Genomic DNA, 72,089 nt, shown 5'->3' with positions numbered 1-72,089 from the left:
TTCCCCCAGTCTTATCAATTTCCTTAGTGAAGTAACTAAAAGCATTCTTATCTTTATAAGAAAAGTGTGATGCAAACATCAATGTGCAAGCTTCCTTCATGTGTATGTGATAATCTTGTATCAGCTACCTATAAGCAACAAGCAGAAGCAAGAATAGTGACAGTAAACTAATATTGAGAACTGCTGGTATTAGTGGAATCTTCACACACACACCTGCAATACAACTGATGAAGCAGCAACTTTCATGGAGGTGGCCACAGTGGGAATGTTGTTAGTCCCACTTGAAATGCAGCTGCGGGTGGCATGGTTTCCTTGCCTACCTCTGGGGCTACTATGGGTTGACTTAAAGTTTGCAAGTATGAAAATGCAGCTCTTGCTTTGGATGGGACAGAAGAATTCATGGTGATAATCCACTAAAATTCCTGTAGAGAAGTGTGATTTCTTGCATAGCCAGTGGCAGTCTGGAAGGGCAAGAAGCAGTCAGCAAAAGCCTCATCTCTGTTTCTAGCTAAAACAGGATTCTTTGGTAGGATATTTTTTTTTTTAAAGAAAACCCAAAACTTCTTATCTCTTTCAAGTGAACTATGATCAATGTTGGTTGTAATAGCTGTGAGTATAAAATGAGGGAGTTGTTCAGAGAGGCAGTAGCCATGCACTGCTTTGAATAAGCCCTAGTTGATTTTAAGCTATTTGGTTCACTGTAGTCTTCAAGAGAAAATACAAACACCTGCTTTATTCAGTGCAGGGAGGCCTCTGTCAGTTTCATTAGAAGATGCAAACAATATATTTGCAGAAAATTTGGCTATTAAGATGGAATATGTATGTCTTCAGTTTCAGGTTTAAAACTCTTGTTTCTGTTGTGAGGTTTCTTCCTAGCCTAGTTAGTAAACACTGCTGGTGTTCGACATATATTAAGTGTCCTGGAAGCTGGAAAACAAAGCTCCTAAATGATGCTGTGGTTGGCAAAGGACTGAAATATTCTGACACTTTTAATCTGAAAATACTTGAAATGTAACAAGCTGAGTGTTTGAAAATTGACATAGTTCTTTAAAGTTTTAATACCAGAAGAGCCAGGTGTTGTACTTTAATCACACTAGAAGAAGCAGCTGATGCATAGTGCAACAGCAGTAATTCCAAGCTAGGAACCTACAAATAATCTAGCTACAAATTATATTGTCAAGAGAATCCAAATACTTTGTAATATATTCTAATACATATTAATTTGAGAGCCCTATAGGGGACAGTCTTGTTATTAATACACAGAGGAACAGATGTGATAGCATATGGTTTACCAACTTGTATTTATGTTAATTCTATGTAAATAGGATTTTAATAAGGTAGTCATTAGTCTATAGCTTCATTTTTCTAATATATATCTTTCTTCTTTGAAGATGATAATGGGATCATCTAAATTGGGGTCTAGGATCATAGAAGACATTTTAGAGGAGTCCATTTTAGGTAATAATGTGAAGTAGGTAAAGAAGCATCTCTCTTTGAGCATTCTGAGATCACTTAAAACTTAAGTGATAAAATCAAATTTGAATGATTTTATTCACCAATACTACCACTTCCAAAAACACTGCCTGATACCTGCTTTTACCAGCCTTAAATTCTTATCTATTCTGTGTTGATTGTTTGCAGTTTGAACTTCTGTTCAGCTGGCTTGGTGAAGCTTGCAAAACTTCATAAAATCCCAGAAAACTTCCAGCATCGACTTAAATCTGATGTCTGTTGAACTTGCCATGCAACCCACCTATTGCTGTCGGTTGGAAAAGCTGTGAATGCAGTTCTGAGTTAGCTCAGGCTTCTCGGCAGCTTTCTCTGGGGCACAATTTTTTTTTTAATTATGCTCCCAGGCACTGCTAGGAGCCATTTCAGTTTGTGATGAGAACAGAGTAAGCAATCTGTGTTCCTGCAAGCAGGTGAAGAAATAAAAAGTACCAATCAGCACTAGTGCTTCAGAGCACTTTGGAAAACTTTCTGCCTGCTATTAGGAATTTGTGTTTTAAACAATTGAATCAATGTCCTGGTTTCAGCTGGGACAGAGTTAATTTTCTTTCTAGTAGCTGCTGTGTTTTGGATTTAGTATAAGAAGAATGTTGATAATGCATATTGTCTTAGTTGCTGCCAAGTAATGCTTATATCAAGTCAAGTCAGGGACTTTCTCATCTTAGAAGCTGAGAGGGATCATAAACAGGACAAGCTGGCCAAAGGAATATTCTATACCATAATGACATGTTCAGTATATAAACAGGGGTTGGCTGGGGATCTGTGATCTCCGCTCGGGGTGGGATGGGCAACCAGTTCACTGGCTGGTGAGGGTGACTTGTGTTGTATCATTTTATTTTGTATATTCTTCTACCATTGTTTTGCTCTTATGTTACTGTTCTGTTAAACTGTCTTTATCTCAACGCACAAGTGCGATGTTTTGTGGTTGTTTAGGGGTTTTTTTTGCCTTTTGCTTCCTTTTCTCCTTCTCCGTACCCTAGCTGGGGTGAGAGTGAGTAAGCAAGCAAGTGGCTGCATGGTCCTAGTTGCTAGCTGGGGTTAAACCGTGATAATCAACTTTCCAAAGTATACCAGTACAGCTCAACAGAATTAATGGAGCCTTAAGCTGCACTACCTCTAACTTCCAGTTCATGACCGAAACTGTCAAGGTGCAATGTAGTAGTTCTCTAATAGTTAGAGACATGGTTGCTTTGCTCTTTCAAGGAGGGGGGGGGGGGGGGGGGGAACAACCTCAAATTGTCTGAAACTTCTTTTGAATTTCTAATGTACAGAGACCTCTGAGTTTGGGGTTTTTTGGGGTGTGGGAAGTGTACATATGAAACTTGTTTAAGCCTAAAAGTGTAAATCCAACTTATAAAGGAGCCTTGTGCTCCTTTAGCAAAACTTCCTTGTGTAGGTATGTCAGAATACTTTGTTGATCTGTGGTTTTGTTTTTCTTTTGAGTTAGGGAGGCTGCTTAAAAATATCCTGCGTGTCAGAGTTGTATGGTTCTATTTTGTATAAGTTAGCTGATAGCAGGATTTTTAATTGTAAATATTTGAAAAAAGCTGATGGAAGTAGAACTTCAATATAAATACTACAAAAAACCTAGGCACTTCCCATGATTCTGTTCGGTTCCTCAAGTCTTGGGTGTAATCTAGGTCCCAGAAACTGACTCTCCAGAAGGTTTAAGTTCTGTGTTGGACTGTTAGATACTTGTACACTGTAGAAGTGCTACACTTCTGGCCATCTCTCATGACTATATGCAGAACGATCATATGAGACTTTCAATGAGTGGGGGTGGATGCTGCTTGGATCTGACTGTCTAGTTCTGTAGCTGCATCAGATGATTTCTGCCTTCCTGACTTCATGCTAATTGCTTCCTAGCTCAGTAAATTCTTCCCTAGAAAAGTTCAGCCCGTCATCCTGGAGGACTTCTGTCTTGCACCAAAATTTCCATTGACTGCTCTGGGGCTTTGAAATGGTCCTAACAGCATTTGTGGTACCTTCCATCTGTGTACTGGCAGTATGGACTGACATTGATCACAGAGGTGGCAGACTAGCTACATCTTAACTGTTTGTCTACTTTTGTTGCTTAATATGAGTATTTAAAAAGTAATTTGCCATGTTGTGGTTGTAAAAGGCATTACGCAAAGCCAAATTCTGTTCATTCAATAATCTATTCCATTATCTATGTGCTATGTAACAATGCACATGTTGGAACAGTTCATCCGTTCTTGCAGAGCTCTGCTGCTAGGTTTTGTTGTGAAGAGTAGCAATAATGCATATCTTTAATAATGTTTAGAAATAGTAAACATGCATTTGGGCAGCATTATGGAAACAGTACTCAAAGGAGACAAGAGACAATGAAAATACTTTTATGTTTTGATTCCCTAGACAGATAAGCAAATACCCTAAAACAATGTGGAAACTAGACAAAACAGAATTTTTAAAAATTTAGGAGTCTTGTATTCCTTTGTCTATATCTATAATAAACCATGTTTAAAGTGGTCAGCAAGCAATATTTCCTCTCTCACCATGAGCTGCATCTTTGCTCATAGTGAGAACACGGGGGATTCATAATACATCCAAAGTGAAAGGACAGTTTGTGTCATCAGCACCAGAGGGATACCAGATCATATATCTTTACCTGACAAGAGGTGGCAATTTAGTCTGACAAGTTTCCTGCCAATGAGGACAGCTTTAGGAGTTCAGCTGCCTTGGTAAGGATTTGACATGTCACTGAGGGATGTTGTGCAGAAGCTTGACAATAAACTGGAACTTGCTAATGCGGTTTAGGATTGCTGTAAAAATTTATTAGAAACCAGAGACTGTAAAATGACTATACTCCTCCAGAAATGTTTTTCTTTCCCTGCTGAATATATGTGATATTTGATGCACAGCACATGTTTAAAAACTTGTTTCCTAATGGTGTAAACCGAATCTATTACAATGCACATGAAATGGCAAGGAATTCAATTAAATGCATGTGAGAATAAACAGAATGGGAGAGCTGCGTTCTGGAGACAGAGGAGAAGTCTGTCTGAACTTCAGATTTGAGTGCTGAATTGATACGTCCTGCTTTGACACTGTATTTATGTGCCTGGAGAGGGACCTAACTGGTTTGTGGATTTAGATACCTGCAAAACCCCAGGTGAGAAGCTCATGCAGTTGGGCACTAGGCTCACGTGGGTGCTGGAGCAGAGCTTGCAGACAGCTTTCCAGCAGGACTAGTTTTCTAAATGCCCTTCTAAGTATGGCTGCTATCTGAATGTGGAGCAAAAATAATTTTGCATTTGTTTCACTAAAGGAATCATTCATTTAAATATAAAGTGAAATAAAATTATTTAATATGCAGCTGGTGTTTTAGGTTTGATTTGGGTATTTTTGAGGTGTTTGGGATAGCAAGTTCATAATACCAAATGGTGAAGCAGCTCTCAAAGCAGTTCAACACTCTGGGGTGTGTTGACAAATGCCACCTGGAGGGATATTAGTTTTGATCTCACAAAATTTGTGAATAAACCTCATAATGAGAGAAGTGTGTATTAAAAAAAAAAAATACTGTGAAAGATCTGAAGGATTTGCCAGTGTATTTTCAAGAAGTGTTCTAGGATGCTATGAGGTACGGCCTTTTTTGAATCATTTCTCTGTTAGCTCTTGATACTCCTTGGAGAAGGACAGATATGTTTAATACACCTATCTTTCCTAATGTGGATGTCTTTTTAATTTCTAACTAGGCAGTCATCTTGAGACTTCATGTTAATAGAAAACAGTATCGTTGCTTGAGAGTTTCATTGATTGCTGATGAAAGATGAATCATCTTACTGTTTTGCTGCACACTTTGTGAATTCAGCTGAGGTAGATGTCTGGCCAAACTGCCTATAATAGTGTTTGGATAGATTTTTATAGTTGTCAATATTAAGGTGGGTCGTAATACTAAAATTCTGACTGGTCTTTCTAATGACTACTTTTAGTCAAAAGGAAAGTAAATTAAATGGCAGAATCTGTTCCAGTATAGAGTAAAGCTTGGTACATATGAAGTCTGGGAAAATCCAAGAAGGGTGCAAAGCTGGTTTACTTTGTCCTAATTTGTCCCTTTTATTCTGTTAGTACAGAGAGAATGTATTGACCTCACAAGCTAATGAAAAGCTTTTAAAAAAAAAAATAAATCTCCAGAGAGTCTTTACAATGACTTTCAAACACATTACAACTAATCAGGAATCTGAGGTCAATGTGGGTGTCACTGGTGGCCAGAGCAAGACTGGTAGAGTGTAAGAGCAAGCTGTGCTCAGGCTGGACTCACACTTTTGCCTGGCTTTGCTTTTTCTGAAGCCTGTGTAGCTGCAGTTGCTCACTGATTACACACTTCGGCTCTCCTTTTGGCATATTTCTGGCATGTGGTGACATCACTATTCTAATTAAGTGTGCTTCAGAGCCATTGACAGCATGTCTTGACAGCTGGGATTTTGCTGGGGAAAGAGGCTTGGAAGGGAATCCAGTTGTGTAGGTTAGTGTTTGCAAGGGGGAACCCTTTTAATAAAATTCCCTGGACAGCATCTAGTGTTTTGTAAGTGATAATAAAAGATCAAAGGTCACTCTGGGAACCTGGGATGTACTTAATTTTATGACGTTAGGCCTCATGACATCTTTTTTTTTTTTATCCTAACTCTTAAGATGGCTACTATAATGCTGTAACAACTTAACAATCACATGGCAGAAAGTGAGCCCTGTTGAAAGCGAAGCTGTGCTAGATGGATTAATATTTTGGTAATGAACAAGAATATCCTGCTTTGAGTGTTAGAGCATATTCATAATAGATCAGAAATTAAACTGATAAGAAGTAGGTAACTCCTTGTTTAAATTAATATTGTAATAATACATGTATTACAAAAAGTAGTCTCACAGACTTCAGGATTTTTTTGGTAAGTCAGAACTGTATTTCTTTAGTAAATTGTTTTGTGGCAGGCAGGGCAGTGTTTGTTCTAATAGAAAGTAGCGGGCTTCTCTGACAAATCTTGCTGTCATGTGTATTTTTTGTACATGTCTATTCTGTTTGTCTGCTGGAACTCCACCGTTGCCCTGGTGCAAGCCGGTAGCAGCCCCCCAACCTTCAGTAGTTTCCCTACTAGAGGGGGCCAGTGAGCTGCAGCATGCAAGAGCAGGTTATCCATAGAGCCGCTCTGGGAAGTGCCTTGCTCAAGCAGTCTTAGCCACCTTTTTGCTCTTTATTTGTTTCTCTCCCCTGCTGCTTCAGGGGGATCAGCTGCATGTTGCCAATTAGGCTCATCAGCATTGTCAATAACAGATGTGGAGCTCCTGGTAATCCCCACCCCTTGTTAGTGGACAGCAAGGGCTTCTGGCTGTTTGTGATGAGGTTTAACCCTTATCCCCCTACGGGGAGCCAAGTCACTCTGTCAAACACCAGGAGTCCTTTTTTTCCTGTTCTGTATTTTAAGGGTTCTTTTACCACCATCTTAGCCCCAGTTGGTTTGATTAGATGCTGGTTTTAGGTATGGGTTCCAGCTTGCAGGAAAACATAATTAATTTCATCACAAATCAATATAAAAGGGATATTTTAGGAACTCTGCTTCAAGCTAAAGGTAATAGCACAAAGTTTCATTACCTGTCAAGCAGATTACTTGGGCATGTCTTGAAATGCAAGCTGCAAGCAAAACTTTTCAGTGTTACCAGCCAGCATGCCATTACAGGATAAACCTGTAAACGTGTTCATTAGACAGGATGCTCAGAGACTTCCAGCTTTTGCACTCTTACTGTCATCTTTGCTAAGGGCAACCCCTCAATGCATGTCCTTTATTTATTCCAAGATCAGGCAACTTCAATGCTTGTGCTACTTTCCTCCTTCCAAGGGAGTGATTCAGTTTAGGAGGAATGTAACACTTAATGAACACAAGTTGAAATCAAAGTAATCTAGACTAAATTCGTTCCTGTGAAAATCTGTCTTGCAGGGTGTACTTTTTTTTGAGAGAGAAAATGTTATAAATAATTTTAACACTTTTTGTCATCTAACTAATTGGTGGGGTAGGGGTGTGTTGGGTTAGTCTAAACATTCTGTGTAGCCTGTCGTGGAATAAGGAATCTGCATATTTGTTCGCTGGCTGTTAAATTTGAGTAGGGGGAGAGTTCAGCACAGTGGTTGCATTTCTCTTCTAGCTCAAGAATAAAATTGAGACTTGACACAATATTGAGTCTATAATTGTGTAATTACTAGTGGTGTTAAGATGAATAGTTAGCATCTGAAGTTACTGTCTCATGAGCAACTTCTACAGTGTGAGGCATCAAAGTATTTATGTACATGATGCTATGGACCCTTGAAACTGTAAAACAAATAAACAAACATAATCTCAGCTGAGTGTTTTGTGAGCCATTTGCTGGTCTGAACAACAGTCAGTGACAGGATGGTGCTAGTGAACCTTCACATTTAGGTGCCAGTGGCAATAAGCCAAGAAAATGGAAAAGCATAGCACAAAATTGAAATTTAAATAATTTCACTGGGTGTCTTCAGGTTTGGTTTTCGAACTTTTTTTTAATTTGGGAAAGAGTATACGAGAGCCTCAGACACAATTTCTATCAGGAACGTGAGCTGTATAGGGGCAGAAAAGTACATACTGATCTGAAATGGGGCAAGAATATTTGATTCATCTGAATTGCAGCATTGAATAATGGCACTTGGGTTCACCAGTAGCATTCTTGGTACATTTAACTATTGAGATTGTATGTGTGTTTTGGGATACCTTAAAATCTTAAGTCAAACTAAACCAAAGCGCTTTGCCGGTGCCTTTTTTTTTTTTAAATTCATCACTAGTAATTTGTTCAAAGATGAACAAACATCCCAAGTTTTTGTCCCACTCAAAAAATTTTTGCTAGAAATTTCAATAACAATACAATATCAATATAACAAATAACAATATCAATAACAGATGTGCTTCACAGCACCATGTCTGATGCATTATTGATTCATAATAGTTTTAATTCTGTGGATATTGAGTAAATGATGAAGCTACTACATTGCTATTGCCACATTTCATCTTGTTTGTCATTCGTAAGTTACAAATTATTTAGCTTTGGTGCTTTGTTAGCAGAATTTTGTTGAAATTAGATTTGCAGAAACTAACATGTACAACAATGTTTTGAAGTGAGTTACAAATCATTATAAATGAGTTGTTATCAGTTGGTGAGTACTTAGTAGTTCGTGTTTGAATTCTAGGTGAGAGGAGGCTCTACGTTTTTTGGAAGGTAACAGTAAGTTTTATACCTTAAAAAGGAGTTTAACATAATCATCTGTTCAATGATACACTATTTTCATGTCTATTTTGCTGAACCCATTGAGACCTGTATGGGGAAAGCATTTCACAGAAAAATGTACACTGGGGTGAATGTGCAGATCTATTTATGTCACTATGTAGATGGGCAGAACAGAGGAATTTCTGAAGGATATTAAGTTAAAACAAAAGAAGCGTCAGCTGCATATGGATTGCTCAAATACAGCTACCATAGACAAAAATGACCTACCCTTGCCTAAATCAGGATTAAATCTTAATTGTTGCATAGCCCTGTATGTTTATTTGTACTTTCCTTGTATCTTTGAAAAGTGGGGTTTCATTTACTCCCGGTACCAGTTCCTGAGTTTATATTTTCATGTTTCCCATGGCAACAGATTTCTCTGTGACTGAGCAAGTATCGTTTTCTAGCTTTGGGTGTTAGCAGTGTTAGCTAAAGTAAGAATACAGCACCTCACACAAAGGGCTGATAAAACACAATTTTTTTTTTAAGGAACTCTTTTTCTGAACCTTAATTAAAAAAAAGATTGTTGTATGATTTTTTTTTATCCTTATAGTGCATGTAAATACTGCAAACTTTGATAATGATTTTTTTTGAAAGCAAAATGCCTTTAATGCATGAGATCAGAACTCTTCTAAAAAAAAGAAGTTGAGTGAATAGCTCAACTTGGCTTTTTGCTTATTGCTTGTTATGCTTGGCTTGTGCTCACTTGAACACTTGGAAGAGATCGTGTGATGCTAATTACACAAAATACAACACCATTCTTCTCTCTTCATAGAAATATCTATTTTTATTTTGACATTTGTAAGTGGTTTCTATGGAAAGGCCACTTTTTTCCCCAATAAATTCCATTATTATAAGTCTAGCTATGTCGACTAATGCTGTCCTCATCTAAGCATTTTCCCCCCCAGGAGTTACATTCACAAAAAGTGAGCATGTATATCAGAAAGAGCAGAAAGCTTTCTTCTAAGAGAGGCGATGTTGACAGAAATACATTGTAGTGAGGAATTCACTTAACTCTTCCTAATCTTTTTAAATTATGTATAATAACTCCCCCAGGCAACAAGAGTTAGAAGTTATACTGCTGCAACTTGAAGCATCCAAACCAGTCGAATGTAAGGCTGGAACAAATGTCTGTCTCCTAATTAGCAAGCAGTCAGAAACCACAAAACACAAATGCAACACTTCCATCAATTTCTGCCTTGATGAAAATATACATACTTTTCGTATTAATTCCTTATTACTGTGACTGTTTGAGTTCTGAAAGTTTAGATTATTCTGTATAATAATTTGACTGTGCTGTAGACAGCTACTTGAGTCAAATTCTGGTTCACTTACTGTAAATGGCATGATCTACCAAGCTGGTCTGTCTTCAAAAAGCTATAGGTGCGAATTCTTTCCTATTGGTATGCATTCAATGAAATGAAAAGTAGATAAAATAATTAAAAAAACAAACAAAGAAAAAAAGGCAAACCCCCCCCGATTTGAAGTTTAATTTTTATTCTTAGTAGAAAAAATAATAGTAGCTCTAATGAAGCGCTAGAACCAGATAGTGATGAAATCACTAGAAGGTACTGTATATGACACTGACTATGGATTGCGGTTTGAGAACAGCCCATTATGTGCAGTTTTGCAGCCCTAAATATTGCAAGAGCTTTAAAACTTGACCATCCAGTCACTTGATTTTTGTCTTGTAATATCTTCTACTGCAATCATTAACCCAGCATATGTATGTTGATAAGAACACAGTCTTGTAGCAGAGCTTCATTCCAAAAATGTGAGCTGCTTCTTATTTTTGTGTCATATTCTGACACTTGTAATGTAGAGATTGGAAATCAATGAGTTTGACTACACTTGTTTAAGTGCCAAGATATTTTCCCACTTTCAAGTGAATGTGCTGTAGCTCTGTGATAAGTAACGTCAAAGCGCATTTTGTTAATTTATTACTTTCCACAATGTTTAATGTTTGCTGCTCTGCAGCTGTATTTCTTAAGCCTGTGTTGCATCTAACCTTTGATACATGATAAATAGGAACATATAATTTCAGTAAACTGGTTAGTTGTTAAGCAAGATAAATATTGTTTGAATAGCTTTGCCAATACTGATTTATCATTATAAATGAAGGAACTGTTGAAAACCTGGTATAAGAGTAGTAACAAACTGTAAGTGCAAAATGTGAAACCTTTGTTTAAAAATATTAATAAAAAGCCATACCTGCTGGTTCAGATGAAAAGTACTTGCTGTGTTCTGGTTTCTGCATGTACAACGTGGATGGTCATGCAACATGGATAGGATGAATCTTTGAAGTGGTCTGAAATATTATCCTGTTGTCTGAGAGTTAGTTAATTTACTGTTTTTTCTTCTGTTTTAAATGGTGATTCAGGAAAAGACACACAAAGTCGCTAAAAAAGCCCACCAGAAAGCATAACAATTGTCAGGCAGTAATCACTGCTAGTATTTGAAGGATGATGTTTTTGCAAACGGAAACTAGAAATGGTTTAGTTAGCACTGAGCAGCTTTTACAGTTGCAAGGCATTTATTCTTAATCAGGGTGCAAAAATGGAAGGGCATCTCTTCATATGGTAATTTTTATAGTAGATATTAATAGCTATTCATGAAGAATAAAACTTGGATACAGCACAACAGCCCTCATCAACTTTATTTTTACTTAATATTGTATGTGTTTGATAAGGCATGATACTAATAATTCATCACAATAAGAAAAAGATTAAAATCCTTGTTTAATAGGATTGTTTTTCATCATATATTGAATTCTCAGAATTCAATATCATAAATCTTTGTTAGAGAGAGAGGATATTTCCTTTGCAGGTCTGCTGATCAGATTTCTGCAAAATTGCAGACATGTTAGAAAAATGGCTAATAGAATAGAAGAATGAAATACTTGCTTTCATAATTCTTCTCTTCTTTACCTGCTGATGCAACCTTAAATTTGTGTTCTTAAGAAAACCTGAACCTGACACAGAAAACAAGAACAGAGAATTTAACCAGCATATACAATAGCAACTATTTTGGATTATTTTGGCATAAAAAATTCGTAGGATGGTTCTCGAACTTGCCTAGTTGTGGTAAAGGTGTCAAAAAACCCAGTGTTTCATTAATCTTTGGATTCTTCTCTCTGTTTCCGTTTTTAGGTAATAAGGGGACAATGTTTGCTGATTTTTGTTCAGAAAACTGAATCACAATGGGAAGAAGATTCTTCCCTTTGAATGGCAGTAGGGTAGGATGCTATTGTATAATTAGACCCAGCTTGTTTAGGTTTCCAGTGAACTCCTGCAGAACTAGACTTCTGTGTGTAGAGTCTGGTTGTAAAGATGGGAGATGTGTAGTTGCAATAAGAGGAATTTTTCAAAAGCACCAATGTAAGATTGTCTGTTCCCAAGGACTTCAATTGACCATCCTCTAGGTAGTGGTCAATAATGTTTTAAAGAGTATTTAAGGAACACTTAAAATTGGAGTATTAGGCTGTTGGGTTTTGCTTGTGTAAAAGGATTTGGACAAACTGGAATGCCTTGCTTCTAGGTTTGAAGATGGAACCCTATATTACAGCCGTCAAACTGTACAACAGATACAGCCAATATCTTGTACTTGTATTGCTCTCATGTGTTACAAGCGTAAGATCAAAGGTAGCAAAGACACTTGAGTGCTTTTTTTGTTATTTTTGTTAGTCTGTAGCAGAATTAATAAATGCATGTCTAAGAATGCCCAACTACTTACAGAAACTGGAAGTTACCATTTCCATTATTTTTATACACATTTGCACACACCTTTTTTTACCTCTTAAATATGGAGCACTTCTTTACCAGCAGCGGTGAGCTTTATAGTGTTTTCCACCAGTCATTTTAGTGTTACCATAAAAACTGCTTTCCCCTTGCACCTATAAAAGTCATAATTTGCTGCAAGCTCAGTGGAGCTATTTGTAATATTATTTTAGGTTTTGTCTTTATCATGAGCCCGATGGGCAGACTTAGTCTAGAAAACGAGACTACAGGTTGAATGGGAATAGGCTTTTTGATTTGACTTATTTTTTTGAGAGTTTGCTACAGGGACAAAATTTTTTGCTGTTCCATGTATTTCTACTTGATGCTGTGTTTCCAAAGCAATCAGGTTTTAAGAAAAATAGTTAAGTTTATTAGTCAATCAACAAAGTAGCATTTTTAAGAAGAGAAGGAATTACAGCAATTAACAAGCAACTTAATCCTGTGTGACTTTGCTTATATAAAGCGCTGTGATTTATAAAAGAAATATTCATGAGGAATGCTCTTTGAGGTAACTGAGAAATGCAGATCTACAAAATGCTCAGGCCTGGATGACTGACTTTGGCATTCATTTCAGAGTAAACAACTTTGATAGAGTAATTAAAAATAAACTGAGTGGTTCTGTTATACCTGGCAAGCTAAAATTAATTTAGTGCATTAGTTTATTATAGCGTAAGCGTCACATTTAAATATCAAAAATGCAGTGATTTTATTTTTAGATTAACTTTGTGTTAATCTGCTTTCTTTGGTATGTGGGCATCTGTCTCTGCTAATCTTAAGAGAATGTAATCGGAGAGAGTTTTATTTCTTTTATTTACAGCATTTGCAGCTTTTTTTTCTATGTTAACAAAAGCCTTATGAAGCTTTTTTGTCTCTGGATCTCGAAACTATATAGATGAAGACCTACCCTTGAAGCCTATGGCAAAAAGTTCTCTGTTGTAAATGAGTAAACCAACTGAGTTTTTGTATTGATGTTTATGAAATGGGAGGAGAGGAGGAAGCATGACTTGGTTCCATTCAGAAATCACAATTCCATTTTAAGTATGGAGTTTGAATAGACTTGGGAACTAAAGCTCAACTCCAAGCACTGAAAGCTGAGTCCCTGGTGCGTATTGATTGTAATAATGCAGTTCTGGCATTGTGGGCTGGGGTGGAAGGGGGTGGAGCAGAGGCAGTGCTCATCCAGGGTTCTTTCACTGCTGCATCTGCCCCACCAGGGTGTGTACAATTGCAGCTTCACTTTAACGTATTCTTCAATGGTCGTATTTGTAAAAGGTATGCAGGTATCTTTGACTGCTTCTGGTTAGGGTAACTGAGGCCTAGCTGGGTCACGTCATTACTGAAACTAACTTTGCAGTAATTCCTGTCTCGGTTCTTAAATTGGTTGTGTGCTCTGACAGTCAGCTTCTTGGATTCCCTTAACTTGCCATAATGACTCTTTCTTGCAATCTAAAGAGGCCCTTTATTCATGCCTGTTACTATAATGTCCCAGTCCTAAATGAACTGCTATCCTCTGGGGTCTCAACTGAATTTCTGAAAATGCTTGGGCTGAAAACTTTCTTCTGGATTTGAATGAATTCTAGGAAATAATTTGAGTAGCTATTATGCTCCTTAAGTAACTGTAGCTGACTTCATATTCTCCTGCTTTCTGTCACTTCTAATACCATAATCTTTTACCCATATCTCTTCAGCACTACTTGCTAGAAAACTTCTAGATGAAGCAAAAATGATGTGTTGCCTGAGGTATCTGCATTATTTAGGGCATCTAGTTTTGACAACTAAGTAAGGAGTCTCAACTTTCTGATTAGTCAAAGGAGTCTGAGGAAAGCTACTCATTTTGTTTAATGGTATGATTACCCATGTGTTATTTCTGGCCTTCAGTGGATCCTATTAAGGGTGTTTGCACATCTAGTTAAATCATGCACTTCCTTAAAGAATGAGCATTCCACTGTCTGTACTTCTATTTGTTTATTTTCTTAATCTGTCTTTAAAAGAGCATCTTCTCCTGATAGCCTCCGCACCTCACCATTTGTCTGAAAAGTAGTATGTCTTCCCTGGAAACAGTCCCCTTCAGAAGCCTGCTCTCTTGAGCCATCTCAAAGAGCTCTGGGACAGGGTCTACAGTTATCGGCCCTTTCTGGGCTATGTCCCTTGTTTAATATAATCCTGGAACCTGTCTTTTACTTGATTTTCTGCTTGAGCCCATTCAAATGCCAGTTTTGAGTTTTGCTGCTTGCACATTACCCTTTACTTTTATGTTCCTCGATTTCAGATTTGTCATCATCAGGAATTTTTTTTTCTCTGCTGTAAACTAGTTAAACTTGGGGCTCCAAGAAATCAGTAACTGATTGTGTAAAATGGGAAGAGGAATTGATTTGCCGCATTTTTCTGGCATCACATAAGAAAATACTTCCCTTTGTTACTGTAGGACACGGGACCAGCATGCCCTGCACTGAAGGGTTCAAGTGCCACCGGGCTGAGCTGGGCTTATGTCTCTGCGAGCTGGGGCATCGCCTGCCTCTGTACCAGAATGCCAGCGCAGCTGTCCTCCTCCAGTTATGTGGCTGTTCTGCCTGCAGGCTGAGAACAGTTGCTGTTTGCAAGGGCAGGTGTCCGGCTCTGTGAGCAGACGTTCCTGCATCTGGGTGCTGTTTGTCACTATAATGAGTTGGCTTCTTACCATCTCATCTCCGAATGCCCTTAATGTGCTTGTAACCACCAGTCCCCATATTGCAGCCACAGACTGATTTATGGATTCCTGTCTTGCTGACCACTCTGCTGAAGCTTCTTGTGTGCTGCTGAAGCATTTGGAACATTTGATAGTGTTTTAAAGTGCCTGAACTGTCTCAACTTTATGGTGGCCATTGGGGCGCTTTGCGCCAGTGAAGAAGGTCCTCTGCCCCCAAAATATGCTTATCCATTCCTACGTTAGGTCACTTAGCCAAAAATAAAGCTCTTTTATGACCGTCAGTATCAAATAGTTCCTGAAAGCTATTGGAAAGAGACTGACAGCTGCATATGAAGTTTGCGTCATTGGGTGACAAATGATTGTTAATAAACAAGAAGTTAAGAGTTCAGGTAACAATCTGCTTCCCCAGCTCTGCAGCATAAGTAGCTGACAGATATTATTTGAATGCATTTCTCTTGACCTTCATTCTTAGGACCCTCCTCTTAGAGGAGATTTCTGTCTGATTGCCTGAGGACACAACTAGAGTTTTTCATTAGGGGAACCGAGGAAGTCCTGATGGCCTGGAGAGAAGCTGGGCGGGAAAGGCATGTAACACACATTGTGAGTGGTGTGGAGGTGCTTTCTACCTTTGCTCAAAAGCTTGAACTCAATTTGAGACTACTTAGGTTTGTTCCAGCTCAATCCTTCAGGCCTTGATGGTGATGGCTATTTTTATTAGTTACACATACATAGCAAAACTTGGACTCAGACATTTGTAAAAGTTTATTTTGCAAATTACTCATTAAATAATACTTTTCACTCTGGCTGGTGTAGATATAAACTGCTTCTAAATGCAGCTTATGCTCTTCTGAAGTCAAAGAAAAGTGACATAGAAATATGAACCCTTGTTATGGAATTTAAATTTCCAGAAAATATATGGAAATCCCTACAATTTGCCAGGCCAGTGAGGTGTTTTGACTGAAACTTTTCTTCCTTCCATAGCTTCTAGCAAGCAAGGAGGGAAGAAAAGTAGGAAGAGTGCTGAAAGTACTATGCTGGAAGTACCAACACTTGAAGGTTTTGTTTGATGCTTATTTGGTTATCTGAGCATGTAAACAGTGGCTAATTCATGAAAATGCTACCTAGTGACTCTTCAGTCTGTTCAGATTTCTTCTCCCAAGACTTCATTGGGTGGGCAGGGGGGATTTGAATATTTCTTTCAGGCCCGTTACGAATCCAGGGACTTGAAACATATTTAGAACTGTTCAAAATATCATATGGCTTAGGTCTGCCTGGTTTCTCCAGGACTGGCTTTCCTGTCCGTGGTGTGGGGGACACACCAAAAAGTGAACGCAAACAAAAACCTCCTTTGGAACATAGTCCAACAAAAAATCCTAAACTGATAAATTAGCTACTAGGAAATCCCTCTGAAGTAAAACAATGTGCTGATAGTCCTGGTAAGAGTTGCTTATTAAATGTAAACAGTATGAACTTGATTATGTTTTCTTTTTTCCCCAAAAGACACTTTCAAGTATTTTCCTCTTCATAAATACTAGCTTTCGTGAATAAATAGCGGCAAGAGGGTTCTTACCTGCCTTTCAAAGGTTCCCACCAAGTGGCAAAGATTATCAACAAGAGGCAGGGACATATTCCTTAAGAGCATGCTTGGGAGAAGATGGATAAACGCTGCAAGCTTTGTTTCAGTAATGAACCATGCATAAAGAGTTCACAAGAGTTAAATAAATGAGCAAGATAATGTTTGTCAGGACAGGAGACTTCAAATACTGTTGATTTCTCTCTGCTTTTCCACAACTAGACTATACTCTTTTTCTCTATAATAATATTAAAATAGATCAGTGCTAATCTGGTAAAACAAATGTTATGATACTTGTTCCTAGAGAAATTAAATTTACCACTTAAACAAAAATCAAAACCCCTTCAGCTCCTGCATTCAGGAAAAGATAAAAACAATTATTAGAATATAACAAAAACCATATCTGAATAATCTGATACCAAATGCTAGCTCCAGTTACTCTATTTCTGATATTAGAAATTCATACATCATATATGCAGTGGCCAAAAATAGTGGGTCTTAGATGGGATTGAAGTATTGACAGATGTCTAGCACAAAAATAAACAATTCCCACAGATTGTGTGAGGTTTTCTTGTTTGTTCCTTCCCACCCCACCTTGCCCAGGAAAATGTTATGTGAACTGCATGTCACATGCTTGGGTGAATAACTTCTCATATGGTTTCCTCTCTGTATATGACAGTTATCCAGGCAAGATATGTGCTCTTTGAGTAAGAATGTGTAATGCCCATCTACAGGACAATGCGGATCGCTTAGCTAGATTTTGGTGTGTGATGGTAGCAAAAGATATTAGGGTGAGGTTTTAGCAGGGAGGAGAGATCTTAATTGTATAAGACTACAGAAGATGATAGTGAGACCAGCTCATCATAACTTGAATTGTTGTTGTTCTTTCCTAAATCTCCAAGAGCTTCAGATTGCTCTGGGTACACCACAATATCAGTGAAGTTACAGTACTGTCCCAACGGATACTCAAACTGTTTGTGTGTATGGCTGTCCTTCATGTATTTCAGCAAAACTCCATACTTAGTTTCTTTTTTTATTCCCAGCTAAATTGGATCTCTGTGGGAATGCTTCTAAAGATACTATTGTAAAGCCAGTAAGAAGAGAAAGTGCCATTGTAACACTGCTTGGCTCATTTAAGTAATTTCTCTTTGTTTTCTGCTTGTTTTGGGATTGTGCTAATTCTTAATTGTCTGGATTAGTGAAAGCTAGAGAAGAAATGGTAGGGGACACTTGAGGTTGAGGAAAGCAAACCTTGAGACTGCAGATTAATCTGAATTCTAATTTAATTTGTCCCTCCTTCTCCAGTCAGTGCTGCACTGGTGTATAGACTACCTATTTTTTAAGTAGTGTGCAAGCAGGACCAATCTCATTTCTTACTGAAATGGTTGAGAGTTGCATTCTGTGGAAAAACTGCTAGAGCTGACATGGCAGTCTTAAAAGAACAAAATGGCATGGTGCAGTCACAGATCAATGTGATAAGATGGAGAAGATAATGAGGTAACTAATTTATGAAATGTAGGAAGTATATTATCATGATTGAGCTCAATGTGTGTCATCCTTGATTATCCTGAAAATGCCAGCATGGGGGCATGTGTGATGCACTAAGTGTGGAAGTGCACATTTTTCAATACTGCGTAGGAATTACGGTATGGCTTGATTTGTTTTGTGAAGATCTTTTTGTGGGGAAAAAAATCCTCAAAACTTTTCTGAAGGACAAGTCTCTCCAATGACAAAATCACCCTTTTGTAGGACTAATAGATATAAGTAATAGAACTCATTATTCGCAAAAGGCATGGTAGCTTAGATTTCCTCCAAATTAGTTGCATCACTTGTGCAAATTCAGTTTGGGAGTGTCTAAAGATGTAGGCACCTTGAAGGGAAACTGTCCTCAGTGAAACAGTAGATATTTACCAAAGAAGTGAGCTTTGCTGTGAAGAGCTGTAAAACTGCCACAGGGCATAAACAATGTTTGAAATGCATTCAAACACTCTAGTCATGAATTATAAATGTCTTTTTGACTCTTCCTCAGCAAGTTGGCCACTGGGGTTAACTGTCATCTAGTCATGGTTTATGACCCAATGGAAATGTGCGTGTTGGCTTACTTTGTGGTCCTGCAGCCCCAGAGGAGCTACCAAAAGCAGAAGAAAATAATTACAGCCAGAGAGATTTGAAGAGAAGAAAAAGGAAAGAGATCAGCTTTCTAACTTTGTTTTTTATTACATTAGTCCATTAAGGAAAAAAAAGTCACTCCTTTAAATAATAATTTAAAAAACACTTTATCATGTGAACAAAGAAATAGTTGTCTTTGCTTTTTTGTTCTTTGGATCACACGGTGTTAATTTCTTTAGTGCTTTGTAAACTGATTATGGGAAAGAAGTGCAAATTTTGTGCCCTTCTCTGAAAAAAGTTATCTGTATTTTAAGGACATTTATTTAAGACAACACTACTGCTTAATTTCATGTACAGCTGGGAGGCCTCCTCAGCAGACTAGAAGTTGATGTGGAAACCGTGATGTACGCAACAAAATGATGTAGGATCATAGAAGAGAAGAAAGGCATGTATGTCTGTCTGTGACTATATGTGATAACTTGTGCTTCCCGTAAGGATTGGGGTGGTATAATACAGTGAACCCCACATGGGTTGATTTCTGTGTGTACTCCCTTACGCAGTGATGTCTTCTGTACCTTTCCTCGATGGCCAGAGATGTATCTAGAAGTTGTTTTTGCTAAAGCGACTGAATTTTTCTAAAAGTTACCAGTTTTTCTAATATTTGCAGACTATAAAGCCCAAATTCAGTGAGCACTGTGCAAATAAACTGAAAATAGAAACATTTCTGTTAGCGAATGGGAATTGAAAGCTGCCTAGTAAAGCCATCAGTAGCTGGTGTTGCTATGAATAAAACAAACCTCTGGTGGTGTTTGCCGTAAAGATCTGGAAATGAGGTAAGGTCGTCTTTACCCTAGCAGAAAGCTGAAGTGTTCTACAGATTATCCCTGGTAAGTAAAAGGCAATTTTCTTCTGATCCTGTAATGTGCATTCTCAAACCAGCCTAAAAGTCTTTGACAAATGATTTTATTGTTTTGGAGAATGTGCTGGGAAGTTAAAGCACTTGTAAAGGAATCCCGGTACTCTGGTTTATAGACTTGCACTGCCTTTGGGAGAGATGTCCTTTTTAGAGAGTTACCTTGAAGTTCCCCTTTACACAAGCCAGATTAAAGTAAAATGCAAATAAAGGATTTAGTGTCATAATACACAGCACAGTTGCAAGTGTTTATATAGAAGATAGAGATGAAGGAATAAAGGGGGCAGGGGAGAAATACAGAAAAGACAGAACTTTGAGATTTATCTGTTTGATTTGCTGCAGCGCTTTCCCAATCAAACCACCAAGAATGATCAGGGATCCTTCTTCTCTGTATCCCCTATCTCAGGGAGCATTTACCAGAAAGTGACCTCTCGAATGCTCTGGATTACTTGTCATGGTTTTCCTTTCTGTACAATAATCTTTCAGGATGTGTATGTGACAAATGGTAAAGGTGGCTTTGAAGTAGACGGTTAGTAATAAATTACTACTTCACCCTACTGGTTGTGCCAAATTGAATACAAAACTACTTAGTGTTACCTGGTATATCTGTAGTAATCAAGTCAGTCAGTCTCTGTGGAAAATCTGTGTTTACGATTTTAAATTGCAGGTGTTTCAGAGGAGAATAATCATGAAATTAGTTCAGTAGTTTGCTCTTTCTAGATATCTTAATTCCTTCCCCCCAAATACAGAAGAATTTCCAAGTTATTAAATTAAACTGTGTTTAGCTGGAAGTTGAAGACTTGCGTGGCGTTCTGTTTGATTTTAATTAAATTAGAAAAATCAATTGTTTTACTTCTGGAAAAAGTGAACATCAGTCATACACTGACTGAGGACCACAGCTACTGTCACGTGAGCTGACTGTTCAGCATCCTCCTGAATGCTAGAGCATCAGTGACAAACTGTCAACTGTGCTCTCCTTTACTAGGGCACTTTCCACTGGTCTTGGCCTGTGAGGCACGTTTTGCTTCACCCAGGAAACGTACCAGTTGAGAAAGAAAATAAGAAAGATGGTGTTGGATGCACTGAGTAGTGTCCTCTTCTGCAACAATGCTCTCAGCAGGAGTGAATGAAGAGCATTTGGAGTGTAGCAGTGATGGCAGACGTGAGGTAGACGCGTTATTGTTGTCAGATGATTTTTCAGTTAATGATTGTGCAGTGCTTTGAAGAGGTGAAGTGCTATATCACTGTTAAGCATTATTATTATTCAGTTCCCGAAAGGTTACGGAGCAGGTAAGGTTTTTATGGTATTTTTTCCTGTAGATTTTTTTTTCTACTATTGTTGAAAGCAGAATGTGAACAGGGCTCTTTGTCTGTGACAATTTAAATGTGTGCAATTTAAAAAAAGATTAGATGTGATGTTTTTAACTATCTCATTCAAACTCATTCCAAAACACTTAATCTTCTGAGTGAAACAGTTCTACTGCCTGAAAACTAATCCAAAACAAGATTCTGTGCTAGCTGTGAAGAGTTGGATTGAGCTAATTAGTTTGTTGAGTCCAATCCATCCATACAAATGCATGTAATACAAATCCCACTTCTCATGTCGCTGCCTTCTCAAAACTATGCAAACCCTGTATTGTTTTATCATCTTTGATAAAATTTGAGCCAGGGCTACAAGATCTGCACGTGTTTCTGAAGCCAGAAGGAAGACAGGGAGGACAACAAAATGTAGAACTAGATTCATGAATCTGAACACCCGCGTGTTGCTTTTCCCAAAAACAATAGTAAGGAGTTGTACACTTCTGTAATTCTGCACATAGTGGACTTCACATTATACTGCAACTCTCATCAATATTGGTTAAATTAAACATTGTATTACAGTCTTCTGTCCAAATCCCATGGCTTTTAGAGAGGGAGCCAAACACAGATAGATTTGGGTTCTTTGTTCCTGTTCTGGAGTGATTTAGTGATAGCGATGCATGCTCATGTATCTTACCTCTTATGTCTGATGCAACATAGTTAAAACAGATTTTTAGTGAGAATTGTTGCAGAATTTAGCCAAGAGAAACAGTTGTTTTGATTCTGAGGGAGACTTTGATGCATTATTTTGAGTCAATGTGCACAGTACACCAAAGGACTTGTATTTGCTTGATAATGGTATTTGGACACAGGGTACAAGCTAAGTTAATTTTAAATGTGCTGTCATCTTTTGCAACAGAGTGGGAGGTGGGTGATGCCTGGCTTATTCCTGTGTAGTTTGCTGTTGTTTGGAGGGTGGTTAAAAAATCCTGCTTTTCAACATATGTGGTTACAGTTTTTGAAGTTATGATAAAGTTTCAGTACTTGACAAAATCCTGTCAATCTTACAGAAATCTTATTTTGGAGAGAAGGGAATGTTTCAGTGAGGAGAAACTGTAAACCAACATTATTTGGGGGGGGGGGGTTACTTGGAGAATGAAAGCTTTAAATTTTGTTGTTTATCATAGTAAAATTTTAAATGTTAAAAATTCATTTATGCTGGTGTTGTGGTTTGCGGGGGGGAACAGCTGGGGGAAAAATTCCCTCGATATTTTCGTTCACAGAAAATAATGAAATCTTCACAACTTAGATTTATCTTCTGCACAGCTGTTCTTTTAAAATGAGGAGTTGTTACTATGCTACCCCCAAAAAATGGGAAGTTTTGTTTTGAAAAAAAAAAATCTGATACCCTCAGATTTCTGCCTCCAGCTTGATTACGGTTGTATATGCGGGGAGGACAGAGCTGGACTCTTCTCAGTGGTATCCAATACAGGACAAGAGACAATGGGCACAAATTTAATTTCAAGAAATTCCACTTAAGCGTAGGAAAGACCTCTTTTACTGCAAGGGTGTGGCAGAGGCAGTCCAGAGATGATGTGGTATCTCCATTCTTGGGGATGTTCAAAATCAATAGGGCCCCACCCTGAGCAACCTGTTGCAGTTGCCCATGCTCTGAGATTGGGATGGGACTGCAGTTACACTGTCCAACCACAACTATTTTATTGTTCTATATGTTTGAGTACATAGTCAATTTTTCTGAGTATTTGTTTTGTTTTTAAAATGTATGTAGCATTTGAGGATGGGAGAAGAAATTGAAATAGGGAGACTGTTGCACTTAATTTTTTTGGTCTTGGGCTTGGCTTCTGGATCTTTCTTCATGTCTTACTTTCACCGTCTTACAAAAGTATCATGGTTAATTGTGCTGTCCATCTTAATTGAAAGTAAGTCTTATAAAATGATTTTTATTGCCTAAAGCAAAGGATCTGGGTGAATGAAAAGAAACATTACAGATTTAGATCTGCATTAGACGATGTAGTGGTCAGGTTTGAAGCGGTGGTAGATGAGTATACTTCATGAGACAAAATTTTCATGGAAGATACTAGAATATTTCTGTTCAAAAACATAGCACTAACTAATGTGCAATTTAAATAAGGTGAAATGTGAACAAAGCAGCAAGGTTCTAAACAGCTCAAATATGCAAGTATGTTTCAATGTATTTTATTATTGGAAAAAAAAACTAATATGCCTTGTGAATCTCAAACTACCAAGCAGCCTAACATGCTAACACTGTGCAGCAATTTCTAATTTTTTTTCTTATTCTACTGGTTCCACCAGTCAGTACACTTGTCAGCTAACTTCTGGCATGTGAAGAAAATAAGTGAACTTGTCATTAAAGACTGAAATTTCTCTCTAAATTCTAGCAGTAATATAAATGTAGTTAGGTTGAACTGGATATTGTACAATGCATCCTCTGCTGATTAATTTGTCTATTCTAATTCTGTCTGATCTGGAATCTGACTTATTTAACACTGCAGGCCTGAGTTAATAATGTCTTCAGGGAATTGGACACTGTGCTGATGTTAAACCATTTTATTTGGAGGAGTAAAAGGAGACAAGGTATCTCTTTATACTTTGGGACCTTAGTAATAAGTTGCAGTAGTCCATGTTCTCACTGTTAGCCTTAATAAAGTTAGTTTTGATATTATCAAAAGAGCAATTAACATCTGCAGATATCATCACAGATGGTATCAGAGAAGAGGAGGAACTCAATTTTATACTGAAGCTCAGCTTAGAGTTCTATATCTGAAACATCAGTACTAAACTGGCTACACAGCATAGTTGTGACCTGCTATTTATGTTTCTAGATGGGACTTGTTAAGTAATGATAAACAATGCCATTAGTATGACTAATGCTTATGTTACAACTTGATGGGAGTAAACATGGACTGAATGTAAGCAGAGGGCCCTCCTTCGTGGGACAGGGTGAGCCAGGCAGACTTGCTCTCAAACATATCAAGGTTTAGCAGAAATGATGCTGTGGAATACAGTTGTAAACTTGGAAAAACAAGACCAATAATCAGTGATGGCTGTGAAAGCTTGTAGGAAATATTGTATCAGATCTGAGTGTGTGTTTTGTGCAGGATGGAGAGACCACAAAATCCTTGGAAGGAGAGTGGCAATAGTAAAAAAAGAGGTATAGGAATCAATTGGCGCGCTGCGATTCGCTTTCATTTCCTGCCATGGGTAATGTGTCCGTGCTGTAGTCAGAGTGTCTTACTGTGGCAAGTATCTTGTGGCAGGGTTTCAGAGCAATAGCACCCGTTTTAGGGTCCTTCTGGAGACTGGCAGGAGTATGTCAGCATTATAGCACCGGCATGTTCACATGCTAGCTGTGGGTTGGGCCAGATACTAGTAACAGTCTTGGCAGAACAGAGCTCAACAGGAGCTGCAAAACATTGCACTATGCAATTTGTCATCTTTGAAGAGTTACCTGCCACCATAGATCAACTGCCACTGGTTGCCAAGCCAGTTTGGTTGTGGCTACTGGAGGTAGGAATATTGCTCTCCTGCTCACATTGAGACTTTGTCTCGAATTGATATCTTTGACAATGATAATCACAAGTGAACTTCTTATGGTTACGGTGGTGAGGTGTGTGTCTCTTCCCTACTGTTAAAACTTCTGCTCTTAGGAATATCCCATAGAACTAGTTAAAGCAAATCCTAAAACCAACAACAAAAGCACTGAAAGTCAAATCTAGTCTGAAGTTGTCATAAGCCAGAGTTAAAAGCTCCCGTCATCTTTCCCCATTGAGTAGAGCTGTTACAAGACAATACTTCCTTGATTTAATTTTGTGTGAGAGATTGTAAGGTCTAATTAAGTAGTATTTCTAGTGATCTCCTAGGTCAAATATCTAGAGAAAAAATGTTTTCAAATTAACTTTAAAGGTGCTTCAAGAAAGAGGGTTAGATAAGTACAATAGTTATAAATAAAAAGTGACTTGTTGACCTAGAATAAATTTGACTTTATTTGTAAGGTCGTCTTTGTTGGCTAAATATGAATCTATAGTGCTGAAAGCATTTTGCATGAGGATGCAGATTTATAAGGCAATTGCCTAGTCTAACTGACCCAAATAGTTTGAGAAATACATTCATGGCAGTCCTTTTCCCACACTGTGCTGCATGTAAATGAGTGAAAGGAACGAGATCAGAAGATGTTAAGGCATGGTAAAGAAAAATTACATACCCTTTTTTAACTAATGCTTGTAAATGTACAGACAATGATGATAGTTAGTCTTGCAGTATTTCTTAGTTGGATTTTACGTTTTCCAAGGCTCAGATTGCCTACTCGAGTACAAGAAGTCAATCCTGTTGTTCCAGTGTTGTCTGACAGACACTTCTGCTTTCTTTTCTCTTTAGTCAAAATTAGATATCCCTTCTATGAGATGTTTCAAAATATTGAATAACTGGAGCTACAAATAGGCAGTCACCAACCATCTTAACTCATGTGAAATAACTTGCTGAGTTGCCAAGAAATCTACTAAATCTGCCTCCGAAAGTATTCTTGTTTGAGCTTGTGCCATTCACCTATGAACACTTTACATATATTCATGTCCCTGCGGCCTTCCAGTCACCCTCCACAAACACATACCTGTGCGAATGGCGGGTGTACTCCTTCCTGAGGAAGAGCAGAAAATAGTAAGGTTTTCCTTCTTTCTCCCCACTGCCCTCACCCTCTGTTCCCTGTAGGCTTTTCTTCTGTATCTCAGGGTCAAGAAGAGGGGCCAAGGATTGGTGATGAGTTCTAGTGCAGGGCACAAAGGAGAGATGTTAAGTGTTAACTAACATAAAGGTTCCTTGTGTGTTCATTCTGAATTTACTCTGACTCCAGCAATAAAACATTCAACAGAACGATAGGTAAGGGGAAGACAGAGCTGTAGTGATCAGTTGGATACAGACAGATATTTTTACATGCAAATTCTCAATGGTGGTATTTGTTGGCAACTAATAAAGTCTGTATCATTCATCACCACCGTGTAGAAGGAAGTGTGTTGGGAAGATGAGAGCAGTATTTGAAACGATTGATACTTGTCTTTGACTTCTGGCACTCTTTCTGTGTGGAGTTTCATATTACAGTAGGGATCCCTTATGTGCTGTTCCTTATCGAGTTTGTACTTTGATGCGTGAGCTGTGGTTGGGGTCATCAGCTGTAATCAGCCACTGTGTGCGCAGGATCTGTCACCTTCCACGTATCCTCAGGAGTTCTGCAGTGCCCTTCTGGTTGGAGTTCCTGTTTGAAGTAGTCAAAACAAACAAAATGATGGGGAAAAATGACATGGGTCAAGGTGAAGGGAAAATATTTTTATTTTGTTTTTCAAATAAACAGCAGACTCCACAATTTCAGGTCAACTTCTCCTGTATTATTTCTGGTAGTAATATGATAAGTCACTCCTTTCTATGTATTTTATAACATTATGGACAAAACAGGCTTAGCAGTAGTGGGTTTCTGGAGTTGTGGTCCCACTACTGCTAAGCCTGTGTGCAACTCGGAGCCCCGGTCTCATGCCCTTCCTGGAAGAAGAGCCTTTGAATACTCTGACACTTGTGTACTGTTTGAACTCTACTTTTCTTTTCTATGCTAGCCCGAGCAAACTACTGAGATGGTAGGTTTGATGATCCCCCTCTTCTAGTAACTTGACAATTGTGTCTAAAGTAGTTTGTAGAAGTGTCATGTGCATGTATCAGTAATGTATGGCAAAATCAATTTGGATGGAGAAGTAAAAATGCAGACTCTTTGTAATGAGTAATGTGTTTCACGTTTCAGGTTGGCTCCCAAGAATTCTGCCTCCTCTCAAAGCACACTTTACCCTTACTGTAGATGATAGCTGTACTATGCTGGAAGAATAAACCTGCCAGTCATAGCTCTGGGACGATATTCTTGCGTACCTCATAGATACCTAAGCATGGAGATGCATGAACTATGTTGAGATACTCTAATTGGTACCCTACTTAGGATTTAGAAATATATATTTTGTCAAGAATAGTAAGCTAGGATAGGTTTACTGATGTTTGTAAAAGGACACAGCAAATCAAGTGCAGTAAATGTTTAGTTATGTCTTGAAATACTTTTAAGTTCCAGTTGGCTTTGAATAGAAGTCATGTTTAAGTCTGTCAAAGGCTCTTTAGATTGAGCAAAACGCATAATTCTATAGGAACTATTGAAAAACTCTTATTTTTTTAAACTGTAATGAATGAAGTAAACAGTTATTACTTGCATCCCAGTAAAGCTGAACATCTTGAAGGTTTCTGAACTATGAATTTAATGAGTTATAGTGTAACTAGCTTCTAACAGCAGAGCATTTAGTTTCTTATGGAGTTTCTGTACCTCTTGTCAATTAACAATAAATATTCACAGGGGGGAAAAAAGGCAATTAAAATAGATGTTGTCTGTTACTTCAGAGTTCCAGATTGACAGACTAGTGCCTTTTTCTTCTAGGGTTTGTAAGGTCTTATGTCATTAAGATAATTTATAGGGTAGGTGGTAATAAGGAGATTTTTTTGAAATGTCACTTGCACTATTTTTTCAGGGGTGGGTAGGAGTCAAATCCTATTCCTTTGAGTGTTGTTATGAGGCATAATAAATTGTAACAACAGCAAAGAGTTTCCTTCCTTGTTTGCTTTCTCTAGCCCTGCTATGTCCATGTTACTGGTGCTTTATAACCAAGGAATGAGTTGTTCATACAGGTAAATGGTCTTTTCACCCTTGGCCTAGTCCTGTGTAGTGGCTGAGGTAGCTGCTGAGGTCCTGCATCTGTACAAATGTATCCTGTCTTTTCATGATAGTCTCCAGCACTGCAGTGAGCAACTGCTTTTTGTTTTCAGACTTGAAGCTACTTTTTGTTACCATTCCAAATATTACTTTTTGTTTGTTTAAGAAGTGGTGAAGTCTGCTTAGAAAAACTTTTCAAAATGGTTTGAAAAGAAATAGCACCAATACTTCCTGAAAGAATTACATCCACTCACTTTTATTTTTTGGTCTCAGTTGAGACAGAAAACTGTCTGAAAGAAAGGAGGAAGCCTCTAAGATGGAAAACTCTTTTCTCTTCTAGCATGACAAATAATTATAGTATGCTGATTTTTGCAGTTAAACCCCGGAAACTCTAGCCTCTCTGCCCTTGACAACGTAATCCTACAGACTCTAGCATAATCACCGTGGTATAATACCAATGTGAAGGTGTAAAGAGTAAGCTGCTCAGGGCATGCACCAGCTTTTGTTCTGTGTTGGTGTAGTCTCTAGTCTTCTGGGCTGTAACGAGATCTATGGACTTTGGAATACCAATACTGTAGCATTGCAGAGCTTCAAGTGTGTGGGGTGGTGATTTTTTTTTGTTCTTGTCTTGGGTTTTTCTTCAAATAAAAACAAAACATACACTCCACCCATAACCAAAACACCCAACACTATTTTCACTGCAGAATTGACACTGATAATTTCCTTTTGGATTTTATTTATTTTAGAAACTACTGTTTCATTTCCCCCTTCAGTTTAGGTTTTCTGTTTACCTGAAATTTCTCAGGTTCTCCGTTTCACTTCTCAAGGTCAAATACTCAGTACTGTGTATTCTTGAAGAAGTCTGAATAGGCTTTTAAGGTAAACATTTAGGTTTGCTTCAGGGGGGAAAAAAAAAAACCACTAAGTGAAATTGAGGATTTAGTAGAACTGGCTTTTCTTTTTTTAAAAAAAAAAAAGGCAAACTGCTGGAGATAAAATTAAATTACAAGTAATAAAACACTGTCACAATGGGGCTTCTTAATATATTGGTTTGCTGCTTATGTAATATCACTGTGCAGATTTAGTATTTGACACAGTTCTGTGGAGTCAAGAAAAACAAACCTCAAAACACCTCCCCAGCAAATAGAAAAGCTCACAAGAAAAAATAAAATATTGCTGTCTGACCACTAGGTGATAGTCTTGATCAATTTATTCATTTTATCAAGGTCATTTATATAAAGATTAAAAATGTTGCGTACTGAAGCTCTTAAAGAATTGAATTCATGAAAAAAAATCTTTTCTTGAACATCAAACCAAATTTTACTGTTTTTCTGGTTTATAAATATTTATGAGTCATAACACAACCTTTTCCATTACTGTATTGGATTTATTTTACTATGATTAGTCCCCAACAAACATACCACAGTATACAGTAAATGCACATATCTTCTTAGTCTGGCTCAATGACACCAGTGCAATTAGAACTGTTGGGTTTTGGTGTAGACTGAAGTGTTGACATTCTAAGTTTGATTTTTATCATTATGAGTCTTCATAGCCAAAAAGAGGATAAGCTATTTTTCCCAATGTTACTTGCTTCATATTTTTCTAAGGCCTAATTTTTATAAGAAAAGTTATCTTTTTATGTATTGAAACACTGACACACAAAAATGTTCTGATTTTTGTGAAATGACTATCTCAAATCAAGATGATAAAATACAACATTTAACACTTCAAGCATCAAGTCTTCACAGTATTGAAGCCCTTTCTGGGGAATTTACTGAGACCTGTCAACATTTGACCAGCAATAGCATATGTGGCTTTATTAAGCTAAGAAATATCCAGTATGTACAGGAAGCAAAACTAGTAACTCTGAAGTATATTGCTTAGATCTGATAATATATTATATTTTCTTAGTGTTACTGTATCTCTTTAAGCATTTTTTACACTTCTGGCTTTTTTTTCAGAGCAAGGGGCAAATACTTGTGAGTACTTTGAATTTCTTTCAGTACAGCTTTACTCTCAATGTCTTTGCTGTGGTCTGCTGACAGTCTGACATTGAAGAGTATTTCTCTACACGTCTACCTTTATTTTCATCCTATAAATCTCTCATGAAGGCAAGTTTGGGAATAAACGAATTCTATGGAAATATTATGCATACCATTGTAGTGTTAGGAGTGGAACCAGGACTCCAGAGAACATGCTATAATCCATATTCTTTGAAAATATGTCCTTTGAAAATAGACATTTTTCAGGTTTCATTTAGTTGTAAATCTTCTGCTGAATGTCTCGCACTGGTATCTTCTTAGCTTTGCCAGAACTCAACTGCCAGTTTGTAAAATCACTTTCAAGTTATTTTCTGTGAAGCTCAGGGCATGTAGGGCCAAGAAATTGGGTGGAATTTTCCAAAGGAGTTTTCATGACACCTGCATTCCCGTTCTAGTGCTGGCAGCAGTGATGCTTCCTTTTCCTGTCAGTCTGCAGAGTTGCAGGTGCTTTCTAAAAGGCAACTAAATCAGTTAAGGTCATTTTTATTATTGGCTTCTACTTAGAGTGCCCGTTCCTGGTGCATTGTCAGTTGATGTTCAGATCCGAGAAAGTTGTCTTCCCTGGCATTAATTAAAATATAAAATACTCTACCTTGCTTACTCTGGGGAAGTGACTTCACTGAGATCATAATTCAGAAGATCTCTAATCCTGTCTACCTGTGGTCAGTAGTAAGCTTTCCTTAGTCCTGATCTTATTTGGCACTAGGAAGAGAAAAATTTCTCATGGTTAAAAAAAAAAATCACTCCAAAAACTCCACAAAACAACAACCAAACCCAAGGATCTCTTAATTGTACTCAAGCATGTGATGGGTTTTAACATGTGGCTTACAGCTTCACAAGGTCACCCTTTATAGCCGTAGTCAGGTCCCAGGCTTCTGTCAAAAGACCGTTCACTGGTTGGAGAGCCTTTTTTCAGGCATAACCGTGTAAAGACCATGTGAAGTAGAGCTGTATTATGACATCTGTCCCATCTGATCCTGCCCTGCCATTGCATCCATTGCCTCTTTGTCCATACTAGTTCCCCTCGCTTCTACAAGAGACTGTTGCAGATCCATAGGACACGGAGCTTCTGGAAGGAAGCAGTGCAGCTAGAACTGGCTGTACCTAGACAGGGAACCAAATAGGGAACAAAAGCTGTTGAGAATTCTGAATTAACTGAGAGGATCAGAAAAGATGGCTTCAGAGAAAACAAAGAACACTTTCACTATTATTTTCTTTTTAGCTTGAAGAATCTCAGTCTAATGCCAAAGCTGTCTAACCTATCAATGTGTGTGAGCTTCAGCTGACAGAGGATAGGATCGCAAAAAGTAAGGAAGCAGGGAAAATATTGCTGTGACACTTTGAGGAGTCAGTAAAAATGAACATGTGCAGCTCTGAATGGTAAGGCACTCTGTGATGAGCAGCTGAGAAGGAAGCTAAGTGGCATCTGCAGTTAGTGATACGTTCACATATACCACCTTCCATTCAGAATAGGACTTTGAGCTCATTCAGATACAAATCGATGGCTGATCTCAAACTTGCCCTCTGCTTTTGTTTTTAGTTCCTAATGCTGCTTTGTGTGGCATGTGTCTGGCTTCTGCACTGTGAGATCAAAGTATCTTCTTGCATGTTCACCTCAACCCCAGTAGGCACTGGAGAGCAACAGCTGTTGCAGAGTCACTAAAACTGTCGACTTTGGGCTAGTACTGTGATTTCTTGCATTTAGCTGTCTGAAATTCCATTTTCTAATGTAGGTGGATAGTTTCTTCACTAGGTTTTGTATTTTGGTCTGGAAAAGGTATTTTGTCCTTAAGAACGAAGGAAGTACCAGTAATTGCAAAGAGAAGTTGAACTCGGATTAGGAGATAAGAGGAGTTTTGCTGTCATCTGCCATAATTCCATTTCATATTATAGCCCTTTGATTGTCTTCAGTGATAACAAATGAGCTTTTACTGCTGCCTGTAGAGGTCATATTTCTACATCATTTTTGTGGTCCCATGCTTCTGTCACCTGTATCTTATTCCATTAGGCACTGGGAAGATAAGACTAGTAAATGACATCCTGGTAAAGAAATATGCTCAAATCCAAGCTGGAGTTACAATCCATCTTGACTTTGGTCAAAAGTGTTCTGCATCCATGAAATATATATTTGTATAACTGAAAAAATTCTAGACGTGAGTAACCTCATGAAACTACTCAGTGGCAGCAGTAAGTACAGAAAGACACCAGGTAGCAAGGATGGCATGGTGACACTGCTGAACTTGGTATTATCAACAATATCAAAATATAATTGTTAGAGAGCTTCAGCACAATATATGGGGAGAAACTGGAAGAGCTGGGTCTCTCTAAGAGAAGATTAAGGGGAGGGTCTCGTTGCTGTCTTCTATTACTTGAAGGGAGTTTATGGAGAAGATGATGACTCCTAGAGGAGTTCAGCAAAAGGGCAGAGGAGACTAGGCATAAGCTGCAACAAGAGAAATTCCAGTCAAATGTAAGGTGCAGGGGGGATTCCAAAGTGATGGTAGCTGGCCACTGGAGTAGGTTGCCAAAAAGAGGTTGGTTGGGTCATCTCCATCCATGGAGATGTTCAGAACTCTGCTTGGGTATACAGCAACCTGGTCTGGCTTTGGATCTAACCTTGAGGTTGGCCTTGACCAGGTGATCTCTAGATATCCTTTTAAATGTAAATCAGTCTGATTCTACTGTCCTACTTGCATGGCCTTCTGGAGTGTGTGGTTATCTTGGCCCTTGTCATACAACCTGGAACTGACAGTGTGAGAGTCCATAGTAATCTCCAATGACTTCAATATGACAGAGTAAAATTGCTTCCTGATGTCAGGCTGGGGGACAAGAGCATGGTCTGAAGGGCTCAGCAGTGGTATAGCACACATCTCTTTAGGAAAAGCTTCCTGAGGGAGCGTGGTACTGCCTGGAAAATACCTCTTCCAATATACCCAGCGGGGTTGCATTGCTTCTGTGAAATAAAGTTCCCCAAGTGTGCACACAGGGAACCAGGCGTTCCGCTCTATGCGAGTGAACAGCAGGGTGGGCTCTGTTTGACCTGAGATCCAGATAGCCAGGTACACACTGACACAAAACCACTCCGAAGGTGCTTGGCAACTTGTAGCACCCTACTGAAGTGAATGGTGAATTTTCGAATTCAGCATGAGCTAGCTGTCACAGGACTGTGGTACAGTACAGCTACAGATCAGCGATTCGTGCTCTGATGGAGTACAGTGGCTGGGCAGCTGGCTCCACCCAAGCATGTAGGCATTTCTACTGCTTTGTCCTTACATCTACCTAGTGACAATGATCTTAGAGTACCATCCATGTTTCTCTGGCATGTCTCCAAGTTTTCATCTTTCTGGGAAGTAGTCAGAGTTGTATGGATTCTGAGAATAGTGCGCTTGTCTTTTGAAATTAGTGACATAAGCAAGCTAGATGGCTGGATGTTCAGAAGAGACACTGTGGCTTTTAGCACTGATTTGTCAGAAAACCTGTTTATGACTGTAAAGCACATCTTATTACAATTTTAATTTTTGGTGCATGTCATGTGTATATCAATTTCAGTTTAGATTCTAATTACAGTATACATGCAGCTATTAGAAATCTGAAGCTACTGAGTGTTTCAGAGTTTCTTAATTCTTTTAGTGCATTCCACCCCACTGAAGCTGCACAAAAGCTGGCTTTCCTGTCATTTTTAACTCTAACACAAACAATAGTAATTTCTCTGCTTCAACAGATTAAATAAATAATTATACTGTACTTGAATAAAATAATCTAGTAACAAAAAGACTATGAAGCAGTGTGTCAAAAGAAATACTGATCTTTTGTATTTTCTACACCTACCTGAATGTGTGGGGTGTCCTAAAGAGCTTGAAAGAATAAAAAAATACATTTTTGGTGGCTGTATTTCTTTTTCAAAGTTAGACTATCCTTTTAGGGAAAGAAATACCACAGTTGCCCTGATGTTGTTGAACTCATTAATCATGGAAGTTTAGGAATGCTAATGATTGAACCATACATGTGCTAGTTTCTGTCTGATTTCATATCTTCTCCTTGAATAATTCAAGTAAATTATTTGCCTTTATAGGTGGACCATGAAAAACACTTCTGGATTTATTTGTAATTAGAGTATAGACTTTCTCATCTAATCTTTTCTGGAGAGGTTTTATCTCAAAACAGATGTGAATGATGTATCAAGTAACAGCTACTTTGTAATTATTTTACTCTGTTTACTGAGGTTGTATTTTCAATATGGATTTAACTGAGGTTTTATATTCCTTAATTTGCAAAGTGAAGATTCGTTCAGGCTACAAAAGCTTTGTCTGAAAAATGTTTGCAAATAAATATAATATCACAAAGCTCTCATGGTTTTGCTCTTTTCCCAGAACAGGTACATAAACAAAAGTTCTGTTACTGGACGGTAAAATGTAGACTGCTTCTGAATACTACATCTCACATGTGAAGTCAGAGGTTCTTCAGTGTTTCAGTTTGCATTTAGGAGTATGAATTGTGTGTGTCAGTAGAGTGAACTTAAAGTATCTTCTTTGAAATTTCATTTATGGGCTCAGAAAGACTGTTCCAATGTCAGGAACCTTTTTCACTTTGAATTTCACTTAATGGTTTGTGCTGTGAGTTCCTATACTAGTGTCTTGTTTTCTGCAGTGACAACAAAAGGTAACTGCCATCAGATAAACTTAAAGCATATTCTGTTTTCTTCAAAGCAAACACCTTGCCTATTATATTGTCATGCTATTTAACGTATAGTGCAGCTTGTTGCTTATTACTGTCATATATGAAAACAAAGTGATTGTGAAGTGGTAAATCTGTCACTGTTTCTGTTCAGTGCAATGTAATGTAGCACTGGAACATGGAAGGACTCCACAAGAGTAGCAATGTCAACAATTAAAATAAACCTCATGTATCTTGATCTTAAATTTCTTCATCTTTATATATGCAGGAGAAAGACATTCATGAGAGACCAGTTGCTGTATTTTTCTTCTGTTTATTCAGCAATGACTTCAGTCAGGAAAGAGAATTAGTAGAAATATGAAGTGAAAAGCTTAACAGGTGGTTGGGGACAGAGTCTGTTAGTCCTGGAATGTGTCCAAGTGACTTGCACAAAGGTGTGAAAAAGGTATTAGCGAGTGGGGATAAGATTAGTCATAGAAGATGGACTTTAGGAATCCCCAGTTACTGAATGAAGAATGTAACTGGCATCTGTTATTCCTTTCAAAAAAAAATAAATTCTGCTTTTAGCATGTGGAAGAAAGTTAGTACTAGCCATTAAGCAGAGGCTTTCACGTGTGGCTTGTCACAGAACTGTCTGTCAGGAGACAGGTGTCCTGATCGAATTAGTGCAGTCATTCAAATAAGAAAAGGGTTTGGCATGAGAAGAATTGGCTGCTACTGCAGAAGGGAAATATGGACACGAAGGGCTCATTTCTGACTTACCTTACGGAGCAACAGAACAGCCTCGGTGTTAGGGAGGGCAGCATTTGAACCCTAATATAATGCTCCATTAATACATGTGACTGCTTCATTAAACACGTTGTCATGACAGAATAAATGTGCCATCCCATAATGAAAGCTGCTATCTAGTGATGGACACAATGACAAAAGGTCAATTTCTGATGACTATGAAACAGCCTCTTGCCTGAACCTCTTATTTAAGCAACTATTGAGCAAAATATATGAAAATTCTGATAGATTAATTTATTAGAGTGTGCTCAAACCCACCAATGTGTCTTGCCAATCACTTGACTATTCCATAAGATTTTCTGATTGCAGGTTGACAGAGAAAAGTGTTAAGTGAGGGTTTTTTTCTTATTGTATAGCCGCACAGCACACTACAACCAGGAACACAAAACCTCTTCCCACATTAAGGCTGAATGATTAAGTGTTTTAAACTAGCCATTCGGATTTAGAGTAGTAATATAAATTCTTGTCAGATTAATTCAGGCCTAGTGATTTCCACTCCCCTTAGTTCTTTGGACCTAAACTCTCTGATGTAAAGAACATGTATTTTAGTTCTAACAAACATTTTATACCTTCTTATGCCTGTATAATAGTAGCACAAGGTACTCTATGCCCACATCTGGGATCTTAGACTCTCCATAGTAGAAATAGTAAATAAGCAGGCGTAATAGCTGCTCTGCACTTGTGAAAATGTCTGTCTTAACATGAACTTGGTGAAAAAATACTCTTCTAGAATAAGACTGTTATTAAAGAATATTATATTATATTGTTTTAGCTGAGAATACTTATTCCTGAATGAATCCGTACTAATGCTACATAAACAATCTAAATCATGTTGACAGGAAATTTTTGAGCTGCCTTTTCCTGACATACTTTTTATTTTATGTTCTTTCAGGAGAAAACTTAGCTGGCTCTCATCAGAGTACATCAAATACAGCACTCCTTCTGGTAAGAATATCTGATTATTTAACTTGTATTGTAAAATGTTCTCTGGAATCTCACACATTGACCTGTTTTTTTTATTTTATTTTCAGTAACTGCATTTAACAGTTCCTTCTTCTTTTCAGCAGCACTTTAATTCTTTTTATTCCTTTGTTCTTGTCTCCTCTGCTTTCTGAATTATTCTGCAACTTCACGAACAATGCTGTAAATCTGCAGTCAGTATTTCAGACAGTCACAAGCAGCATGTGGTATGTGAAATCCAGGAGCTCCAGGATCTACCTAGTTTTATCCTTTTGTGCTTCTTTTCATTCCGTGAAGTTTTTGGCATCATTAGTGGTGTCAAAATTGAGCATGTTGCCCTAGCAAGCCAAATATAATAATGAATTTGCAGTGGAAAAGGGAAATGTTCAGGAGACCCCTTGCGAACTGCACTATGTTTTGTCATTTAAAGAACATACTGCAGGGATTTTTCAGCAATGTCCTGTCCTTTCTCTTTTGAGGGGCATGCTATGTTTCTAGCTCACTGACTATTGCATCCAACTCTATTTTTTCTTTAATAAAGATTATGTTATTTAGGTTTAGGATGGGTTTGAAAGCACTGTCTATCTAATTATGTCTTATTTTGCCGCCTTTCTTTTGGATAATAAACTTAATGTCCTGGTGTAGAATACTGTTATTGCACTTAGTCCTGATTAAGCAACAAATACTACTTTGGGATTATGCAAGTGTGGAAATAGTGCGAAATTAATACAAATACTAGAGATTCAACTATTTGGGTTACTTGATGTAAGAGAATAATGTATTTGAGTGGGAGAAACAACTGGTATACACACAAGACATCCACAAAACTGCCTTTAAGTATATAGCCTTCATTCTTTGTATTCCTCTTCTGTAAGGCAAATAAATTATAGCTTCTTGCATAGCATGGAACTACCCAGCAGATGTGCTTTGGTTGGTTTGACCAATTCTGATAATTTATAGTGCTCCACTCTCTATGTAATTGAGTTTGGACAAAAATTCTTGCCTCTTCTGACTCTTAGAATTACTTGGATGTTTTGGATCTGTGGTTATAACCATTTTTTTCATTTTTTCCTTTTTGTTTATTTTACTACTGATGAACTATTAAAACTGAGCAGGGGAGGAAGCTACTGCTTCAAGTTCTTAAAAACAATATAGAGGAATATATTCTAGATCAGATTCTGAAATAGTATGTGTGCATCTCTTCCTTTTTGTTGTTCCTTGTTTATAAATGGAGTGCTGAACTTCAGTATTAGGCAGCCATTGGGATCACAGAAGCCCAGACAGTAGCTATGAAGCATACAGGCGATTCTCCAGGAAGGCAGCAATTCTTAAATGGATAACTTAAAAGGGAGTTATGCTTACAGAGGTGAATTATCACCTCCTAAATACATGTCCTCATATTTCAATGTAAAACGTCTAAATGCCTGGTGTGTAAACTCATTTCAGGCTTTCAAAAAAACCAAAACCACCGCCCACCCACACAAAAAAAAAAAAAAAAAAAAAACCAACCCAAACACCAAAACAAAGCAACACCCTGAAAATCATGTATCAGCACTTCAGTGCACTAGCAAATTGACTCTGAATTATGGAAAATTTTGGAAGATGACAGTGTTTCTCTCTCCATGCAAATATTTGTAAAATAATAGAATGTCACTACTAAATTTAGTGTTGCAATTGAAATATGTGGAGAGGACTAATAGACACAATGCTTGATGTCAGCATGCATTTTTGGATTTTCTGGATCTACAGGAGCTTTTTTCATATGCTCAGAAACAGAAAAATTGAATGCTGACCCGAAGTGAGACCCAGTTATTTTAGCTTTGTAAACTGGAGAGTCCAGCTTGTTCATCTTTTGTTTGGTGGTGATAACAAAGGTTCTATTTCTTTTTAATTTGGAGGCCTAGGAGAAAGGATACTGTTTGTTTTGTTTTTTTTTTATAAATGAATGTGTGTAGTGACTTGAGTTGCTGAACTCTATTTTTATGCCCAGTTCCTATTACAATCAGACAACTTACTCAAAAAACACAGACCAATTGTAGTGTTGTAACTGGTACTGCAGTTTGTGGTAAGAGCTCTGTTCTGTTGCATATGGGGATCACCTCCTCAAGTCCTTCGATTGTGAATTCTTCCCTGGTTTTGTGATTCAGATCAAAGTACAATTCTGTGGGCCTAACTTTCAATGAACACTTTGCCATCAGTTTGCCAACAGTTTTTTAATGAACAGTTTGTACTAGTCCGAGCTATGTTCTGTGTTAGGCCGTAAAGGATTCAACTCAACCTGGTGAGTGGATGCACTGCAAATGAAAAACATGGCATTTCACCCTCCCACCCTGAAGTTTAGTAACTCTGTCAATAAAATCTCCTGTTTAAAGTTAGACTCTATGGCTGACGGGAAGTCTTCGGCAGTTATTTTTATGCACTTGGAAAAATGCTAAAAATTAAGATCTTTGCTTTGTTTTCTGAAGAATAGTGCAGAACTAAGTTGGGTATTAAACATAACTGTCTGCAGTCAGTCTGCTTACAAATCTGTCTGTAAGGTCTAATATACATATAATCCTGGGGATGAGCAAACAGAAGACTCAGATGAGCATGTAGGTCATCACTAGCCCATCTTCCTTGCTGTCAGTTCTGTTTTGTTTTGCATCTTTTTAGGATCTCTATCCTGTATCCAAAATATCACCAACTTTCCTCGTAGCAGAAGTGGGGAGAGTGTTTATAGTTTCTTACTTGAAATAGCTTGTAGAGGAACTCTTCGCTCATCTAGAATTAGTGAATTTGCATGCAGGTTCAGGTTGATTGCACTTAACTTAAACCAATCTTTTTGCTCTTCCAAATGAGCTTTCCTTGCAGTTTAGTTCAAGAAAACAAAGTCTTCTCATAAAAAATAAGTATTCAAGAAAAGCATGTGTCTTCTATTGCCTTGAGTATGTTTGTGACAGAGTTAGTATTCACTCTCGTTTCAGTAAGTGTATAAATCTCATCCAGAAATAGATATTCATCCTTGTCAGTACTCCTATACCATCATTCATCCAGTGATCTCCTATTACAAACAATTAATTGACTAAGCTTCAAGACACAACACTTCCGTGACGTATGTGAGAAATATACAGGGGTCACTTCACACAGCACTGATGTGCAGTCACCTTTGGAATAAGAAATGGCAACTGTTCAGCTGTGTGCCCTCAGATGATGATTATATCCAGCTGAAGCTTCATTCAGAATTTAGGGAGCTGAGAATGTAATTATTATAACTGGCATTTGGCCAGCATGCTTAGGTCAAATAACACTCTCCTTCTAACAAAATGAACTGTGGAAATCTTTATCAGACCCAAGAGTTGGGATCCTATTTTCTGCCTTTAAAAAAAAAAAAACTCAAATACCCCAAAACCAAATCAACCTGTATGAAACTTGTCATTTCGGACACAAAGTCTAGTCTCCAAAATAGCACCTGCTAAATGACTGATACACCTCTGCATTACTTGGATATTGATTTGAAGTCTCTCCAAGATTGACTAAAGGTAGCTCACAATATTTGACAGAACTTTAGCTCAAGACACAGGATAAACTCAAATGCCTAGAATATTTCAGACACATAAGTTGATATCAGCAGGTGACACTTTATACCACTGTGACTTAAATCCCTCACAAATTGTTTGGCATCAACAGGAAAGAGAAGTAAGTGGAATTATTAATAGGATATTGAATGAGGAAGCACCTGTTTGTCCAGATGTTTGTTTAGATAGATATGTTTACCCTTCTACTGCATACAATAGTTAATGGTTTTGTGTTTACAGTTTTAAACTGTGTATTTTTCAAACTTGAAATAAATAAGCTTTAAATTACAAAGACTCAAAGGGCAGGATTAAAAAAGATCATTTTAGCACTAGCTAATCTTTGTATTTAAAAAAAAGAAATACAGTATCTTAAAACATCAGGATTGATGCAGCTCCATTCAACTGAAGTCAGTTAACGAAATACCATTTCTAGGGAAGTCCATTTTCTAAAACGTCCTCATTTTTGTGGGAACAAGCTATTCGTTTTACTGTTAAGTTCAAAGGATGTTAAACTGGATGACAGTTAAGATCTTAAAAAAATTCTGTACTGAAACATACAATCACTGTGATTTTTGTTGTCACTGGGATAGCACAGAAGTACCTTGGCAAGGGGCAAGTGAATTATAGAAGTGGGATATATGACTTGTTTCTACCCTGTTTGCATTTACTGCAGGATGTCCTAAAGCAGAACGTCTAATAGGAGATGTCCTTGGTTTCAGCCCCTGTAATGTAATTCTCTACTGCAGAGACATGTGGGATTGTCAGGAGGGTCTGGCAGATTTTCTATTTAGAAGCCAGGCTCACATTCCTCCTCTGAACTTTTTCATATCTACATAGAAAGAGCTGCTCCCAGCAGGATACATCAAGGCAGACCACCTTCATGTAGCCAAGTGTCTAATGTGCTCATGTAGGTTGCAGAAAGGTTCAAGCAAGGGCTTGCACCAGATCTCCTATGTCAGTGTCCCCATCAGTGTTGCTCACTGGTCTGATTCTGAACTGCTTACCTCTCATTCTTCATGAGCCATGTGTTGTTTTAATAACAGAAAAAGGGAAGAAACCCATTATGAGGGGATTTTCGTTTGTTTACAAGTAAATGAATTAGAAGTACAATGGATGTAAAGGTGTAGGTGAGTCATCCTCGAACTACAGCATGTGAAGCTCAAGTGTTGTTTAGGACTTTCTCAGTTCCTTTAATCACACAGAAAAAAAAACCCCATGATTCTTTCCTTTTAGAAAAGCTGGCAGCAGCCCAGTTTTGCTAGGATAAGGCCAGAAGTAAAACATAGCTGTAATGCTTGTCTGCTACTCTTTCTACAAGCCAAAAATTTCCCAGCTAACTTCAGGTTTGGGTCTTAACGCTTTTACAGGGAGAACAAAAGTTGCAGGTCATCGTTATGAAAATAATTTTGAGTTTAGACTATACAGTCAGGACGAGGTTTGCATTTTCCACCTCTTTAAGATGAAGCATCTTCATATGCCAAGTTGACAGGCAGCTTTATAAATCATTAAGAGTGAATGCATTGCAACAGGACTTGTATTTCTAGAATTAAATCTTTTGAAAATCCTATCTTAAGACTGCCATAACTTTATGATTCTTTATGTAAAATGAGAAACTTCTATTATCTGCGATGACTAACCTTCACAGAAGTGCTTCCTAATAAAAACAAATACTAATAATTTTAAAGGAATAATTAAAACTGTGAGAAGAAGGGATATTGAGTGAGGAGCACTTGCTTTAATCCTTGAGAAATAATAAGGAAATGAAGAGCTAACACCAGTTATGATCACAGTCCTGTCAGGGCTAAACAAAAGGGGGCTGCAAAAGATGTGATAATGGCTCAGAATGGATCACATCCTCCCTGCTGAACATGAACAATTATCAGTTAGGTGGTGTTTGTTACCATTTCGATTAGCTGCAGTGTTATTGAGCTATAAGAACTACAGCACAAATGTTTCCTCATCTTGCAGCATGAGGTGGCAGCAGGGCTGTGAAGTGTTGAGAGCAAAGATAGTAGCATTTGCCATGAGAAATAGCCTGTTTCTGTAGCTGGTTCCCATATATGTATTGGGATACTTTTGTGAAAATACCTTCCCCCTTCCCCCACCTTGTCTTTGACTTAATGAAACTCAGCAGTATTTTGTTAGAAGAGCGCTTGCTCTGTAGGACTGGGATTTGGGTGTTTGGTTTTTTGTTTTGAGGTTTGTTTTGGTTTTTTTTTTTGCCTTTTCCTTCTTCCCTCCCCAGCTCTTCTTATAATCCATGCTCTCTTCCTGGTTTTTTCCACAAGATAAAAATCATAATCCTCTCCTTGCAACATCACAGAATAATAACGTCATGCACACACAGAGAGCAACTGCTTCTTGCTGAGCTTTCTATTTCTCCAAAAAGCATGAATAATATATGTGGCCCCTCCTTAGGGGAGGGCAATATGAACCAAAGTGAAACAGTAGTCCAGTTTGTGTGTGTTACAGATATTTACAAATGACTTTGAGAAAAAAAAAAATTAACCAGTTTGCATTAAACCAGTCATACTTCAGACTCTGGCCAAAGCTGTAGGAGGCAAGGCTGCTGTTCTCAGACTCAAATGTTGTGGCATTTAAAAATTCCATCGTTGGCTTTATGCTCTCAGGTGTCCAACAGCTTAAGTGCAAGGTAGAGACTTTGGACCCTTTTCAAACTAGAAAATGCTCAGTGCATACTTCAAGGTAAAGGTATTTAAATTGTTGGAGAATTTTGATGTTAATCCTAGCTTGATCAGGATCAAGCTGTGAAGGTCTCCCATCATTAGGGACTGCTCTATTATGAGGTTACTTTTTGAAATCCTAAAACTTTCTTCAACTTCTGCATCAATTATATTACATACACACTGAATTACCTTTCTGCACAAGGAAGTAGTTGAGAAAAGAAAAAAAAAATCCTGTAAAATGAAATGCAAAAAACAGGGAAGACAAATAGTTAAAAGAAATACCATTACAGATGTAGCTTCACTATTTATTTGGTATTTTTCTACTGAACATAAGAAAAAAAGGCATAAAAGAAAGTGATATTTCATGTGAGAGATCATAACTTCATATGAGAGATAAACCTTAATTGGTTTATCAGTTTGACAGCAAAAGAAATAAAACTTTAACTTCTCCAAATACAGAAGAAATTTTTAGAATTTCTCATTTCTCTTCAAAGTAAAGATGAGGCATGGTGATGGAGGGAAGTTCTGTGATTTTTTTTTTTTAGTGCAGGTGAAAAAGATTAGACAGTTTGGGGATTGAACATTACAGGTAGCAATTGTAATAATGTTGTTCTTGTCCTTCTGATCCATATATTTAAATTATAATAAAAACAACTGATACTTGGAAAAAGTAGTATTTTTTGATATAAAATTTGATATGAAAGCCTTGGACAAGATTTTTCAGTTGAGGTAAGAAACAAATGCTTCTAAAGTTCTGGAAATAAATAATTTCATGAGAAGTGATTTTATTTTTTTTAATTTGGCATTTAGATACAAACAGTTCTTTTTAATGAATTTAAAGTTAAAATGTCACTTAGTTTTGGTTTGGTGGTTAAAAAAAGAAAATGATATTTCCAAATGAAATAAAAATATAATTTTGAATCAATGTTAATATGAAAGGTCACTTTGTTTTCATAGCCAAAAAATCCCTCTGGAACATAATATTTCATAGTTAAGCAGGAATTATCTTTTTATCAAAATGTCTTGTAAGAAAACGTATATTATTTTATAGGTACAAGCATCAGCTTTGATTGAGACTATTTGCATGTGAAATCTGTTGTCTGGCTGTATCAAAAACATACCTTGTTTGAATTCTTTATCTCTGCTGTCTTGGGAATATTTCTCAGCTCTCTGCAGTTTGAACTTTGTTAGAAGTGTGGACATAGGGCTTCTCCATGCAACACTAGGAAGTCTGCTTCACCTTCCCGTGCCTGTTAAGTGATCCCACGCCTGTGAAAGCCCTTCCATCTCTCCTGACTTCAACTTCCCCTTGTAGATGCCAGAACTCAATGGAGCTGCACAATGGCTGGTGTTACCCGGTCCTTCCCTGTCACATAATTGTTGAACATGGTGTGGAGAGAGATTGGGGTCCCTTTAATCTTAACCCTCCTAAATTCACACCTGTTGGACTTCATTTGTGTGTGTGGTGCTTCATCCCTCAGCTAGGGAATCTACAAATAAGATGATACTCAACTGTGGAAGAGTTCAAAAATAATGCGTTGCTCACTCTTTTTTTTTTTTCTTGTTTCCTTTCCAAAATGAGATAGTCTTGTACCTTGCTTTGCAGTGTACTCTTGCTTGTACTACAGAATGTTTACCATTTTTCTCAGCCTTTACAAGCAATTACTGAAGATGCAATTTTGTGCTTAATGAACAGCTGAGCACTGAACCTTTAAAAAGAAAAGCTTCCACTCTCCAAATATTAATTAATCTTTCAAGTTAAAATATTTTAACCGAAGCATCCAATTTCAAACACCCTGCCTCTAAATAATTTCCATTTTCAGATGGTCAGATTATCCATTTTCTTTGAGGAGTCACATGCAGCATAGCATAAAGAAGCAAATAAGCCCAAGCAGACTTGCAAGGCTTTCTTATTTGTTTTCGTATGCTCCTTTTACTATCTACAGTGTCCAGTAGTTTTTCATAATAAGGTGTTATTAGTCTAGCACTAGCTGGAGGCTGACCAGCTTTTCCCCTTCCGCTGTGCCATGTGAAGCTATTTCACTGTCATCGTTTTCCTGCCAGTTCAACATCAGGCTGGGACTGGCCATCTGCCTGTGTACTGTTGCAGTAAGAACCTCTTTGTTGAGCCCCTCCCCTGCTGCTATTGGCACTAACCTTGATGTTAGAGTGGGTTGCGCAGGGCCTTGGTTCCTTGGGTCTCGAGTATCTCCAAGACCAGGAATACTTTCTGCACCTCCTTGTCTGGGGTGATGCAAATATTAACAGGCAGTAGAGCAGGAAGCAAGTTACAACCTCTAGTGTCTATTTCTAATAAATTAAAAGGTATATTTGGTGTGAACTTTTCCAGTGTATGTTTTTGTTAAACTAGTCAATAAAAGAAGATAAACTATCGCATTTCTTCACAGTTTATACTTGAAAACAGAGAAAAGGAATACTCCGGTGAAGTTCATAAACTTTTCATTTAAGGTCTTTTGGTATCTCTTAGAGTTTTTGAGTGCTCTTTAGTGTTTCTTGGTTATCATGAGCCCAAGCAGCAGGTGTATAAAACCCGGACTTTAAACATCAGAAGAAAAAAAAATAGGTGTAGATAAATCAAATTGGATGATATGTTGCATTCATATGATGAATTTTGCAGTGGAAACAGATAAAGAGCCTTACAGATTGGCAGCTTTGCCAGTAAACAACGGTGTAGATTGCAGATACAGGAGAAATGAACTTGAGACAATCATCTATCTTTAGCTAGATTCAGAAAGTTAGAGTTAATCTCAAATGGGGAAACAAAAACCATCTACAGAGAACACACTTCAACAGAAAAACAAACAAACAAACGAAATCTTCCATTGCCCACCCACCCTGTTCAGATGAATAGCACCTTGTGTTCCTGCCCACTGCTAACTAGGGTAGATATATCCACCAGAGCAGGGAAAGCACTGTTCTGAAATGCGTGCTTAGTATGGAGAGGCAGGAGCTCACCAAGTAGCTTTGCTACAGCGAGGAGAGCCTACACTTCAGTAAGAAGCATGCAAGTTTTCATGGCTACAGAAAATATTGCTGGTTTCAATACTGTTCTTTTTGGCAAGCCAGACCCTTTAACAAATATTAAAAGTTCTCTCATTGTCCAGTTTGCATTAGTGTTTACAAGAATGAAAAAGGTTATGTTTTTTTTTAATTTTAGTAAGTTGAAGGCAATGCTATTGGCAATGTCAGCATCTGAAGAAGTTTGGAGAAAGATGTGATTACGGCATGTAGTAATTCAGTGACATTGTACCTGTTTTTGCAAAGCTATAAACATACAGTGGGCCAACATAGTTGGTCAGTATGTTGTTTTCTGCTTGTTTTTTTCAGCCTTAGGTGCAATAGTAAGACTCTTTTGTGGGGGTAGGGTTTTTTCTTCTTACTTCACTGGAAACACTGAGAGTGAGTAATATGGGGTCTCATGCCCTTATGTAGGGACACTTCAGTTCACTTTCAACAAGCCTATTCTAGCAGTCAGTCACTTCTAATCAAGATAGTTTAAAAACATGCTAATAGTATTTCATAGTATTTCACTAAAAAGTGTTAGTAGAAATACAAAAGTGAAAATACTTTAGAATTTGTTTTTCTTTTCTTTCCCCTTTTAGTCACACCTAAATTTTGCATTCATTTCCTAGCTCTGTTTGAGCAAGCCAGAGGGTAAGATATTGATGAAAAGTTAATAGGGGGTGTGTGTGTGTGTGTATATATATATATATATAAGAACATGCAACATGAAGATATACGTATGCTTTTGCTAGGGAACTTATAAATATTAAAATGTGCTCAAATAGGGAAAACACTTCTTCCTGTTTTCTTTTTGGTTTCTTGATACCTTCTTGAATCAGGGTGTATGTATAAAAAAGCATCTTGAACATCATAAACTTATAAACAAGATACTGTGTTTTTTTTATCTTTTACTGGCTATTATATTATACGGTAATAGATTCTCTCAGTGCTATCTAATCTTAGAACTGTACCATGCAGAGATAGCTCTATGAATTATTAATTCCTAAAAGGGTCATATCAGAGAACACTTTCAATGGGATGGTTAGAAAATGAAAGTGCAACACTGGGCAGAAAAGTGACTGCTTAAATGGGAGAAAAAGTCTTAGCTGGCATAAAAACTATATGGTATTGTGTTATATTTGCCTTTTCCAAGGAGTTGTATGTGTGCGTGTTCTGCCCTTAAAGGCATGGGGTTTTCTACTCCTTTCTTTCTTTTCTTTTTTATTCTTTTACCTTCTCTGTGTTGCAGGATCCGAGTGTGCTTTCTACTTCAGTCTGTATTGTCAGCTGAATTCTAATAAAAAAGTAATTGCAAAGTCAAAACTAGGAAGATGGTGACTTTTTTGTAGTACTTGGGGTTAATATTATCCCAAATACCAATATTTTTATTGACAGAAAAATGATAAATATTGTTATGAAACCATCTATAATTGCCTACAGTCTCTATTCTATCCAGTGGAATTCAGCCTTCCGTTATGAGAAGCTGGCAGACTGCTGCCTTTTAGAAAAGCTCAACATTTTCTCAAATGATGAGCAAAAAAGAGATGTGCCAATGAAGTCGCTTTACTGCTAACGTGTGCTACAGAATGCAGTGTTTGCATTAGCAGTCTGGGGCTGGTTATATTCTCAAGCCAAGGACTGATATTTAAATTGTTGGGTAAGATAACTCAGTAACTGTACGGAAATGAATGGGAAGCACTCACATGAAGCAGTGCTCTAGCTCTTGGGGAAGAAGCTGTAGTGACAGTCAGCAGGAGAGATTAATTTGCATCTCTAACTGGCACGGCTGTTTCTGAAGCGAACATCTGATCGTAGCTTCAGATTTCTAAGGTTATATTCTGTGTTGTATTTAAAGCACTGACTGCAGTCAGGTGAAAATCTCTGGCTTCCTCTTGGTTGTTTACATCCTATCTATACAGTCTAAGGAGACTCTTCTGAAGGGCATATGCTTTGGATGTGTTATGTCTCTATTGGCTACGATAGTTTCAAGAGTTTTAATTTATTATTGATGAAGGGGAGATTATATCATGAAGGTATATTTCATTTGATCCCTTAGTGTAATCCATAAACTTAGGCCCATGGTGCAGAGACTGTAAAGCAAGTTCCAAAATGTTCGTGTGTTTCAGTGGCTTTGCTTGAATCATGGTAGACAGAAAAAAGGTCTTTTTGTGTGATGCATGACTGTACCTTTGTAATATATGGCCATATGTTTGTAATGGACGTCATGCATGTTTTTCAGCACAAACGAAATAGCGCTGTGGCTTACAATTATTTGTTAAGCATGTTTTTCTTATTGTCTACTACTTTTTGAGCACCTAATAGGTTTTGCATGTTTATCATACTGATGGTGCTTCATAGCAAGGCGGAATCTCTAAACTCAGCTGCTTCTTTTATGAGGGGAAGAGCATTTCTCTTATTTCACCTAACTTTTCCAGTCCTGGAGGATCTGGTAAAAGGCTTTCCTGGAGGTAAATATACCAGGTAACAAACTGATTGGTTTTTGTAACTGTTATCAGTATTTTTTTGATACACTGTTTTCAGAGCTATTGAGTTTTGCAGTTAAAAATTGTGTTGGAGTCAATGAGAACTTTGAGATGAGCAGAGCCCACAGCTGCACAGCCCAGCCAGTGTGTGCTGCAGAGTATCTAGACTGCTTCGAGCTTGGCCAGGCTTGTGCCTCTTGAAGGGGGACAGAAGAATGCAGACAGAATCCTGGGACCACTCAATTTCCCCTAGAGAACCCCGCAGCAATTTAAGTTTTGCATTTCAGAAGTACTTGGACATGAGATGACTCCTCATTGTAGGTTTCAGCCAAAGTTAGGCACTTAAACGTCACTTCAGGGCTTGTGCGTTAATGAATTTTATTTAATTTGTTTCTGTATTTTGCTGGATTTTCCCTTACCAGAATGTGAAAACCTAAGATTCCGAAGAAGTTATAAAACTAACAGATAAGAGGGACTATTGAACACTTCTTATATGTCGTACAGAGACTACTACTAAAATAAAATTCTAAGTTATGTGTTAACACACACGAATGATTGGGTTCCTCTAAGTTTTTGTTAATGAATACCTGTTACTGATAGGCAAAAACTGTTTGCATGAACTCTGTTCATCCCCCTTATTTTTAAGACTTTTCAGTACACTTATGTCCACTCCAAAAGTTACATCTTCTAAAGGAAAACCTTGGAATGTGAGATAACAGACAGTGCCTGCAAAGCCACTTGAAGTGTTTGTCCTACATGCAGATCAGCTAAACTTGATGTAGATTAGTGGGATATTTTGGTCACATAAACAGATGGAACATGAGTGACGCTTTTGGTCACCTCCACAGACTAATGTTTGACACTGACAAACAGAAGTAGGTTAGAGCTTTGATGTAAATGCATAAATACATCTGCAGCTTCTCACATTGACCTGCAATGAGAACAAGCAGATGTTTTATGCTTAATGTTTGCTTGTGAAGATTATTACCACAGATTTAGGTAATATATTTACTCTGGCAAAAATAATAAACATGATTAAATGACCTCCTTTAGAGAGTCTTCTCTCTGCCCAGTGAGTTCATGTCGAAGGTTTATTGATATCTTGACCTTGAAAATAAAAGATGACGGTCCTTTCTGACACTTCATTTACCTATCGCTTTATTAGCTGAGGGAATCTGGCACAGAAACATTAACTAGACATAATTAATTTCTATTGATAACATCAATCAACCTCTATTTAACTAATATAATCAAGGGCTGTAATTTTGTTTCCAAAAAATATAAAAGATGTAATACTCCATATCCAATGACAAAGGGAAGAAAAAACCAGTGGGTGTTTTAACAGAAGCTTCCCCTACATTATATGGAGGTGCAAAACAAAGTGGCTGGACAGAGTCGCCACTACTCTGTATTTGCTGTCTTGAACCTAAAATGGCAGGCAGAACGCAGCATGTTTAAAAACAACAATCTGCTTCCGTGTTTGTAAAGAACTGGGGGAGCTGATAGTTTGTGTTTTGTTTTGGTTTTTTTTTTTCCATTGGATGGGCAGTAAGTGCTGGCTGAAACTTTTTAATTTGAAACAAGCTCTTTTAGAGGGGGGAAGGCATACTCTAGCAATTTAATTATTGCAGTAATGCTATTCTTGTGACATTGCCATTCTGTCCACTCCTATAAATTCTCTAGTGCTACAATGTGGAGAATCTGCAATATGTAACCATATAAAAATAAAAAGAATAGTTGTGCCACCAATTCTGTGTTAGTGGATAAAAAGATCCAGGGAGCAGGGAGAGGGTAAAAAAAAAAGTGACTTGAAGCAATACAAAATTTAAACAATATAGGGCTAAGTGGAGGTCTGCATTAACATTGTGATTAACATACATGAAGTTGACAGCTCTGTTTGTGTGAAACTTTTTTCTTGTTGTAAGGTCAGAAGTGGGGGGTCAATCAAATCTGCAATGATAATGTGAATCTTTATCTTGTTGCAGTAGTTGTGTTAGTTGCTCCTTAAAAGGACAAAATACTGTAAGATATGTACCTGTAATTGTCTGAATGTCTTACACAGTAATGTGTGGTGGGTTGACCCTGGCTGTATGCCAGGTGCCCACCAAAGCTGCTCTATCACTGCCCTCAAAAGGCTCATGGGTTGGGATAAGGGTGGGGAGAGATCATTCACCAATTATCATCACAGGCAAAACAGTCTTGACTTGGGGAAATTAGTTTAATTTATTAACAATCAACTCAGAGTAGGGTAATGAGAAATAAAACCAAATCTTAAAAATGCCTTCCCCCCAGCCCTCCCTTCTTCTTGGGCTTAACTTCACTCCTGATTTTTTTCTCTCTCCTCCTCCCCAGCAGAGCAGGGGGACGGGGAATGGGGGTTGTAGTCAGTCCATCACATGTCTCTGCTGCTCCTGCCTCTTTGGGAGAGGACTCCTCACACTCTTCCCCTGATCCAGTCTGGAGTCCTGCCTGAAGGAAACAGTTCTCTATGAACTTCTCTAAAAGTCCTTCCCATGGGCTACAGTTCTTCACGAACTGCTCTAGTGTGGGTCCCTTGTGGGGTCACAAGTCCTGCCAGCAAACCTGCTCCAGCGTGGGCTTGTCTTTCCATGGGGCCATAGGTCCTGCCAGGAGTCTGTTCTAGCATGGGTTTCCTATGGGGTTGCGCCCTCCTTTGGGTGCGTCCACCTGCTCTGGTGTGGGGTCCTCCCCAGGCTGCAGGGGCATATCTGCTCCACCATGGACCACCATGGGCTGCAGGGGGACAGCCTGCCTCACCTTGGGCTTCACCACAGGCTGCAGGGGAATCTGCAGAGTTGTTCCTCTCACATATTGTCACTCCTCTCTCTGGCTGCAGTTGCTGGGTGTTTTTCCTTTTCTTAAATATGTTATCCCAGAGGTGCTACCACTGTTGCTGATGGGCTCAGCCTTGACCAGTGGTGGGTCCCTCTTGGAGCTGGCTGGCATTGCCTCTGCTACTAGAACCTTGCCACGCAAACCCAATACATGATGAAATACAACAGCTATCTTTAAAAAGATCTCTCAATAGAGGGTATCACTTAAAGGTTGTTCACAAAACTGCTTTTTCTGTGTAGATTTTTTTTGTCTGACAAGATCTTGAGTAGATAACTCAAGGCAGAGGATGGAGTTATTTGAAAGACGGGGTATATTCAGTAGAGAAATTATAAATCCTATTGAGATTAAAAAGTACTTCCTTAAAAACTACTCCATGTAGTTCATGGTAGAAGTAAGTTGTGGGGTTTTTTTATGAAAAACACTTGGCTGTAGCCTAACTAAATACAGAATGTTAGTAATTCTTCCTGGTTCAGAGATCTAACTGAGACAAAGCAAGCCAGCACAAGATAACAACGAAACAGAGGCAGGAAAAGCCAGAACACAAGTTCTTTGTCAACAAATACCAAACATTAAAAACAACACAAAAAGCTTCACGTTTTCTTTATGGTATTTGTATTGGAAATACACAGTTGTATGGAAGAAAAACATCTCAGTAACACAGATAATGAGCACACATTTTGATAATGTGAAAGAAAGGATTTCACAGGTAAAATAGTTTAGATTCAGTTGTTCATGTTGTTTGGTCTGATGCTAAACCTCAATTTAAAATTTATTTTGGAAACACATTGTCAAATTCTATAACTTTTTTTTGCTGGAAAGGAATAGTAATATGGATCTTTAATTGAAGGGAATTAATCATAGTGGCTCTCTGATCCTGCTGTCACTAATGTGTATTTCATAACTCCCCATGGATTGAGAAGTCAGGATGATATCAGATCTCTCCTACTTCTTCAGTATAATTACATTATTACTGATGATATTTAGTTATCTGGCTTGCTTTGCTTTGATCTCCCCTTTCTCATTCTCTTCGTCTTATCCATCTCTTTTTGTTTACTTTCCATGTTTTTATCAATGTCCTTATTTGTAATATTTTGCAATGACACCTCATCATTGTTCAGTTTCTTGTATTTTTGTATACGTACCACTGTTTAATTTAGCTTGCAGTTCACCCATTTGTATAAGCAGTATGCTTATTTCTTTATCAAGAGCACTGTATCTAACACATTCAGTTTGAGAGCCAGTACTATTGAAGCTCATACAAGTCTGGCTCTAATAACCTGTCTTTCTAATAATTGGTTTGATTTAGAAGAGGGGTTATTTTATTTATATAATTGATCCTTCCTCTTTTTTTCTACACATACTCAGTCTAGTTTCCCAGCTGCATCAGCAACAAACTTTCAGCTGTATGCTTGACACCCGGGTAGTATATGCTTGGAGCGTGTGATGATTCTGTCACCATTTGGGGAAAGAGGTAAATCAAGGCGTTAAGGTATTACTGCGGCTAACTAAGCTGTGGAGCTCTTCTGCAGAGCAGGCTGAAGTTTTTGTGTTCTAATATTTATAACCCACTGCTTGGTAAGCATTTTGAAGTTATACCGTCACTTACCCATTACAGTAGCAAGGAAACTGTTTACTAATTTGCAGCAGAGAAACAAAAGGAGGAAGCATAACCTCTAGCTGATATGATAAATGAATCATTTATACAAGGCAGTATAAACACTTAGCTGTTTCCATTCCTGTTTCTTTTACTGAATTATTTTCTCTCATTTTCCATCTATTTCTGAATGCTGTTCATATTAAAGGGAAAAAGGTCTTTATCTCCCAACTCTATTTCTTCATTGTTATTCATTGGTCTAAAGAAGCTGAGATGGGCATCTCACTTTATTTAATCAGTAGCTCTCTGTGAGGGAGGTTAGGAATCATCTCTGTATCAGAACTGATATGTAGCAATGCCCGTCAGAAGAGATTAGTAGGTCCATGTCGAGGTGGAAGCAGCAGGGTAGAATGAAACCTGAAGCTGGGTTAAGTAATTGGGTTCTTGTTCAATAAAAGTGCTTGTTTGTGTGTTGTAATGAAAGATCTGTGGTGCAATGGATGTCTGAATCCAAATATCCTCTGGATTTTCTGATGGATAAAGCGATAAAGGTGAAAGGGATTTAATTTAGGACTATTGAAAAACTTTAAAGAGATTAGAGAAATTCGTAAATATATTCTCTCTCTTATCATGGTGGCTTTAGTGACTTACCAGAACCAGAAGAGGTGAGGAGAGGGACCCAAGTGGTTTAGGGTTTTGATTTGGGGTGGGCACGCTCTGGGGTTACTGCTACCATTAACTTCCCATTTGAGGTGCAAATGTAGAAAAGATAATGAAGACGTTTTTGGCTTTCATTGTGTTCTATTATCTGGTCTTAGGAGGATGACTCTACAATATTATTTTTTTTGCCAAATACAAGGTCTGTAGTGCTAGCAATTTTTATTTGAACACTTATTTTTTTAATTTCTTCTTTGTTTCATAATAAGAATTTTTTCTAGGCTAGGTTATACCATTAGATCTACAACATTTCCATTGACCATGTCTCTTAAAGCTAATATTCAGGGGTTTTTTGTGATACTCTATTTAGGTGTGGTAGCTTTCTCCAACTGCAAAATTATGTTCCTGTGAAACTTTAAATTCTCCAGCTTCATTAGATGTGTTTATATAGAAAATAAAACAAACATGTAAGAAAGGAATGCTGAGGAAATGGATAATGAAATCTTGCCTGCCTTTGAGACAGTGCTTGCAGTGTTATCTCTCTAAATCTTTCCTCTGTGTCTGAATAGAACTACAATATCTGGCTTGGAGCTAAGTTTTGTCTCAAGCATAATTAATTGTCTATAAGGGTTAATTGTCTTTTCCTGTTACTAAGTTAGCTTCAGTAAAGATATGAAACTCCTTGAAAATAGACTGATGATTTTTTTCAGAGTCTAATGTATTTATCAAGCTGCTGATCCAGAAGAGTTAAAGGCAGACTAAGACCAGGAGTTTCTAGAACCAAAATGTTTGTTTTCTTGAAGTATCAGTCCTTGGAAGACTATCTCTGATTTTATACACACACATGCATGCAGGCCTATGAGGGAAAAGAAACCATGACACCCATACTTCAAGGAATGTCAAACGCATGAAGCATTTCCGTTGACTTATTTATACAAATGCTTGTTTTATAATATGGTTAACCTCAGGCATTCTGAAGTTTCTCGCACCTCTTGTCTTATGGCATCCTCTTCTTCTTCCCTTTGTTCCTTGAGATTATAGGATAAATTAGGGACACTTTTTCATGGCTTTTGCTATGACTACAAAGGGTAGAATCCCATAAATAAATGGAAATCTTGCATCCTTATTTGTTCTAAGGATTCCTCTAGCAAACATTTCTAGAATTGCATTATAAAAAAAAAAAAAGACTTACAGTGAATGTGGCAGCCAAGATGATAAATCTGAAATGCTCAGAGAAACCTTTCCTTCTAATGCGGAGTTTTTCCAAAAAAGCCTTGGTCTATAAGTATCCTCAGTGCAAATAAGATTTTTCTTCTAGTTTTAAAAAAAAAAAACCCAAACAACAAAATCACCCACAAAACAACAAATTACTCTTTCCAGTCTGTGACTGGAGAATATTCTGCAGAAGATAACAAATCCTGTCCTTGTGATTACCGTATTCTATCTATGCATTTGTCCAGAAGGCCATTGTAATGGGATAGTCAAGGATTTAATCCAATTTGGAATGTAGGTAAGCTCTTAGATGTTTGTGATTTTCTGCAAATGATAACATTCCTGGTCAGGTCCTAAAATCTGAAATCTTGATTTTTCTGAATCAAGCTTTGTCTAGATTTCTTTTCGTTTTATTTTCTTTGATAACGTAATAGAGTAGCCCGGAGAAATAGTCTAAAAATCAGAAATTTTTCTTTGGCTTGGGCGGTCAGGGGATGGCTACATACCTCATTAATTTCCTCTGATATTGAGACTAAGCGCTTCACTTCAAGAAGTGTATAACTGTTGCTTTTGCCTGCATGGGTATAAAAGGAGATCTTTCCAATATTTATTTCCTCACTGCTAACATTAAACTCTCTACTTCTCAGCTGACAAGTTTAAGTCAGATGATCAGATTGTCTGTGCCTATCTTAATCTTACTGTTGCAGGAGACAATGTAATTAATGTCCCTGTTATAGAAAAGGGGGTGGAAAAAACCCACACCTGTCTCATCACAAGGCCATTTTCTCCCAACTGGGCAGTCAGGAGCGTAGATGGGCTTTCCCTGATGATAACTGATGCCATAGGCAGAGCCTTACCCCTACAACTGTGTACAAACAGGGGTGCTGCTGACTGAATGCGGTTTGGTTTGTCACTTGGGGGTGGGGGGAGGTAGAGGCTGTCACTTGTAGTCACAAAGGAAAAGAGGTGTCATCAGCGACAGTCTGGTTAATGGAGCAGCTCCACAAGGGATTCCTGACCCCAAAGGAGAGGAAAAGTGTTTTGCTCATCTCCCTTGATATGCTCTTTAATGGGCATCTTGTATCTGCTTGCTTAAACCCTTATTGTGTTTTTAGCTTATATCCTCCAAAGTCCATTCACTGTTTCTGTTGGCAGACAATGTCAGACGACCACCTGAGTCTCAAATGGGTAGTGTTTATCTTGCAGTTAACAACCCTGTGGAGTGTCCTCTTACCATATATTGGCAGTGACAACTGGCAGCCTATAGAAATAACTTGTGTGCTTGATAAACGTTGGCTCTTATAACAATATTTGCATTAATATTATACTGGCATTTTTTAGTGGGATAGGCATATCAGATACTGGGGACATAGTTTTTCCAATCCATGCTACTTATTGGAGAATAACCCTGATCTCTGCTTTCCCTAATTAATACCAATGATTAAAATAAAACCATTTCAGGAAAAGCCGAGCTGAGTTTGGGGTCTAAGCTTGTATTTTTCAAAGGGAGTGATGAAAAGCTAGTCAAAATATATTCGGGTACAAAAGTGTGAGTGTTCCCTCTTGTGCATTTTTATAAATTTTGAAAAAAAAGTTTCAGAAAGAGAATTATTTCTTTTATTGTTTCTTCTTACCATCATTCCCCTTATGTTTATGCATATTTTGCTTGTAAAAAATAAAATTAAAAAAAATACCTGCTTCAACCTCGTGAAAAGTCAGCTCTAAGAAGGAATTTTACTGCGTTGTGAAAACAGGATGATTTGTACTTCATCAGTTTCTGTATTTGTGTGTCCATGACACTTTTACAGTAATGAAAGATCTCCCACGATCTAAGAACCCACCCAAACTGACTATCAATATGCCACCATAATAACAGTTTTTGAAGGATTTAACCTACATTTGGGTTTGCTGTCAAAATATGACCCAAGGTGAATTAAATGTAGTTTCATTTTTTGAGCTAAAGATTTCACAGGTAGCCAGTGTCAGTCTGAAATCCCCACTCAGTCCAATGACTGCAAGCCCAGTCAAACACAGGAAGAGAAGCACATACTTTTGTTTGTGTCACTGTCCTCTTCCCCATCCCACGAGAATGGTACTTAGCAGTCCAAGTACTGTCACTCACATTACTGTAGAAAAGGAAGGCCAATACTTGTCACTGGAGATGTAGGCCTGTTTTGTTCCATGGAATCAAATTTTATTCTAAGAGCCAGACTGGCTATTCTTATTCTGCCTTTTTTTTTTTTAATGCAGCAAACTGTTATAAAGTTTTTTAATGTTTTTTCTTACCAGGATATATGGCCCATATTAAAAGTGGGCAAGCTGTTTCTTAGCTGGCTAACCCTATACATTATTGTTATTTCTAATGACACAATGCAAAAAGGGTAAAGTGAGTTTACATGTCTAATGAGAGGGATTTTGTCTCTTAAAACTGATGTTATTGAGCAGCTTCGCAAGGATGGTGCTGATTTACACCAGTTCATGTTCTGAACTATAATATGCAGCCTGTGGTGGTTAATCACAGACCACATTTGAGCTGTCTTTGCGATGAAAATGATGCTAAGAAAGAATCTGGAGTACCAGGAAAAGAAAGTAACCTTTAAAGTAATTGATGTTAAACTCGATATTTTCCCAGTGCCAAATTCAGTGCCAACTCTTTGGAAAATATGAACAGGAAAATACTACTGAAAATAGTCCCCTTTTAATATCTGTTCTGCACAACTGTGTAAAGCTTTCTTTGCTCCTTTTCAGCATAAATTCCTATAGTATTTTACTCCTTTAAACCACTGTTTTATCAGAGGGATAACCTATTTTCAGCTTTCTCAGCTTCAATCTCAAATACTATTAATATTATCGGCTAAGCTATGACTCTAAAAATATGTCCTTTACTGGTGGAAATATGGATGCTTCAGATAGCTGTAAATAATGGCCCTTCCTGGGAAGGAAATATTCCCCACAAAGTGAACAAGTAAATGAGAAATCACTCTCGTTCCCTTCCTCTGCATTTCTTGAAAGTATCATACAGAGGAGGAGAGTCACCTGCAGTGGCTCTCCAAGCACCATAAATCATTTGTCAGAGATGTAGCTAAGAGACATTTGACTGTTCATAATTACAGAAGGTCTGAAAACAAAATGGTGGGGAAAAAGAAAACCTGTAGCAGCAATGTACAACTGAACTAGAGCTACCATTTTCTTTTTTTGGGAAACATGCACTGTAAAATCTTTCATCATATATTTATCAACACTTTTGTTGTTTAGGGAGGCATAATTGGCACAATTAGTACTTTTGTGAAGTTAAATGGACAATTCCTCTACAACATTAATTTCATCATGCAGCCTTTATGGAAAGAATTATGTCATGTTTTAGTGTTATAAGAAGCTCTTGTTGGAGGGAAGAAACAGAAGAGCTAATGACTTAACATTGTCTTACCTGTCATCCCGCAGTGCTCAGCAATCTATATGAGTGCAGTATTTTAAGTGTGTGCCCCCACTGGATAGCAGCATCTTACACTGAACAGGAAGAAATTACATTGTAGACAAGAATATTGGAGTAAACTCCTGTTCTGAAAAGAAAAAAAAAAGGGCAGAGATGCATTATTATCTGCGATTATGTGCATGGGTCTTTTTTCAGGAGATACCTTTTTAAAGCAGTGTAAAGTTTAGAGTAACTTGAGAGAAAGAAAATGTATAAATCCTCTTGTGCGTTAACCCTGGGAACTGGTAATGAGAGTTGTGCGAGGAGGGGCTGGGATCTAATAGCTATTCCAGCACTACCATCTCTGCCAGGTGCTGGTGCCAGGTGACTGTCCGGGGTAAAGCTGTGATCACCAGCACTGCACTCTTTTCAGTCCACAGCGCTTCTGCAGATGCGCTGGCTCTACTGAAACTCGTGGGTGGTGGTGGTCGTGCTTTCATAGACTCACTATACGGACTAGAGAGGATGGGCTGGCAGGTAGTGATGTACAACTAACTTCTGTTTCAGGGCATTTTATGTGTTGCACTTTGCCCTAATAACATCAGATCAGTGCTAGTGTGGAGGAAAGGACATGAGCATGGATTCTATGCTGGTATATTTAAAGGTGTTTGAGATTTGGAACGCTACAACTTTGGATCATAAAAAAACCAGTAAATATAAATGTCTTAAGGAAATGTTGGAAGCTTCTGCTTACACACCACCACCACAACAGTTGGATGCATATCAGTTTAAGCCTTTAAAATTCAGCTAATCCAAACCTTGTCTGCTCTTTTCTCTTCCCTTTTTCTTCATTATACTGCTCAATCATCCAACCTACGCACTTTCTTGCTCTGGAAATTTTGAATAAGATGAGAAGATAAATAAAACCATAATCAAGACAAGGTTGAAGAAAAAAAAAAAAGAAAATTCCAGTTAGGGAAGAGAGCACGGGGTATCTATCATACAAGCACTCAAAGAAATAGTGAATTGAGAGATGTATATCTGATGTCTGAATGCATGACACAGGAATTTTTGTGATGTGTAGTTTACAGAAAGGCACAATTTATATAATGTAATAGCTGAGAGCATGTGGTTGTGCACTATCAGATGAATAATTGGGATTCCACAAATCATGTGTCAGGAGCCTTGGATGGCAGCTAGGAAGAGAACAGAAGATAGATGAATAGTCTGGTAAAGAGAGAATTTTTATTTATAACCAGCATATGAAACAATTTTTGTCTGTATTTTTTTCATTTAAAATTGGTGTCTGCAAACTTTCTTTTAAGCTTTTCTTTATAGGAGAAAAACTCTTCTTTATAGGAGGAAACTGTAGTTGAGGGGAGTTAAAAATACTTCTCATTTAAACTGGGTAAAAATCAGAACACAGGGTAGAAATGTTTTTGGGTTTTTTCTATGTTTTAAATTTTCCTAACACTTGAACAGATATCTGCAAGCTTCTTTAAGATAAATATTAAGTAATGGGTGTCGAGTGTGATTATCAGTGCAATGCAAGGCGTTGTTCTGTGTTGTCTTTGTTTAGATGGATTCGGGAAGGTCTTGGTTTATATAACCACTTTGCAAAATAAAGCTATGGTAAGCTGAAAAAACACCTTTCTCTCATTTAGGTATTGCTTGAGAGAGCTATATTACTATACAGTACATTATAAATAATATAACACTTAATATTGAATAAAAACTGTCATATAATGGCTCTGCTGCAGCTGAAATCTCAGCAGCCCTCTCAGTAGGGTTGAGGCATGAGTCACAGTACTTCTAGCTCTGCAAGTTTTAAGACTGTAGTGTCTCTCACTGGTGATTCTGGGTGTCATACAGGGCCCTTTCTGCATCTATATATTCTTTAAGCGTAGCATGGGTAAATTCCCTTCTATTCCTTTGGCAGCAATGCAGATATCAGCTGAATCTGTGGGTAATTTGCTTTATAGGGAGGAAATTCTAGTCTGAACTTGGGTTCTTAGTGTTAGATTTAATGCCCTTTTTTTTTTTTTATTACAGGAAGGAGGGGGAGTGGAGGGGTGTTGGAGGGGTGTTTTTCAGATACCATCTGTTTATTCCCTCTTTTTCTAGAGTTTTGAAGGTAAAGAGTGTAGAGAATACTACAGTAACAACATATTTTTTTTCAACTTGTTTGACTGACTTTTCTACAGTCTTCTTTAACCAGTTACTCTAAAAACCTCTATAAATGATTTTGTTTAGCTTCACTAAATATGTGAAGGAAGCATCAATGAGGAAACGGTAGAGCATAAGATGATTTTTTTTTTTTAATAGGTTCCACATTGTATTCGTAATAGTTCTGAAAACAGAACACTGATTTACCTAACCACATTCTGTTCCTAGGACACACTGCAAACATTTTCAGTTGGTATTATAACTACCTAATTTGATAGTATGAAAAGGGCCAATCTACTCCAATAGCGACCACAATGATAGAGTCAAAGGAAAAACAAATAATAATGTAAAATATATTTGCCCTTCCGTTGGCTATATGAAGACAGATCTACACATCAAAACACTTTCATGATCACAGTCTTGTGTGAAGGTTAGTGGAAACCTGCAGTACAGAAGAAGAAAACAGAGTTACGCTTGGTTCTGGTTTGTTAGCTTTCCTCATTTTTAGAGAGAAAAGGGGAGGAGATGAGACTGTAGGAGCAAAATAGGTATGATATAAGATCCAAGAAAGCATAGTGATTTGAAAAGTCTGAGTGACATTGACCCAAATATAATCTTGCTAGTAGTTGGCTGGATAGTGGGGAAAAAAAGGATTGATTTATTTTTTTTTTTATTTTTAAGCTGCTGCTGTATGATTTCTTAACTCTTGCGGTTTTGCTTTTGCTGTATTGATTGCTACTGATGCTTATCTCAGAAAGTCTGCAGGAAGTCTATCCCGAACAGTTATCTGTTCAACCCTCAAGTCCGCTGCATGCTTCCTCCAGTTGACCTCAGTTAACCCTTCTTACTTTGTCAAACATCAAATGCTAGCAAGAGAAGTCAACCCTGCCTCTCTGGGATTATGATTATGACTTCTGTGTACAAAACTTCGCTGTCTATGGAAACCTCTGCTAAGGAAGGCACTGCTGAAGTCCAGACAGCTGAGGGACTCTGCATACAGGATGATATTCTTTTTCAAATATGAAGAATTAACCCCTGACTTAGCCAAGGCCAGTTCTCTTTTAGCTTCCCTTTGCATCTGCAGAAGACCGTAGAGGAGCAGATTCTGATCTCATGGTGTTGTAAATCTGGAACAGCTCTTCTGAGCATAATGCACTGATATCACTATATAACCAATATAAATGCGATAGGAACCTATTCCTCAAAGTACTAATTTTATAAGGGGAAATCCATGTCTTGTGACAGTTTTAAGACAAAAATATATTAGCTGATTTATTTAGCAGCTCTTTAAGGTCAGATTTTTTGTAACATTTTAACTTGGAATGAGGGTTATAAGTGCCAATTAATAATAAAAGCAGAAGGTAATTGGAGCAGACTGTTTAAATTTATTATTATTATTTTTTTTAATAGTAATGGTATTCCTGGCATTAAGCTCAAGGGTAGTTCTCTGAATGTGAAACTTGGCGGTAGGGTGCAAGAGAGGCCTAAATTACTATTCCTTTTGTTATGGTATATCTGAAATAAGTAGTATCTGACTCTGCAGCTTGTTAATGTCATCTCACATTGTATAGTAGGTTCTGAAAATCAATGACAGAAGCAGTAGTGTGTAAATACATACAAGATAAAAAAGCAGTAGAAAGGTACTTCATAGAGAGCTCATGCTATAGGGTTTAGAAAAAGGGCTGGCTGAACAGTGAGATCCAACAAGGTGCAATTGTGTAATGATCTAGTCCTTCGTACTTGCCCACTTAATCCCTGTCCAAGGTGTAAGCATTGTCTGTTACCTAAAATCTCTGTTCCTGTGCCAGCATTTCTTGCCTCCACAGCAGGACGGGAAGAGACAGGTACCTTTGCCTTAGGTAAAGCGATCACCTCAAACTCCTTGTTTTATACCCTTTGCTTTGTTTATACTTATTGCTGAGATAAATCAGAATTCAGAGAAAAAGAAAAAAAGTATTTTAAGATGGGATTTTCAAAATACACTAATGAATTTGAGAGGCATTTTCACCAATTCTGATGAAGTCTGGATATTTGACTTTACTACAATTTCCTGTTTCCATATTTTTTGTAAAACAAAAAATTGCTCTGAAATGCTTTCATTGTCCTTTTTCAAGCCACAGTCCTTGTATGAGCATTCGTGGGAATTAAGGTAGACCCTCTATCCAGATCTTTCTTGTGAGGGTACATTTGTGCCTTGATGCTCACAATGTGTGAAGCAAGTGCAGGATTTCAAGTAATATTTAGGAACTCTTAAAGACGCTTGTTTTTCTATATGAAAACTCAGTGGATGCTGTTTATCTGTACAGTCACTGCAGAGATCTCTACAAAGGAAAGCTAAAATAGGTTTACTGAACTGTGTGGAGAAAGAGGCCTTCAGAGTGTATTTTTAGTTCCTGGCCTTTATGGCAGAAGAAGAGAAACACATTAATCAGTGCCTCAATCACTCCTATATGCACACGGGACAATATATTATTCATAACCGTGGCTTGAGGATAACAAAACTGATCACAGTTTCCATAGAGGCAAGCCTTCATAATGTCCTCTGATCATATACAAACGACATTTGATTAGCACTCGCAGATAGAATCATTTTTATGTAAAGTTTATGCTGCAGTAGGAAACTGCTCCATTGCCCTCTTTTGAGATAAGGCTAAAAATAAATTTCCTTTAAGGAACTGGACTTCTAACATGAAAATAGAGTAGGTTTAGGTTTTTCACAGTAAGTGCAAATGATATTTGGTGCTTTCGGACAGACTTCATGGTACCCTTTCTACTGGGGATAACATCACTGAGTGTGCCTCTAAAGCATTAAAATGATGGGGAACAAATAATCTTCTCTTGTGGCAGCCAGCTGACCACCATGAAGTTGGACCAGTAGAACTGGGGTAATTTTGTTGTTTCTAAGGCTTCCTCTGCTTCCAAATATCATACGTGCTCAAAAAGCAGTTATTTACCAGCAAGATTGCTGTTATTCTGAATTGTGTGACATGCACAACTTATTTTAATTTTTTAAGACATTATAAACAATTCCTATATATACAAGAGATATGTGAGGAGACAGAGGATTTTTTTTTAAAAAAAAAGTATTGCTTGCATATAAAGCACAAATATTGAGCTTTTAGATATTTGTAATGCTTAAGCTATTGAGTTGCATGCGTGCCATAGCCACAAACTGTCTGAAGGTTGTATAACACCACTGTTAAAATGCATAAGAAATCATTATCACTTCTCTTAGCATTCAGAGAATTACCTCGAATGATTCTGGATTATTGCAGTTTTCAAAAATGTGTCACCTAGAGTCATAAAATTCCTTGCAACTTAGTCTGAATGAATGCTTACTTGCCTAAAACTGTTAATAACTACTGCTTTATTGAAACAGCAATAGAAAAAAAAAACTTAAAGCATTATTTCAAATACATATTAATATGTATTTTTATGATAGTGTCAAACAGCATCAAGGTTTTTTTTAATATTTGCTTTCAAATTTTTAATTTAGAAATGACCTTTCAGCAAATAAGCATTTAGCAGTGAAAAATAACGTCACAGAAGTATGTTCGTTTTTCCAGTGCCAGTGAACCTACATATATAGAGTGAGTGAGTGCGAGCAAAGTGTAAAATCAATAAAGGAAGTTGATTGTTTTGTAATATCCCTCCATTTCCTCAGCAAGTCATAATAACTTGTTCTGACTTTTGCAGTACAGAGTGCATTCCTGCTGTTATAAGTAAGAAAAGGTGTTTACACAATGCTTCTTAAGTGTGTAGTTGGAAAACATTGAGCACTTAGAGGTCATTAGATTTTCTGCTTGTTTTGTTTTACAGGTGTTTACAGTTCAGAGGAGTGAAATTAAACTTATTAATCCACTAACAGGGATATTAAAAAAAAAAAACCATCTGTAGGAAAAATTGTACCTAAAATATTTGACAAATCATACCTACTCACATAAATAAAACAAGAGGATCAACTCTAAAATACTGGAGTAGGAAGCACTCTCATGTTAAACTTATGTAAGGCTATAATCTAGTAAAAAGCTGTTTGTAAACTTGCATGTGTTAGTACCATTGAGATTAAAGTAGGTATACATACATTGCATGTGCAGCTGGAGCCTGAACCTCTGCACTGATTTATAGCATTCTCTCTAAAACATGAAGTCTGAATTTTGGTGTCTCAATGCAGGACCCTCTGTACTGGTGTCTTTAGGGCCAGCCTCCAGCAGAAATTGGAGGAAGATTCATCATACTGTATGAACAATTAACTTAGTTGTCACCTTCTGACTGTCAATGCTTGTTACATAAAGCTATGTGTAAGCACATGGTAAAAAAGCTGGTGAATATAAGCAATTTGAGTTTATCAAGAGAAAATCAGCTTAAACTTTTCTATCTTTTTTTTTTTTTCTGTGGAGGGAATTTATTAGTGAGTCACAGCCCATATTGGGGGATATTCTCAGTGAGTTCTCCAGGATACGTACTAACCGTGCTTCTGCTCAGTCTTTCCATAAATGGTCTTCATGAAAAAAATAGAAGACATGCATGTTAAATGTGTAGATGATACCGAACTGGGAGGATTTATCACTGTATGTAAGGATAGCATTCTATGATTTCAGGGAGATCTTCATGAACTTGAGACAAAATTATGTTCTTTTAAGGAAAAAAGAAAAAGATTCAGTGCGGTGAGGGTGTTGATCATATTAGTCATGAGCATAAGAATATACATAATTAGGAAAAATCAACTCTTGAAACTGTGAGTGCGTACAAATGATACAATAGTCATAGTGGTCCACAAAAAAGACAAAAGAACATAAACGAGGTCATAGCAGCACTCATGACTAGGAGCGTAATGTTAAAACATAAACCTTTGGTAAAGTGCACTTTACTCTGTTTTGGGCATCACACTTGAAAAAAAGACTGGGATCAATTGGATAAAGTCTAGGAGAGAATTAAGACTAATCAGAGGTACCAAACCCATTGTTTCCTAAGAGGAGAGGAACTGGCATTTTTTGGGTTAGCATAGTGGAAACCGAGTGGACTCATGAAAATTCCTCAAATGTATGGGCAGCCACTGCAAAGAGTAATGAAGATGGTCTATTCCGATGATTACTTGGAAAAAGGAAAGAATACATAAAAATGTATCAAAGCATAATTTGGTTTAGATGTTTTAAAACATCTTCTAACAGTCAGAGTGATGAAGCATTAGAATATTGCTTTGGGAAACTGAGGAAGCATTGTTATAAGAAGTTTTAGAGCAGGTTATGCAAATGTCTTTGTGAATCATAAGCTACAAAGGATGGATTAAATGGTCTAACACCCTACCCACTTTTATTTTTTTACTATTCTGTGATTATTGTAGTGTTATGCATAAGGATACTGTATGGGTAATAAGTCTTTTTGGAACGAATCTCTATCTCACTGAAATCACCAGAATGAAGCTCTAATCCACAAATGACTGGAATACATTTGTGTCAGTCATGATTTTGAGCTTCTTGGGTTTTCCTTCAGCACAGTTAAGTGAATAATTTGTATTGGTAAAAAGGTTAATGGAAAATGATTGCTCACTCTGCTACTCAAGAGGTAGGCACAGTCCTGTGGAATGTATCTGGCCAAAAATAACTGGGGAATGTTTGTACAGTTTGGTTAGAAAAGTACATTGCACTTTGAAATTAGTCTGTCATTAGCATGTGTGGGATTTATTTTTTTTCTACTCTTGCTATATTTTTACTGCATTGATTCATGCTTTTTATATTATTGGGCTGAAGTGATGCCAAGTTTTACATTTTTAACTCCCTTCAAACTACATATTGTGCGAATAAATTCCATTTTTTTCCCTTATTCTTCAGTAGGCTTTCTCTGCTCAAAATTGCATTATGAACCACTGCAGTTCAAAAGTTTTCCTTAATGAAAGTTGAGTGGTTTTGCCATTGAATGCAAGAAGAAGAAAATGAGTTTCGCATATTTTAGGGATATTCTGTAGCAGACAATCCAAATGCATTTTGATTTAGTTCAGATTGGAATGAAACTTGAGAAATTAAAGGTCTAGTATTTGGTATAAATTTTGGGGGCTTAGCTATGCCCTGTATCAACCCCGCAATATCTGTTCCTTCTGTTCTGTTCTTCTCTTAAAAAAGGAAGGATGGAAAGGAAGGAGGGAGGCGAAGGAAGGAAGGAGGGAGGCGAAGGAAGGAAGAAAAAGAAAAAAGGGGGAGGGAGGAAGGAGGGAGGGAAGGAAGGAAGGAAGAAAGAAAGAAAGAGGGAGGAAGGAAGGAAGAAAGAAAGAAAGAGGGAGGAAGGAAGGAAGAAAGAAAGAAAGAGGAAGGAAGAAAGAAAGAAAGAGGGAGGAAGGAAGGAAGAAAGAAAGAAAGAGGGAGGAAGGAAGGAAGAAAGAAAGAAAGAGGGAGGAAGGAAGGAAGAAAGAAAGAAAGAGGGAGGAAGGAAGAAAGAAAGAGGGAGGGAGGAAGGAAGGAAGAAAGAAAGAGGGAGGGAGGAAGGAAGAAAGAAAGAGGGAGGGAGGAAGGAAGGAAGAAAGAAAGAAAGAGGGAGGAAGGAAGAAAGAAAGAAAGAGGGAGGGAGGAAGGAAGGAAGAAAGAAAGAGGGAGGGAGGAAGGAAGGAAGAAAGAAAGAAGGAGGGAGGAAGGAAGAAAGAAAGAGGGAGGGAGGGAGGAAGGAAGAAAGAAAGAAGGAGGGAGGAAGGAAGAAAGAAAGGAAGAGGGAGGGAGGAAGGAAGAAAGAAAGGAAGAGGGAGGGAGGAAGGAAGAAAGGAGGGAGGGAGGGAGGAAGAAAGAAAGGAGGGAGGGAGGGAGGAAGAAAGAAAGGAGGGAGGGAGGGAGGAAGAAAGAAAGGAGGGAGGGAGGGAGGAAGGAAAGAAAGGAGGAGGGAGGGAGGAAGGAAGAAAGGAGGAGGGAGGGAGGAAGGAAGAAAGGAGGAGGGAGGGAGGGAGGAAGAAAGAAGGAGGGAGGGAGGAAGAAAGAAGGAGGGAGGGAGGAAGAAAGAAGGAGGGAGGGAGGAAGGAAGAAAGAAGGAGGGAGGGAGGAAGAAAGAAGGAGGGAGGAGGGAGGAAGAAAGAAGGAGGGAGGGAGGGAGGAAGAAGAAGGGAGGGAGGGAGGAAGAAAGAAGGAGGGAGGGAGGGAGAAAGAGGGAGGGAGGGAGAAAGAGGGAGGGAGGGAGGAAGAGGGAGGGAGGGAGGAAGAGGGAGGGAGGAGGAAGGAGGAGGGAGGGGGAAGGAGGGGGAGGGGAGGAAGGAAGAGGGAGGGAGGAAGAAGGAGGGAGGGAGGAAGGAGGGAGGAAGGAAGAAAGAAAGAAGGAGGAGGGAGGAAGGAAGAAAGAAAAGAAGGAGGGAGGGAGGAAGGAAGAAAGAAGAAGGAGGGAGGGAGGAAGGAAGAAAGAAGGAGGGAGGGAGGAAGGAAGAAAGAAGGAGGGAGGGTGGGAAGGAAGAGGGAAAAGAAGGAGGGAGGGAGGAAGGAAGAAAGAAAGAAGGAGGGAGGAAGGAAGAAAGAAAGAAAGAAGGGGGAGGGAGGAAGGAAGAAAGAAAGAAGGAGGGAGGGAGGAAGGAAGAAAGAAGAAGGAGGGGGGGAGGAAGGAAGAAAGAAAAGGAGGGAGGGAGGAAGGAAGAAAGAAAGAGGGAGGGAGGAAGGAAGAAAGAAAGAGGGAGGGAGGAAGGAAGAAAGAAAAGAGGGAGGGAGGAAGGAGAAAGAAAGGGGAGGGAGGGAAGGAGGAAGAGAAAGAGGGAGGGAGGAAGGAAGGAAGAAAGAAAGAGGGAGGGAGGAAGGAGGAAGGAAGGAAGGAAGAAAGAAAGGAGGAAGGAAAGAAAGAAAGAGGGAGGGAGGAAGGAAGGAAGGAAGAGAGGGAGGGAGGGAGGAAGGAAGAAAGAAGGAGGGAGGAAGGAAGAAAGAAAGAAGGAGGGAGGGAGGAAGGAAGAAAGAAAGAGGGGAGGGAGGGAAGGAAGAAGAAAGGAAAGAGGGAGGGAGGAAGAAAGAAAGAAAGAAAGAAAGAAGAAGGAGGGAAGGAAGGAAGGAAGAAGAGAAAACAAAATTTAAGCTTCATGCTGGAAGTGGATTTCACAATGAGTAAAAGCTTAGTAGAAGTGAAGCCTAAAATTCTCCAAAAAGCAACTTTATGCAGGTTTTTAAAATCACATTCACATCTTAATGCGATACTTTACTTCAATACTTCGGATCCCTCTAAATAACGAGCAAAGTGTGGTGTGAAAAATTAGATGTTTTGGAAACATTAAGTGAAAGACAGAGATTTGTGGAGTGAATGAAGCATCCTGCCAGGATGCAAAATCATTTCAGGCAAAGAAAATTGAGTCCAAGCTGTTAGGCATGCTGTGGGTATCCTGTTTGGGCAAAGGAATGAAACGCTAGATTGGAACATTCTCTAAAGTGTGCGAGCCCAGCTGGTATTATATTTCATTTTGTGGTTGCTAGCACAGTCACACTGACAGAAGTTTTCAGCTACAGTTGGCAACTTCCAGAATGCTATTCTCCTCAGGGCAGTGAAATTTGCTCCTAAAATCTCAAGTCATGAAAGGTCATGGAGCCAAACATGTCAATAGAGCCTGCCTGAAAGCATTAGGTCTGGGAAAAACTCATCTGATCACTGCTCTTAACATAGCTTTAGTGAGCTGCTAATTCCATGTTAGAGAAGCAATGTGTAGGTGTTTCCCTTTTATCGGCCAGGTTCTGCCTGATCTTGACTCAGAAAAAGAGCAAATACTGGTGCATAAAGGAAACGGGGACCATAATGTGGATGACCAGCTTGTCCTGGTCAAGCCCAGCGGTGCAAGATATATTGCATGAAAAAGTAGTATGGGCTGTATAAAATCTGTGTAGATCTGTGAACCTCCTGTTTAAATGCCAATAATACCATGTGTGTAGGAAATAGTGCATGTGTAGCATTTTAAATAAGTATGATGTTCTAATTATGATGTTAGAGTGAAGTAATCTCCAGTGTCATACAGCTGTGTGGTCATAAATTCTGACAAAGGCATCATGCTGAGCGGTCTGACTTGTTGTTGCATTTTACAATGCTGCAGGCAGGAGAAGAAGTGGAAGCCAAAATTTATAGGCTCAAAAATCTTGATTTGTTGGAAAACAGTAAGTTTTAAGATAGTTTGTTGATGTTTAAAACCTGGGAGACAAAGTTTGTTATAGATGCAGAAATTTCTTTTCAATACAAGTTGAATAAAGTTTGAAATTAAACTGTGCTAGTGAGAAAAATTACTTAATATAAATTGCTTTTAAAAACAGAACAAGATGTCAGGAATAGTTATCATAATGTTCACTCATAAAACCATGATATACTTGGTAGACCACATCAAACTTAAGTATAAATAGCATTTTAGACTTTTCATTTACACTTGTATGGTTGTGTTTCATCGAAGACTAATTTTTAAGGCAGAGCAATATCAAATAATTGCTCCTTATCAATTCTGTAGACAACCTCATAGCTGCTAAATAGTCAGCTAAGGGCATTTAGCATGTACCGAACCTGAAAATGCAGGCGCTTTTCAGATGATATACAGTAACTGCAAAATGATTAGTATGTTGTGCCCGATGCCAAAACCTTAGAGAGAAAACTACTATATGCAGCACACATTTGTGCAACTTAACTTTGTTCTTAGCCATGGATGTATTGATTCAGGCTTTGAACAGACAAAGAATGTGCACGGGGGACGTTTGACTTCCAGAGTCAAAGGGTAACATCTTAGCTCAAACTGCGGCTAAAGCTGCCAAGATGGTCCCTCTCAAGCACACAGAGGGCAAAGGGAATGGGGCTGACAAATGTGATTCAAACACTGTTTAAAATTTTAAGATGATTTCCCTCTCCCTACCTGCCCCCCCTCATCCTCTGCCTGCTGTTGTAGTTATTGGTTGAAACCTAAGAGACCTAAGAAAATTTGACAAGGTGCGTGGGAAGACTTAGTTGAAATGCAGAGGAACGCTAGGGCAGCGGGGTCCGTATGCTGGAAATAGCTGACAGATAAAGCACATCCCTTAGTTACAGCTACATCCTATGGGATTCTGCAACTTTATTAATACTAGACAAATCTGATAGCTAGTGGCACAAAACATACTGTTTTGTTAAGGAAACTTTCACCTCTCTGAACTGCGAAAGTCCTGCCTAAACTCAAAGGATTCCTTAACTGAAATGTCTATGGAAGTTCTTGTATGTGAAGACTAGAAAGCCTTTATGGACACAGTCTCACTGGTTTCCTCTGAGGTGGGGTATTGATATTGTCCCCCTCTACTTTTGGAAAGCATTGACGTGTAGGAGAACTGATGTTTCTAAAGACTGTTTTTTTTTTTTTCCAAGAGGTTTCTCATCCAAAAAGATTTGGATACTTTTGATCTAGATTTTCAGGATTTAGCATGGAATTTTTATGTGATGTAAACCTGTACTTAGGGGTTGTTATTCATGTGGCTATGACATGCAAGCCTAATGAGCTTTGTTAGTCAGCATATTTTCAGTATCAGTTAATTCATGTCTAAGCTGATTATAAATGCATTAAAAAAATCCCTTCTGTGCTGAAACAATTAACAATGCACCTGCACGTGTTTTTATGTATACCAAAATGCATTTATATTTGCACAGAAACTTGGCACAACAATGCAGTAGTAGTATGGAAGGCAGCAGCAATAGCGGTTACCAAAACATGATTTTTAAGGGTTAATATCAGGCACCTAAACAGAAATATTTTGGGGGTTTTTGGTTTGGGGGTTTTTTGGGTCGGTTTTATTATGTGTTTTTCCTGAAAAATCTGGTACATTGCATCATGATTTTCCTTGATTTTGCAGAAGTTTATGGCAGGTGACAGCTTGAATCCATATTTGAGCATTAATACTCATAAGGCTGTATCACAATAACCAACTTACTGTGTCAGTCTAAGCTCAGAAAATACTTACTGAGCTCCAACATAGTTTTGAAATTGGTGTTTACTGCTTGTATTAAATTGCAGTCAATCTAAGAATGACTTCTGACCACCTCTAACAGTTGGAAGCAGTGACAGAACTTCTGAAGCACTTGAAATGAACTTTAAATGAATAAACAAGAAAAGGTGTACTTTATGAAGAAATTAAAAAAAAAAAAACAACCTAAACTACAAATTAAATATTAGCTGAAAACTTTCAGTAAAATACTGTGTTCTTTTAAAAGTGTAACAAATTTCAGCAATACCTGCTTTTGAGGGGCTGTAACTATGTCCAGAAAAAAAGTAATCTGTGATACTTAGTTATATGACATTTATCTAAGATAGTGAGAAGGGTCTCAATAGGGTGTGGTTTTTCCCCCATTCCGCTTTTAAGGAAGATCACTCTTCAGGGGTGGAGGAGTGGGAAGGAGGAATATTTAGGTAATTGCATTCCATTAGGAAAATATTACAGAGCAGTTGTGTTTATTTCAGAGTTGTGTGACTCATAATTTGCAATAACCTGTCCTGGAATTTTACCCTTTTTGCTGTAGTCTACAATTTCTACATGTAGGTCATTGTTTTCCTAAACTGAACCTGTTATTCAGAAACATTTCATTTTGTATGCCTATTTCTTAGAATGTGTTTTTAATTTAATGTATTAATGGTAAATTGATTACGCGAACATTTCATTTGGATAGGCACTGTCAAGGCTGTGATTTTTAGCTACGATTGGTTAGATGTATTATATTGGTTCTGATCCCAGGGTGAATGAACACTTAAAACACTTTTGCTGTGAACAAACTTCATTATGAATGTAAAATTAATTGCCCACAAGGTTTTTCTTGTAACATCTTTTCATGTTCAATTTCCATGAACATTCATGCCAATTAAAATCTGTTGCTCAAGAAAAGCAAAAGCAGAAGAGGCCAAACATTACCAAAGCAAGTTTCTTGAAAAACTTGTCTTTGCAAACCTAGAACAATTCTTGGAACATTAATTTGAGTCTACGTTACAGCTAATGTTAAAAGTATTGGTATTTCAAAGCTTCATTTTTAGCCACAGCATATTTTACAGATATCAGAAAAGAAACTAATGAGTAGGAACACCGATGCTAAAAATAAATCAAAGCCTCCCTCTCATTTTAATAAAATACTGGTTTGCTCA

This window comes from Larus michahellis, chromosome 11 (genome assembly GCF_964199755.1).
Source record: "Larus michahellis chromosome 11, bLarMic1.1, whole genome shotgun sequence".
Taxonomy (NCBI): domain Eukaryota; kingdom Metazoa; phylum Chordata; class Aves; order Charadriiformes; family Laridae; genus Larus; species Larus michahellis.
Note: the sequence above shows the minus strand (reverse complement) of the source record.